This window comes from Lycorma delicatula, chromosome 6 (genome assembly GCF_047948215.1).
Source record: "Lycorma delicatula isolate Av1 chromosome 6, ASM4794821v1, whole genome shotgun sequence".
NCBI classification, from domain to species: Eukaryota; Metazoa; Arthropoda; class Insecta; order Hemiptera; family Fulgoridae; genus Lycorma; species Lycorma delicatula.
Genome location: NC_134460.1, coordinates 17,415,475 through 17,487,563, shown reverse-complemented (window position 1 = coordinate 17,487,563; position 72,089 = coordinate 17,415,475).

Genomic DNA, 72,089 nt, shown 5'->3' with positions numbered 1-72,089 from the left:
AGTGGTTTTATATGAAATCTGAAATGAAAAACTTAAAAAAACTTCATCCTTTTAATCTACAAAAGGCCTGATGACTTTAATAGAGATGTTCCTGAATGTTTAAATTTTTTCTGGAAACTGTTAAAAAGGTAGCTTCTATTTTGTTTAGCGATGAAGTCACATTTATTCAAAGTGGATTTCTTAACTTAAAAAAGAGTTCCATGTGGAATCACGAAAATCCACACCGCACCACCATCAAAGCTGGACACCAACAGATTCCACGAAAACGGTTGATACGGTATGATAGCCAACAAAATATTGGAACCATTTATTTTCTAAAAGAATGTCTCGGGTATTTCATACTTAAATTTCTTGTAAAATAATTGTTCAGATCTACTGGAAGATGTTCATTTGATTACAATAAAGCAGATAATTTTCCCGCACTTAAATACGGCTTTTTTAAACAACTGGATTGGACGTGGCGGACCTGGCCTCCAATTAAGCCTGACATAACACTTCTGGACTATTACTTTGGAGCCAGTTGAAATCATTAGTACATGAACAAAAGTGTAATACAAGAGGAGTTAGTTATTAGAATTCGTAGTGTGATAAAAGTGATACAAAACAATCCTGATAAATCAAATATGGAAAGCCACTACAAACATTCTTCGTAAGGTAACCATTATGGTGAAGGACATTTTCAGCTTTATATTTAATTGTTTTTAAGTCGGTTTTAATGTTTTTTGTTTATTTATTTGTTGTTTTTGTAAAATATTTAATTGTGTTGTTTTGCAATATAAAATTTTGTTTCGTTTAATACATAGTTAAATTCTTTCCCGTTTTAATATATTTAATTTTTTAATAAACTTCAGAATTCAGCCGTTTGTATTTAGTCTTTGTGTACTTTATTCGTGCGAATTTACTCATAATTGAATTCTCCAGAAGTTATCTTTAAGATTTTTATGTGTTTATTACCCGTTAAACAAAGTTATTTTTTTTTTACTTAAAAGAGTGTGTTTTTCGATACCCGTCTTTTGTCTTTTACCCTAGATTTCTCGAAAACTAGTAAAAATACAGTTCCGGGACATATTTTTTTCAACTTTTCAGATCAAATTTCTTATAAAACCGCTAAATTTACCTCTTAATTTAGATTTCAAGAATTATAGTCTGTCTTAATTTTACTGAAGGCTCAGAAATCAAAACGAAAGCTTTCGCTAACACAGTGTATCCGAACCTACGTTTATATGAACTTTCTTCTTTATTTTCACCAGTAGAACATGTTTTAAAAGTTTGTTGTATTCTTCACTATTCATCAGTATTATAAAATTCTTGCGTTATCTGTTTTAAACTTTTCTATTTAAAGTTGCTCTTCTGCAAAGTTAAGCACGTATAAAATAATTTTTTTTAAGCAACCATCATACTAGCTAAAAACGTGTTACAGATCGATAAGAAAAATTGTACATAGGTATCCATTAAACGTAACATTTTTTTTTTAATTTTTAACATCTTTCAAGTAATGGTATTGAATAATCTTTTAAATATGAATAAATATTACTGAAATAAAAAAAGAAATATCAGGAAGTAACTTAATTTACGTAAATAAATAACTAAAATTTAGCTAAAAATTTTAAGTACTTATTTTTTAGTTAATTGATACTTTTCAATTATCAAATATTTACCTTCCGCGTTACTTAAGGAATAAATTATCCACTTCAAGGAGAAAACTGGTCTAACTAAACGAGGTTTGTTCTTTAAGAATGTTGTTTAAACTTTTGTTTACTTTAATTTTTTATTCCTTTAATTTTTATCCTAAAATTGTTCGTCAGCAAATAATAACGGAAAAAACAACAGTTCTCCAGGAGGCCGGAGTTTTGTAGTTTAATTTAATTTCGTCTTGTTACTGATTTCGATTAAGTACATTCTTTGTTCATAAATTCTTTTTTACAGCGATTCTAACTTTATTTTGATTATCAGCTTTCATTAAATAAATAGTATTATGCTTGGGACGAACACCATTTACATTAACTAACTAACCGTTTACTAACAACATTAACGTTAGCTTTCATAATTACAAGTAATCGAATTACACCTTTTAATCTCATTAATAATTAATGTTTAGATTATTAAAAGAGCGCGTAAGTTTTTCTACAGTGAATTATTTTATTACGTTTTAAATGTTTATTTGTTAATACCACTCGACTTACATTCGTTTCGTTTAATTTTTATAAAATTTCTGTTAATGTTTTATATTTTGGATAAGCCATTGAATTTATAAAATAGTGTTTTGATGTAAAGGTATTCTGTTTATTTATATTATATAAAATGTCTTCGTTGTAGATATCTTTTTTATAATTTATAATTTGTTTTTTTGTTAAAAAAAATAATTATAAAACGAGCGAAAAGCTCTAACACGGGTTGTATAATTTATTTTGTTATTAAAATGTTCTGAAGAGTTATTATGAAATAATCTTTTAAGTCAAGTTAATTTCAGTGACGGATGAGGTTTAATTTTAAAAGAAAGAAATGTTATATTTGAATTAAATTCATTCAAAATTTAATTATAAAATAATATACTCTACAAATTTATTTTTTAAACTTTATTTATTTTTATTTTTGATAAAACTACTCTTTTTGTTTGTATATTTTAGAAAGCTTATAAACCCTTTTTAGCAATTTTTATATCCTGTATTCTTTTCTATATTTAAGAAAGGCTTTATGAAAATAATTGCTATGTACAGAGTTTTTACCACTTTATATTATGGATTTCGTCCGCCAGCCGGTGGGCTTTTCTACCGTATCTAGTAATAATAAAAACGATAATATTCTGTTACATTGTATTATCGGTTCAACTTTATCATCAATTCAGTTATCCAGGTAGGACTACTACGCATCTATATGTTTAGCTTTTTAAACTTTGACGAGTAATAATTAATTATAGATTAATGACAATCATGGTCGCCTTCGATCTAGAAATCCACCTATCAAAACAGCAAATTGCTGCCGCAGAGAAAGAATTCAACCTGACTGACGACTGACATCAAGAATGTACCGCAAAGCAAATAACCAAATTCCATGTATTACTCAAAAACCGCCGGGTTCTGACTTGCCACATAAGACATGGTCAACGTTTAATAGAATACGAACTCAGCATGGTAGGTGCGCCTATTTCCTGTATAAATGGTGTAAAATTCCGACGCCCCTTTGCGAGCGTGGTGAAACTCAAACAAATCACACAAGTTTGCCCTAGGACGGCTTATGAAGGGACTCCTGAAGATTTCTTGATGGTGATTTCATAATCGATAGCTTATATTAATTTGTTAGATGTTTGTTTGTAATTTTTGACTGTAATTGGTGTTGTGTCTTGGCACACAACACCATACGCTAAATAAATAGTTTAATGTAATACTGCAACATCTTGAATCCCGTTGGCTACGAGTAAAGTTGGTTACCCAACATTGATACTTAATCATGAAGTATCAGTTTTGTATCATATCGTTTGGATTCATTTAATATAAGGATTAACAATCGGTGGTCCTTGATTAAAATTTTTTTTAAGCTAAATTGTGATGTCATACTTTTTTAAATTATTACAGGAAGAAAGTTTCACGTAGAATTAAGAGTTCTATTAGTGAGTTTTTCATATTATTTCATAATGAGGTATTATTATTATTAAAAGACAGTGTATTAATTTAAATAAAAAAATTATAACGATAAAATTCAAACTGGTTAAAAGGAAATTATATAATTTTTATTATTCTTTAATTAGTGTTTAATTTTAAATCATCTATTAAAACAGCGTATGAACTATATGCTTATTATTTGTACAACAACGTTTAGTTGATTAGTTAATGGTTTATGTAATTATATATATCGTGTTAAATTTTGTTTTGAGTGATGATACTATAATGCTGTACCTTTAAGTATATAGTTGTAAGTTATACAATTATGCACTTTATATATATAAAACTTTTATCTCCCACTCCGAAACTCTTATTTTTTCTCTTTATTTTTTTTGAGGGGGGAGTAACGCCCAATTATTTTTCATTTATAATGGAATGAGAGATTATTATAATTATTTTAATTTCTCAAACACGGTAACGCTGATAAGTTAAATTAATAAATTAACATTTAATATAATTCACCTTACCAGCACTTTGATACGTTCTCTAGATCTTTCGGCTTACTTGGAAGCCGTCATCAGAAGTTAAAATTAATCCATTAAAGTCAGAGTTTAAAAATTAAAATTTTAAAACAGTCATGACTGTCCCGGTTCTACTAGTATACTCAGTATACGTATAATTTTATCTCCTGATGATAGCTTCCAAGTAAGTCGAAAGATCTAGAGAACATATCAACGTGCTGATAAGGTGGATTATATTAATTGTTAATTTATTTATAATTATTTTTTTCTTTGAGATCCATTATTGCCAAACCTAACCAGGGTTTGAAAACAGAATTTTTTAGATGAAGGACAAGAGAGGCCAACCATTTCAAATTGGATATGAATGATATAAATATTATAATTTTTTTTGTAAAAATATAATTTTATGTCTAGTAATTTTTTTTTTCCAGCGCAATTATTGTTTTTATTTTAACTTTTACTGTAAGTTCCATATGTTTTTGGGTGTAGTATCCCACAATATAATAAAAACATATTATTTTTAATTATTTAACCGATTGTAAATGAAATGCAAATGGAAAGAAAATTGTATGAACTTACCTGACTTGTATTAAGCGCTGTATATTTTTCCTCAATCACCAACCTTATTTTGTAATTTAAAATTTCTTTCTTTATTTTTATGTCGGATTTTATTTATTAAAATATTATTGATACATCATCTAACATGAATGACCTTTTCATTATCAGTTTTTTCCTATTATTCACTCGTTGCTCATTTTATATTCAACTTCAACATTACCTTAACTTACATTGTAACATCCTGACAGAATGACAGCTAGAAAATATTTAAGTTAATATGTGTAGGATGAGTTATTGAATTTTATTATTATTATTATTATTTTTATTATAAATGATTAAGTTTATTATTTTTATTATTAGTCAATTTATTTGGATTCACAAGGATACTAGGTTCTGTAGAACCTATCTTTACATGCTTCGCTTATCACTGATATTTCGTTTTATATGTCAACAGTTATAAATGAAATTTAAGATAACGCTTTATTTTTTTAAAATACATGTTAAAAAAATTTATCAAAAATAGAGTACATAACAAAATTTTGGAAAAATGATAGCCTTAGAAATTTCGGGGAGAAAGTTTAGCGTTATGCAGTAAAATTTCGAGAAAAACGTTTAGTAAATTCATTATTAAAAGGAATCCATTAAATAATTCTTAATTTATCTTATCGTTTCTAATTCTTGGAATGGTTGGAAGGAGGTTTACCACTACATTATTTTATTTATATAATAGTTTGCACTACCAACAATCTTTAATATTATTTCGAGCGCTTTCGGATTAGTAATCCATCCTCAGGTACATACCATTAAAGATTGTTGGTAGTGGAAATTATTATATAAATGAATCATATATCAGTACCAACGGGCCATTATTAATGAAATTATTTTAAATCATTATGATTGCAAAACTTGATTGCTGTAACACTCTAGTTGATTAGAATTTAGATAACTACCTTACAAACATAGAATCAAAGATGATCTATACGAGTAAATAAATTATATTATCTCGGAAACAACTTTTATTTTGAATTAAACTTTTAATAGAATCTACCGTGAAAAATTAGCTAGAATAAATAACGAATAAAAAATGTTAAATAATTTTTTTAAAAATTTTGTCGTGTTTATTTATGTCTTAAACTGACTAGTTGGTGTAGTAATTAAAATTAAGCTGTTTTATAACTAATCTCGTATATTTCTTGGTAATGGTCAGGTTTTTTTTCATTTTATCCATCTCATCTTTCTCTTTAAAATATCTTCAGAAATATGTCCGAGATCGTAGTAATAAACAAATTAATAATAAATAAAATACTTTTGTATGTCTTGAGAGAAACAAATTCTATGTTATTAAAAGTTCACCAAGATGTCGAAGTCATCGGTCATAACTTTTTAGAAAGAAAAAAAATTAACTATTAATTTTGGTGATTCTTGTTTGCATAACCTTTCTTGAAAATGTGATTGAAATACTAGTAAAATAGTTCTACTTAAATTCAAATGTATGAGGCTGAACCTTAGTGATTTATTTAATAAATTTTACCGTTTTCAAGGTGCTTTATTCCGTTATTCTGATGGTTTATAGTAAGTAATTAATACAGTTTCAAAAAAAAAAAAAATTGAGATCATATTTTTATCCTAACGTATGTAAGGAAAAATCACTCTATAAAGGATTCCTAAAACTTTTTTTTCTAGTAAACGTTATTTATAAATAATGTTATGTCAGTTAATGTTTATTACTAATAATACTAATTTCAGTGAAAAGAATAAAGATTAAAATAAAATGTCAAATTTGACCTATCTACATTTCAAATATTTCCACCTATTAGTAAGAATGTACGAGCGTTTAAACGCTTAAAAGTGAATACACACCTCTAATTTTAAATCCTGCAATAAAGTTTTCTACACTTAAGGTATTAGTTAAGTATTTTTATTTTCTGTTTCATCAATGAATCATAGATTTAATATTAAAGAAACGTTATTGCTATATCATGTTATTTAATTCGAGGGTAAGTCAAGTATTATCTGCAATGTAGTTATAACTTTTATTGCAATACAAATAGGAAACATGTACATAATTTTTCAACATAGTCCCCTTGCATTTCAACGCACTTGGTCCATGCACAACCTTCCTGATGCTCTCATAAAAAAGGTTTTCGGTTGAGCTGTGAGCCACCGCTTCTTTCACTGTTTCGTCCGAGGTAAATCGACGGCCCCTTAATGTCTCATTGAGTGGACCAAACAAGTGGTAGTCAAAAGGGGCAAGATCAGGATTATACGGAGAGTACTTCAAAGTTGAGTTTCTGGAGCGTTTCAGCAGTGTGGGTAGCAGTATGTGGACGGGCATTGTCGTGCAACAACACAACACATTTCGACAGCAGTCCTCGGCGTTTGCTTCGAATTGCAGGCTTCAGCTTGGCAATAAGCATCTCACTGTAACGCGCACTGTTTTTTGTCGTACCCCTTTCCTCATAATGTTCCAGTACTGGGCCTTGTGAGTCCCAAAAAACCGTAAGCATCAGTTTTCCTGCGGACGGTTGGGTCTTGAACTTTTTTTACAGAGCGAATTTGGATGTTTCCATTCCATACTCTGCCGTTTACACTCCGGCTCGTAATGATGGATCCATGTTTCGTCACCGGTGATGATTCTGTCTAAGAAGAAGTCCCGTTCGTTACCGTAGCGATCCAAATTTTTTTGGCAGATATCCAAGCGCATTTGTTTATGCAACTGTGTGAGTTGTTTTGGGACCCATCTTGCACAGACTTTATGAAACCCAAGTCTGTTCTGGATGATCTCGTAGGCAGAACTAAATTTGCAGACGATGTGCCACTTCTTCGATAGTTACTCGTCTGTCTAAGAAAACCATGTCAAGTGCACGCTCAATATTTTCCTCATTTGTGGCGGTAAACGGTCGTCCGGCTCCTTCGTCGTGCGTAACACTTGTGCGACCGTTTTTTGAATTTTTAAATCCATTCGTAGGCACTCCGTTGCGGCAACACACTGTTCCCGTACTGTACCGAATGTCTTCCATGAATTTCGGCCCCTGATACACCTGCCGACCATAAAAAACGGATCACTGAAGGTTGCTCTTCTTTGGTGCAAACAGAAAGCGGAGCAGCCATGGTTAACGGCAGGGTAGCGATAATGGAACTAACTTAGCAGAATCAAACCTGCACACACATAACTACAATTAAACCACGCATTTGTCATCTACGCAACACGGCAGTACTACCAACATAAACAAAGATATAACTAAATTGCGGATAATAATTGAGTTACCCTCGTACATGATAACATAGTATGAAGAACAATTTAAAAACCTAATTCTGTATAATATGATTATAATAAATCTATTATTGGCAGTTTCTAGATGAATTGAGAATCTCTGTAAAAGGCTTAACCTCAAGTACGGTCATTAAAGTAATCCGATTTCTCAATAAAATCGTAGAATATGTAAACAAAAGAACGTGACCGTATTTTGTACTCGTAAATATCATTCATTTATAAATTTATTCTATCTAATAAAAGATAAGATTCGAATCTAATAAGAGTTTGATTTGAATTGGCCTTACTTATCGGAAATAATGCGCCAGAAGATGAAAATTAAGAAACAGCCCTTGAACTTCAATAAGTTGGTGTATCGGTACTGATAAATTATTTACAATTCATTGTACCCAACCCTGTTTGAAAATTGTTAGCAATTAAATCGCCCTCCAGCGATTATTAAAACAACTTGCTGCATAGTAACATGTATGGGATTGGTGACCTTCTCCTGTAACATATTAAACTAAAAAATGATCGGACTGTGTGTATTAATCATTTATAATTATTATCATTATTTCTGTTTCATTAGCGTAGATTACATCATTTTCCACAAAATTATTGTTGTATATGAAGCTAATTTTTCTATATTCTTTCCTGTAATTATTGCCATTAATTACATTTTTGAATTAAAATTATTTTTAGTTAATATTCTTTCACGATTTATTTGCTATATTTTAATGATATTTTTTAAATTAATTATGTTTCATGATAAAGTGATACTCATTATTTATTCTAGTTAATTACTTTTACTTTATTATCATAATACTCGTATATTGATTTTTAATTATTCAGTGTCAAATCATTGATCAATTTTTCATGCGTTAATATCGTGCAGCATTATCATTATTTGTTTTTAATTATAAATGTTTTTAGGAAAATCTCATGAATTCTTTAGGCTTATCATTTATAAGTTAACTTACGATACCGTTGGTTGTGCCTTTATTGTTAATGACCGAACGTACATGTTTGGTCTACCCGGTCTTACGAGTGTCTTTATTGCTGAACTATACGCTATGCATAAGGCTTTGAATATCATTAACCCTAAGTACCGTCATATCCTTATTTTTAGCGACTCGTGTGCTGCTCTCCAAGCCTTAGAAAACTTTTATTCCAGACATCCTATCGTCACCAACATCTACAATGCAATCGCCGAGTTGAGCCGTCGCAACACACAAGTGAGTTTCTGCTGATCCTTAGTCGCATGGGGATTCCGGATAATGAACGTGCAGATTCCGCTGCTAAAGACGCATGTTGTCAACCGTCATTCACTACCCGTATTATTACATCCGAATTTATTAACCATATCAAACGCACTTCGTGCGAGGTGGCAAGACGACTGGATTGCCACAGTCGACAAAAAATTTCGCTGTATCAAAGATATTGTGTTGCCATGGGGTTCCTCCCGCAGGAAAATTCGCCGAGTGGAAGGACTTTGCCGATTGCGGGTAGGATATACGAGAGCTACTCACGGGTAGCTGATGTCAACAGAAAATGCACCGGTATGCGTACGATGCAAGTACCGCATGACTGTGCCACATTCGTGTAGATCGCATACGTTATGTGGTCTTGCGTCGTAAATTTAAATTACCCAGGAATTTTCATTACATCCTGGGGAATAATAAAGAAGTTTTGGACCGGGTATTTTTATTTCTTCGAATTATTAGTGTTTTACATACTTTTTAATAGCGTTCTTGAATTTTTTTTGTACCATAGTTGTATAGTTGTATAATTTTTATTTGTTTCGCTTCCGGTGACACGGCTGGTTCTAGAGGAGGATGTTTACGTGAACCCACTGCCACATTCAGTTGTTAAAATTGCATGACTTTCTGTAGTAAGGCTAGCCGCTGGGGTACAGCCCCACTCAAGGGCTACCAGCCCTGGAGGTCCAGCCTGGTACTCCGGTGGACCTGATATCCTGGCAGCTATGGATGCGTAATCTCTGCACTGATTCCAGGTTCTTACACGCCGAAGCTTTCAGGGCTCCCATGTACCGGTATACATGGGCAGCTTAGTTACATGCTTGCCATAGCGATGGGACATGTGGACGGCGGAAGGGTCTCCGTTACACTTGCAATCACTTCGATTCTAACCATCACATCGCCAGCTCTAAAGGTGATATGAATCAATTTGCAAAATTGTTTTTAAATGTTCATATCTGCAGGTGGCCGAAAAGTTCAGTCCTTATAATGACCTGTAGATGGAATTAGGTCAAAGAAAAATTAACTTTTTTGAAGATAAAACTTGGAACCTCGTTGTTCAGCTATATTCATAGTACTTATGTACAGCTGTTGCTGCTCTGGTCGTGGAACGTAGTTTGCATGTTCCAGACGTGGGGATTATCTACCTTAGTTTCTTATAACGTTTTCATTAAATAAATGTATAAATGATTTTCATCAACAGTAGTTTTTTTTATTTAATTGAAAAAGATATAATTATTTTTTTATTATTTAAAATTTGTCTTTAGTTTATATTAATTTTTTTTGATGTTACAGATTTCCTTGAATGTAGGCTACTCTGATGATGTTTTTTAAGAATTCAAAAAACGTCTAGTTTTAGATGTTAGTAAAAAATGTTTTAAAATATTTTAAAATTTATTTCAGTAACCATTAAGTAGTTCTACACACACACACACATATATATATATATATATATATATATATACACATACACATTATTATTAATTTTTTTTATATAAAATATGGTACTTATATTTACAAATAACGTCACTCGTTTACTTTGGAAATAAATATTTTGTTCTCACACAAGTAGATGATTATTTTTTTACCTTCCAAGTTTGGTTAAGTAAGATGATAGCAGTTTCTGAAACTCCTTGGAAGTTATTTGTCTTTTCTTTATTGTAGAAATGATACAAAATAATTGTAAAAAAAAAAAAAAAAAATAGTTGCATTGAATTTTATTTAAAATTTAATAATAATGAATGAAATAAATAAAATAATTTTCACGTAATAAAATGTTTACTTAATTTAACATTTTAATATTCTTTTCTGTTGTTTAATATTCCAAACTACAGATAAACTCGCATGAAATAAAGATAAAAGTCTAAAGAAAAAAACAGTGCAGTCTGACCTTACCTTCTTACTGTGGATTCCTTCCAGTGGATTCTTACCTTCTTACCGGGCTCGATTGGTTACTAAATGAAGAACTGTGATTGGTTGAAATATTGTGCGTTTGTTGTTTTCCAATCGGTTAAAAGTTTTTATACTTTTAATCGGGTAAGGTGTTTGTTCTTTTATTCATCACCGAGTGAATCTTAATATTGCGTATAGTATACATAACTTTTATAAATACAGGTGATATTATGTTCTACAATTAATAGCTTTAGTTTCTTCTGTATAGTGAATAACTGTATAATAAATATTATAACAAACAGAGTAACCAACTCTGATTAATCCCTAATATGAATTTCATTTACCATAAATTTAAGAAACACTATGATATGTCTATGTATTGTACCGTACTTTAACAGAAAATAATTAAATACCGTTTCAGTAAAATCAAAATAAATTTCATTTTCAAAATAAAATAAAACAAACGTGTGTTAGCACAGTGTCATGAAACATGTATTGTGTAAAATGGAGATGTATAAAATGGGTCGGCATAAATCAAGAGCATGTGGGAATATATATTATTCAAATAACGTCAAAACCTAAAATAATAGTTCCACTGAGTACTTTATGAATAAATATGCAATATGATAATGCACAATAGTATTCCCGATAAATATGTATCTATTAATATTACGTAATAAAAAATGTATTTTCTAAGGAACATTTTTTATCATTTAGTTTATTACCGATGTGTTCAAACAGTTACCGATTTACGAATCGGTAACAACCTTTTAGTACAAACATCTTCAAAAAGCGAACCTATTTAAATCTAACTTTATTTCTTTAAAAATTATTAACCAGTTTTCTACATCAATTATAAAGTGATTAGTAAGGAAGCTAATATTTGGGTTATTCATAAAAATGTTTTTGTCTTTATTTACCTGTTGTATACAATGAAATCTATTCAACTAGTGAACAGTAAGCAACCCTTTTCACCATGGCCCAATGAGATGAGGATGATTGTACGGCAGTAAATGACGTGTACTCTTCTATAGACTCTGACTGACTATTCCTGAGATATTTTAGAACTTATAAGTGGAAAAAAGTTTTTTTAATAATTTTTTCTTTATATAAAACTACCGATCTGTAAAAGTTAATATAATCTTTTCTTTTAATTCACGGTTTTTTTTGAAATAAAAAAATTATTCCACCCATTTTTATGGTTATATTCATCCAAAAATATACTGATTTTGATGATTTTTTTTAAATTTTATACAGAAAGTTTTTTTCTTGTGGTTCGCAGTGTAAGATTATTCAAATAACATAAGCAGAAAAAGTTTTAAATAAACATTGTCATAATGACGATTTATGACAATGAATATATGATATATTCTGTTTGGCATGATCATTACATAGTGGTGGCTTACTATAGCAATATGGTATTTAGCTACAATCTTTTTTGTTATTCAGAGTGTTTTCATGCGGAATTCCAAGAAATTTATTCGTAGAATGTAAGGAATGCAAAAATATAATTTTTCATTCCAGACAGCCTTATCATTCAGCATTATTTACTTAACGTAATATTCTTGCATTTATTTATTTTTCCTTCAAAATGCGTGTTTCACGCCCTTTCAATTTATACAGAGTAGTTTTATTTTCGTATTGATGAATTTTTTGTGAACTTTTTTTAATAATGTAAATAAAATAAATATGAAACATTCAAAATAAAAATATACACATTTTTAATCGACTTTAATAAGCAGACTAAAATTTAATTAATATTAATATTCAACTGTTTAAAATTGAATTTTTTAAGTAGTACCGATTGAGGGAATTTGATATTGATCTTAGAAAATCGCCATAAATACAATTGAATTAAACAAAACATTTAGTAGATTTTATTAACATTATTTGGTTTTTCATACAGTACAATTTTATTATTTTTTCTTTTTATTTAAGGTAGATTTCATAAAAAAAAGAGCTACCTATTGTAATGGGTACCATGATTCGACTTCCGGAAAATTTCAACATATCTTCGCGTATATCTTCCCAAAACCACCGTCAGCTATATATATAGAACTCGGAGTTCTAAGTTTCAAATCCTAGCAAAGGCAAGGATAACATTTTTACGGATTTGAATACTAGATAGTGGATACCAGTGTTCTTTGGTGATTGGGATTAATTTAACCACACATCTCAGGATGGTCGACCAGAGACTGCACAAGGACTACATTAATATTCATACGTATTCATACATATCATCCTCATTCTGAAGCAATACCTTACGGTAGCCCCGGAGGCTAAAAAGAAAAAGATAATAACCTTGAAGTAAAAGGTTACAAATATATATATATTTGTAACATATATTATGTAACATATTTGTAATATATATATATATATATTTGTTGTTGTATATATTCTAATCTGGACATATTGCAAAATAGAATTATAAACGAGTGTTGTGGTCTAATGTGATAAAACTATTATTACATTTGCTATTTAAAAATTAAATTATCTATTTAAATATTAAAGAGGTAAAACATATAATTTAATAGAACGTAATAATATTAAAAATGCCTATCTTATATAAAAAAAATTATAAAAAAGTAAGAATAATACACGTGTAATGACACGGTTATAATAAATTATAATATGTAAAACAAGTTAACTTTAATATTATATTACAATACGAATAGGATAGAGTAGCTTACACTTTATATTAAAATGACTTGAAAATAATGACGTGGTATTTAATAATTAAAGTCCTGATGTTTCCTCTAATACAAATGAAATCGTGATTTTAAATTGACTTTTTTCAGAATCAATTAAAGATCTTTAATAATTAAAAATAAATTATTGTTTTATTATTTTTACGTAAAATATGTATTTTTCAAACCGAATGAATTATCCAATTTTAAGGGGTTATAAATGGGTAAAACCCTCAAATTACAAAATAGTTTATTTCATTTTATTTTTGGACAATCTAATGTTTTAGGTAAATTTCATAAGAAAGCTACCTATTGTAATGGGTACCATGATTTGACTTCCGTAAAATTTCGACACATCTTCGCGATTAGATCTCAAAAATCCAAAACTAAAATTCCAGATCCCAATACCACCGTCAGCTCAAAAGTTTATATATACATTTATACATTCATACATATTCATATTCGTGGGCACGATAACTCTCACTCTCTCTCTCTCTACTAGTAATTTTATTGCTAGTGCAATAAAATTTATAAAATAATAATTTATAAAACGTTGTTAATTATATTCTTAAAAAAAACCGACTTTTCGTTTCCGACGCCTTCACTATTTCATAGTCAGAAACGTGCCGATTTTCAGAGTACAACGCGTTACTAGATATTTACGATTAACCAGCAGACTCTACACACAATCATCAAATTTAAACTTTCTCATCACTGTGACTCGCCTCAGAAGCGCGTGTGAGAAAATGTAAGATTGAAGTTATGATTTTTGTTATTGATTTTAAATTGAACGTAACTGAACAACTCAACTTGTCTTTGTAAAACCTTCATATTCACAACTCCTTCAGATACTACAAAATAACTAAATTTCAGAGAAATTTATCAAGTGGTTAAGCACATTTTCGAGCCGCAAATTTTATACACAGTAGTCTAGAAATTATTATACCTGTATAAATAAGGAAATTACATTTTAAGTATACGGTATTTTCATTCTTCCCGTTACCTCATAACGTAAAAAAAATTGTTTTCCTTCTACCTACTTTTATCTTTTATTCGAAAAGTCGGTAGAAAATAATTTGCTCCCTTTTTTACCGGAATGGAGTATTTTTAAATTTTAATAATAATAATAATAATAATAACTTTACTTGAAAATATTATTATTGTAACCGTGTAATATAAATTAAACTAGCAGACCCGGCAATGCTATGTATATATGTATATATATATATATATATATATATATATATATATATAGAGAGAGAGAGAGAGAGAGAGAGAGAGAGAGAGAGAGAGAGAGAGAGCTAGAGTGGGAGAGAGAGAGTTTTAATGAACACAATTGAAAATCTGATAAAAAAATTAAAAACTGAACTTCACAAATTTTACCTTTCACTTATTCTCCTTCCCCTTTTCCCTTCTCCCTTCTCCCTCTGCCCTCTCCGAGTTTCCTTTTTACCCTTTCCCGTTTCCCCTTTTTTCTTTCCATCTTTTCCCATTTTCCCCGTTTTCCATTTTTCCCTTTTGCCCGCGCGTAAATCGGTCCATTAGTTTTTTGGTCTTTATCGGACACACATACGAACATGCCTTTTATATATACATATATAGAATAAAAGAGTCTCTTTGTATATTTGTTTGTTTCGTAAATATCTCGACACCGGCCTCATCTAGCGGGTATAGTTTTTGCAAAAATATTTCTTTTCACGTAACCGATATTCATATTCTGAATATGAACCAAATCGGTTCATAAATACAATTTTTCGAAATATCTCGACGCCAGCGCCACCTAGCGGGTCAAAACTAATTCAGAAACCTTCCCTGGCATGCGTCCAACCATTCCCTAAAGTTTCATCGCTGTCGGTTGAACGGTTTAGGAAGGCATAAGAGTCATACAGGCAGACAAACATTCATTTATATATATAATGTAGTTATAATAGTAAATCTAGCACTCCTGTAGTTAAATTATCCATTTATAATAACTATTTGATGGTTTTATTTAACCTTGAAATTTTTATTTAAATTACAATAAAAACGCAAACATTTTGTTTATATTTAAACGTTTTACTGTTTTTCAAATATATTTTACTATCATTTTTTTGAAAGGTAAATCTAGCCTGCGGTTTTTCTTCGTTATTTATTTTTTTTTATTTTATTAAAAGAGAGGTCTTTTAAAATTGATTTTGTCAGCATAAAAAATTTGAAAGTCATCTTTTTTTAATTAAGATATGAAAGCGCAGAAAATCAGTTAACCTAATTTTTCCTTTAATAATACTATAACAAATTACGTTGTTTTATCATTTAAAAATTTTTACAACCGAAAAATATATAAATTATAGTTTTATTGAAGAACTCTTTTAGCAAGAGGTGGTGATTTGTTAACAAATCTACTGGTTGTTGTACGTATACAGTTTATAACTTTCGGTTTATTTAGACGAAGTTTTGTTTAAAGGAATGGAATGTGTCCTTCTTGGAAATTTTTATTTACAGAATCTGTTAATGTTTTATTTCGGTTAGAATATTTTTTAACCATTTTTACACATTATTGAACAGGTTTTACAAGTACAAAAAGTATAAAACAAAACTAGTCGGAATAGTTTTTTCTTCAATTGTAAAACATTCCTTCTCTTCGTTTGACTCTGAATATATTTAACACATTCTATTACAGATGAAAAATTAGATTCTCTAATTATTAGTAATTTTAAAAGTTTTCTTCGTGAGAGTTTTTGATATTTGATTCGTGATTTCATTTGCAGCCAGCGCGTTAATTTTATTTTAGACCCGTTATATTATTGCCGATAAGTTTAAAAGGTAATAATTTTCGTTTAATACAAAATAATAAATTGTTGGTAGTCTTATCATACTCTCCTATCATTTTTCTGATAAATTGTCCAGATTCATATCTTCGGAATTTCTCAAAAAAATTTAAGAAAAATTAAAGAAAAGTTCTTTTTTTTAATTTAACTTGCTGAGTTTTAAGCTCGAATTTAACGCGCAAAAATTCTAAAAAATGTCTTTCATACCTACATCATTAATAATTCTTTTTCATTATATTTACCAAATTTGGACGTTTTTGAACTTACTATTTTTCTCATATAGCTATTTCTGTCAAGAATGGCTTTTTTTACGTAAAAAAAACTGATGTCTTTGTCTTGTTAAACTAAGTAAAAAAAAAAACCCAAAAGCATGGAAGTGAAGCATGAAGATAGGAATTGGATTTAGGCTTTTCAGATGTGGTTACGAAGAAGAATGAAGAAAGTAAGATGGACGGATAAAGTGAGGATAAAATAATGAACAGGATGACAGAAAAAAGAATACTTACGCCGTGGTTCTTACAGGCAGGAAAAGTCAGGAATGTAAACTTAGAAACAGTTAGGAAAAATTGAAAAAAATTTCAGAGAATTACATTTCAGAGGTGGTTTTTCCATGATCAAATCTATTCTTGTGGAGAATTTGTACGAAGAGACAATAATTTATCAACGAAAAATTTTTTATACAGTTGTAGATGCTGGGACCAAGAACAATGTTTTTATTGCAAAAAAAAAATGCTCACTGCAGTCAGAAGCTCTAGAAGACGATCTAAAAGAATGTGTTGTAGAAGTTGAGAGTTACAATCTTGACAGAAGAAGAACAGATAGCCTCCAAAATTAAACATTCAGAAAAGGGAAAACCATTAAGAGGAACCTGAAGATATTGAAGAAACGCTGCTCTGTGTTTTATATGTACATAATACTACATATGTAATGAAATCTCAGAATATTTTTTTTAATTTTTTGGTGTACATTAGAATAATAAAGACAAAACGTTTTTTAAGTAAATGTTAATAATGTTTGTTTTCTGTACAAAATAACCTTCTTATCTGTATTAATTTTAGTCACAGTGATTTTAGTTTTCCTTGAAGTTGTGATCTTACATATATTCTTTGTTAAATTGAACTTGTGTTTCTTAGCATTTTTATGTAAACCAAGTTTTTAAATATTGTTTTTCGCTTACTTTGAAAAATAATTTAGACTAGTTTTTGTGAAAAGTTTTAAGAAATTTTAGGTGCGAACCTATTATTTCTTAAAATCGCTTTAGTTAGTTTTTATATCTTTTTTATATTACTTTTAGTTATGATGTTCATATTTATGCGAGAAATTTATGAAATATTGTTATTTTTTTTTTACTTTTGTAATTTAATTTACTGAAACAATTTATCACAAAAAGTAGTCTAATTTTAAATGTATATTGAAAAATAAATAATTAAAAAATAAACTTTGAAAATGAATGTAATAATAAAAAAAAGAGACTTGAGTTGGGTAGCTATAGGAATGGTGGAGGTTTCAAAAAATAAAATATGTATATATTTCGCAGAGCAAATGGAAATAGCATAACATTATGAGAGTTAGGAAATTTTGGATTAAATTGGTCAGGAAAAAAGAATGTTAAATTTGCTGGGAACCCTGTAATGTGGAAAGTATACAAAAGAAAACCGGTTAGTGAACATACGGTGTGAAAAATCGTGATAACTGCGTAGAAAGGGTCGGAGGAAGAAGAAGGATGAAGTTAGTAGAGGAGGTGAAGATTGGAAACTGCAAAGCGACGAACGAGAAGTAAAGGCTTGGGACAGAAATGGGTGGAGACAGTGGGGACGTAAGAGACCTGCCGCCAGGCAGAACACCAGATCACGATAATGATGAAGTAAAATAAAAGATTAAAATTTCACTTCAATAAGTGAAATAACTATTACGTCGTGGATGATGAAATAATATTTTGGTATGTAAAAATAGAATAATCAATCTACGTCACGAACAACGTTTCGTGACGTAGATTGTAGTTAGTTATTAAGGAGATTGTTACAGTACCGTTTCTCTCCATAAAGTTATTTTTTAATATTATATCTTATCATTGTCATCATAATAGTGGTTTCTTTAGTTATTGTATGTGTTTTATTACTCAGCTTCATAAATGCGAACACATCAATTCTTATTTTTAATTTTTAAAAATAACTATCACGGATAAAATTACTTGGAAAATAAATGGAAAACCGTACGCAAAGCTCAAAATGGAAAGTAATAGTAATAGGTAAGTTATTAGGCCATTAAAGACCTGTTTTAGAACTTTTTCCCGCATTTCAATTTTAAAATCGTGCTATTCTAAAAAGAGGTATAAAGGGTACTTTAGATTTTAAAGTTGTTTCTGATTGTATAAGTTAACAGAAGACTGATTGTTGAATAAAAATACACCTGAATTTTTATCGTTATTATAAAAATATTTTTTAAAATTTAAAACCATCGACAAAGTTATAGCGCGACTACTGTATTACACATTTTCTTCTAATTTTAATTTATTGAAATACTGAATTTCATTCGGTCGAAAAAAGTTTTGTTTTATACAGATTATGTTTTTCAAATCAGTGTTTTACTAGTAACTATGTTTATTAAGAACTCAATGTCTTACTAGTACTAAAACCTATTTTGGGTGAAAGTTGGAAAAAGAGTACTCCTGTTACGGCAATTTAATTAAAAACCTTTTTTTCACATTTTTCCATAAAATTCCATACACTTCAGTCAATAGATAATCCATTTCATTAAAAAGAGTTAAAAAAAATTCTATGTGGACACTACTTCACTTCCGTTTACGCCTATTAAATATCACACACATATTTTTGCTGTAATTCATTTAAACTTATTTCATTTGAAAGTGAGATACAATCCTCCAGTTATTTATTAAAGTGGACAGTTATATAATTGCATTATGGTGGACACCACATTGCATCACATTTTTTTGTGGTGTCCGTATCAGCATTTTGTATTAGTTTAAATATTAATTTTGTTCACGTCGCTCAAATAGTTTTGTGGTGTAAGTGAGAACGTGTCGGATCTGTAACCATAGACACATCGGTTCGAATCCGACTTCATATATTTTTGTAACTTTTTTAAAATTTAAATGTATTGAGTTATTAATAATTATTAACCTTAGTAAGAATTTTTGAATTAAATTGAAAAGTACATAAAATTTTATTTCATTAATAACTTCTGATATTTTTTCATATGATTTCTTTTTTTATTGTTATTATTGAATCATTATTTTATTTATTTTTTTTTGCAATCAGTGGTAAATAATTATTAATAAATCAATATATTTAAATTAAAAAATAAAAAGTATACGTATTTGAAGTCGGATTCAAACCGATGTGTCTCCCCCTTGTAAGATCCAAATATTTAAGTAATTAAAATGTTATTTGGCTATAACTCTGGAATCGATGATAATAGGTACCACTTATGATATATCGTTGAAAAGGTCTCAATGAGGGCTTACTACTTCAATTAAGAAAAAGTCCAAAATCCAAATTTTTGGATTTTGGGCTTTTTGGACACCTTTAGTCCAGTCGATTGTAATCAAATGGAGAGGTGCTCAAATAGATGTTACAACAATCCTAAATCCAAAATTTCAACTTTCTACGGCTAATCGTTTTTGCGTTATGAGTTAAGATACATACGTACGTGCAGACGTCACGCCGAAACTACACAAAATGGATTCAGGGATGGTCAAAATGGATGTTTCCGTTGATATCTGACAACCGAAATTTTTCGCGATCATAATACTTCCTTTAATTTGTACAAGAAATAAAAAATGGTACACAGTGCTGAAAACATTTTTACTTTTACTTTACGTATTAATTCATAAATATACTATATATTAAAATTTTATTTATGGGGAAAAAATGCAACACATTTTGAATTTATTAATATAATAATTATAAGAAAATAATAAATTAGTTTCTTAATTTTCTAATGGTTTAAATCCTGATCAGTCCAGTTAAAATTGGTGCCATAATAAATGTTTCTTTTTCGTTACTAAAGTAGCTTAAATCAGTATCAATCATAATAATTGGTGGACAAATAAATTCTCACTTTCCTGTTTCTCTTTATGATTTAAAAATAACTCGCTATTATTCCCTGCTTCATCCATCCATGTCAACACCTCCTCAGTGGTTATCTAAATATTTTCGTGAAAAAGGTTATATTGTTACTAAAGCTACTCTTGTTTTACTCAATAGGAGAGTTGAAGTTTATAATTTCCGGTAAAATAAGTGTTCATTTTACGGATTAGAAATTTTTATTAAAATAAAAAAAATGCTTCGTCAATAAATAAAAATAAATATTTTGCCAAGACGGGGGAAAAGTTATTTTCCTTCGGTTGTAGAAAAGTTGTATTTAATTTTATTCCTTTTAATCTGCGTGCCTAGGAATCTATATAAAGATTGCTTTTTGTGAATAAATATAGAAATCGGAAACCTATGGTTTTCGTAAAATTCATCTCAATTATTCCACAGTTTTTATTGTCGTCCCCCCATCAATGTATTGTGTACTCTTATGTTTTGCGTAATAGAATATCTATCTGCTTTGAGTTTTCCCCCCCAAGATAAAATACCCTTTGCTTTGTAGAGAGAAACGTTTGATGATGTTTCATCGTCCATATGCTTGTGGATGATTAAAGAAAGGCTTTTTAAATACCCTATTCTTTCTAAAAATAAATTAAAGATATTTAATATTCCCGTTGAACAGAAAGATGAAACTTGTTATAAAAATTATTAAAAAGTAGGAACGATTCACTTTCAAATTAATGAAATCTTTTCCTCCAAAAGACTTATTAAAAGCGTACGGATAGTTACTTTTAGGAAGTATACTAAACGAGTTAATTAGGAGAATTATTTTTAAATAATTTATCTTAAGGTCGGTTGCACAACAGTATAAACAGAGAGTACCTCTCTGTTTAAAATTGATGCGATATATGTTCAGTGATGTTACCGGACCGCAAGAAATCGCATTTCGCAGTTTCCTTGTGACAATACGACAGTCAAAGGATTAAGAATATGCTTTAGACATGAGCTATATCGTCCTACCGCAACGCCACAATCACACTTTTGAGTCCGATTTCTTGCGTTCTCCAGGAGTACAAACAAACCTGACGTATGCAGTGTCAGCATTCCTCGGTTGGGTTCAGGCTACCTTGGTAACCTACCAACATGAGCCAAATATCATCGTAGTTCAGCATATATTTATAATATCTGCCAGAAGGACGCGTTAATTAAATCCTATCCATTTTAAGAGGGTTTAGACGTCGAAAGCGTTAGTTCGGATATGTCGTGAGCTCATTAGTTGTGACTGATTATAATAAGTACAGTTGACTGATTGTAGTTGATTTACCGCGATTGACCCACAGGTTGGTCTGCTGATGAACGATTCTTCCTAAATCAGCTGATTTGGAAGTCGAGGATTCCAGCGTTCAAGTTCTAATAAAGGCAGTTACTTTTATACGGATTTCAATACTAGATCGTGGATACCGATGTTCTTTGGTGGTTTGGTTGCAATTAATCACACATCTCAGAAATGGTCGAACTGATTTTGTACAAGAGTACACTTCATTTACACTCTCATTCATATCATCCTCATTCATCCCCTGAAGTAATACCTGAATGGTAATTCCCGGAGCCTAAACAGAAAAAAGAAAGGAAAACTTGATTTACCGCGTGAAATGTAAATCCGTCGATGAACTACAAATCATAGAGACCTACCGCGCCCTGACCATCCGATACGTAGATATAGAAACAAATTAGAGGTCTTCATCAAATCACGTAAAAATTATAGTTATCGTTTGACATTATATTTTTACAATAACTGCCATAACGTTATAGCTATCGACAGCTTTAACTAAAGTATAAAATAACTAAATTTTACGGAAGAAGGTACTGTTATAATTAGTTGCTTCTTAAGAAAAAGTTGTATTAATTTGGAATTGAATCATTTATAATTTAATATGCCAATACGTGTTTTATATAAAAAAAAACCCGTAATGCTTAGACACATTTTTTGGTCTGGTAAAAAGGAACTAGATAGTTTTATTTATTTTAAAAAGGATACTATGTATTTGATGTTCGCTTGTTTAACAATTCTTTCGCTTAAGCAAACAAATAAGTTTAAATACTTTTTTCGAAATAAAAATAAACATGTTTATTAATATTTTAGAATGATCTGTGCAATTTAGCCTACCAAGGTTTCTATTAGCATTAATATTAAAAGAATGGTGCAAATAATTTTCGCTTGTTTGTTAGTATGAATTTATTTACAATTTGGTTAATATACATTACTATGATTGTGTAATAATCGTTTAATTTTGTGGTATTTTTGTATATCATAAATTTTATGAATGTTTTCCCAACCTGGTTTTTGTTATTCCTTTCTGCCAAAAATTTTGGACAAAACTGAAATTACGATCAATATGCAGTAGTAGGTAGCAAAATCATTAAAGAAAGAATGTTTCTTCTTTTTTCCGGAGGTCTGGTTTTCCAGAAATATTCATAAACGCAAACAACTTCTCTAATTTTTAGTACTTCTGGTTATCATGTTCTTTCTTCGCTTGTGTATATACGAAAAATAATACTGGTGTTCATTAAATATTTGAAACAATAGCAGAAATCTCCTTTGATCATCTCAGTAATTTGTTTATTATTTTTTTTCACGTTTTAGTAATAAAGTCAATTACTTAATTTTACAAATTTATCTGCTGTTTTCATTTGCATCTCTTTAGAAAGTAATAATAATAATAATCAACGAAAAAATATGTTATCTCTAAACACTTATGAAAAATGTTCGTATCTTGTTTAGTTTTATGTACTTTTTCTTTTTCTGGAAAATATTTAGTTATTACATTAACATTAACTTAGAAAATTTTTCACGGATCTTCTAATTAAGTTACAAAATATCTGATAGACTTTTTTTTTAATGCTTTTCTTTACAGTCGCATCAACAATTACAGTGACTGAAATAGCATTACATGATCATAAATAACAAAAATAAACAGACAAGAAATAACAAACAAAATAAATTACATAAATCAGACAAACCACTAAAAATAAATCAGAAAAACCGCTAAATTGCATTCTTCATTCCAGTGTAGAAGAGGAACCGCAACAGACGTTTTATACCTTCTTTCCAGTTTAATACAGATTTCATATCTGAACCCATGTCTAACTTTTGTCGGATTGTTCCAAAGATTGGGCAGTCAAAGAGCAGGACTTTTTTTATTTGATTTGAGTAATGAGTTTGTTATAGACTTTTCGAAGAAAAGTACGGTATTATTTTCGGTCGTACAGTGGGAGTGGGGTGTCAAAAAGAATTTTCTTTACGATTTCAGTTATTAGGAGTACAAAAATACCATTCACTTAAATTGGGGTTTCTTTGTATGTATATATATATATATATATATATATATATATATATATATATATATATATATATATATATATATATATATGTATAAAATTTTGTGGCTCGAAAATCTCCAAAACTACTAGATCAATTTCATTGAAATTTATATTTGCCGAAGTTGTGCATGTGGAAATTTGATGAAGATTGGTTGAGTTCTTCTTAATTTACGCTCAGTTTTAGGTCGAAAAGATTTGAGAGGGGTAAGTTAAAAGCGTAGTTCGTTATGATGCTTCAAGTTTGAACGTCGCCGTTTGTTTTTATAAATATTTTAAGAATTACCATAAATAGTTTACTAAAACAAAATTTTAAACATATTTTGTTTTATTTTCCTATTGACTACGTTGCAAACTAGTGAACAATATAACCAACCTCCTCACACTGCTCAATGAATTGAGAATGATATGTAAATGAGGTGCAGTCTTGTACAGACTCAAGCCGACCATTCCTGAGACGTGTGGTTAATTAAACTTCAACCAGAAAAATTTAAGTTAAAAACAATATTAAATTATTATAACTGTAAGTAAATGGAAAACTCTTTTAAAAATTTATTTTATTTTCTTATATAAATTAAATAAAATGTTTAAAATGATTTATTCAAATATTCATTTAGCCACTAAGCTGGTCAACTTTGGTTAACTGGTCATCGCAGATCAGTTGTTTTAACAGTTGAAGTCGAAGGTTCTGAGGCTCAAATTCTAGTAAAAGTCAGTTGCTTTTTTACAGATTTGAATATTAAACAGTGGATACCGATATATATTTTTTTTCTTGAACGAATTTACTTATTTTTCATTATTTTTTACTTTAATTTTTTTTTCGTTATTTCTATTGTTTCATTTAACTCTTTTTTTCTTACTTGTTTAATTTTGGTTTTTTTTATCCACCGAAAAAATAACATTTTTTTGTCCTTCCTGATCTCCACAATGTATTCACATTTTCAGTGTATTTTTGCAGTTTTTGTTTTTAATTTCTTTTTAGTCATCTTCTATACCGCTTTTGTTAGGTATTTTTCCCCTTTTGTATCCTTCTACCGTTTTCTTTTAGTAATTAATGTAGAATTATTTGAAAATGAGTGATAAATCTAGTGAAATATTTCCATCGAGTTCCGAAATACTGTCGAAATTTTATGAAACTTAAGGCATTATTGATAATTCAAGTAATAATACGAGTAATAAAACATTTTTATTTCATTAATTAGGGTTTTGTAATAAAACGAATTTTATTTAAGACGTATTGTTGTCTTTTTATGACACGAAAATTCCTTTTTCTTTATCGTAAATTAAATTTGTAACTATTAAACTTTATAAATGTGTGTGTGTGTGTGTGTGTGTGTGTGTGTGTGTGTGTGTGTGTGTGTGTGTGTGTGTGTGTGTGTGTGTGTGTATATATACACACACACACACACACATTATATATATATATATATATGAGCATCAAGCGTGCGCATATGTACAGATTACAATCAGTGGGGTTTATACTTTTATTATCTTACGGATTTGAATCAGAAAAGTAATAAAATAAATTGCTTTGTTCTACCTTAAGTAGAATGAATTTATTTTTATATGACATAAAATTTTAATTTGTATTTCTACTATTTTTATTAATAAACTAACAAAACAATGATTCCTTTTAATTTAATGCTTACGGTTATTTATGAGTAAGAAATTTAATTTTCCGATACGAAGATTTTAAAGGAAAAAGCATATAAGTTATTTGTGTATTATGAGTACATAAAATTTAGATTTAAAAATCGTGTAGCGTATTTCTTAATTTCTATTAGAGGTATTTCTATGTGATGCATTGTTTGTTGACAAAATGGGTTAATTAAATTAATTTGTTGTTTCCACCACCTATCGTTCTATGGAGGTTAATGGGTAAAGGATTTGATGTACTAGAGGTATTAGACAGAGTTGCATTGTCTGAGAGTAATAATAATGAGCTCTATGCAGTCAGTCCTTTTGATAAATGCGTCACTTGTAGAGCTCATTGTCTTCTGCATTTCAGTGGATTTGACATGATGCTGATATGCAACAGTGATGAAGAAAGCAACGCAAAATCACTTCTCTGCACTTTCCGTAATAAACCTGGCAGAGGTTGCTTTTTATCTTGAGAACGGTTACTCCAGTTTCAGGAATGATTTGTAACTCTTGTCGGTTCGTCTAAAAGACTTTTGGCTGTGGGAATTAACATGCAGCCTACTATTAAATATAGTAAAGTTTTGTTTTATTTTCAGCCGTTTCATTATTTTTTCCCTCTTTTTCGTGAACATACCAGTTATATATTTTACATTATAGACTACTGCTTTTAGTTTAAATAATTTATTCTTAAAATAATCAAGAAAAATCTTAACGCTAAATAGAATAGTCTAAGTTTATTTAAAATTTTATGTTTTAAAATTTATTATTATTCATAATTAATTATTAAATTCAAACGGAAATACAGACATACCGGATTTTTAAATATAAACCCCAAAACATTGCAACTATCCGATTAAATAATACATTGTATTTTCAGATTTTAATAAGGAATATATCAAATATATTGCTTGTTAAGTAAAATTTAAGTATCTATTTTCTTCAGATACTTCTCACGAACATCTTTATGTAAATCCGAAAAAAGGTCAATTTTTATTATTTTTTTTTTTTTTTTTTATAAAACAATTCTAATTCCAGAGGATTTAATAAAACTAATTTCAATTTGATTAAATTTAAACAAAGGTTTTTCAAGTTTTAAACCATTTTTTATCGTAATATTTTATTAAATGGATATGAAAAATTTCAAATAACTATTTTTTTGTAATTTTCCGTTATTAATATTTTTCATGTAGGTGAGAGATGTTCCTATCTATAATTCGTAAAAAGATGAGATAAAAATATTCAGTGTTATAAATGAAATTTTGAATAAAATTTTGAAAAACAGATTTTTAATTACAATTTTTTTTTATTTCAATTTACCATTTATTTCATTTTGGACTTGATGAGGTACGGGAAATAGCTTTGTCAGATTACATTGGAGTGTGAAAGTAGGCTGGTATTACGTATAGTTGTTTGAAATGGATCTAATAATATTGCTTTTTCATAAAAATTTCGTCGTTTAATTTAATCTTAACTTCTATTTTAATAGTCTTTTTATTTCTCATGTATGACTTGTAACAATTTTTTTAATACCCAATTGCTTAATTTGTTCTTTTTGGTTTTAATCTTTTTTTTTTTTTTTTTGTTCTTAACGTTAATTTTCGAATTGTTTGTACTTTGTTACGCTTAATTATATTTTTATTCGTTATACTATTTATTGTACTATACTTTGTTTAAACTTTAAACAACCTTAAACCTGTCTTGGACGGTATTGCTGGATGTCTCCCTTTCACGTCATTATTACACTGTATAATTTACTTATAGTTTCATCGTTCAGGAAAGTAATTGTAAATAAAGCAATACACAAAAAAAAATTATTAGTAAATGAGTATCTCGTGACGTTTTGCCACAGACAGAGCCATCCTCAATCCATTCGTTTATCCTTTCTTTTATTCACAAATACATTTAAATGTTTATTTATATTTCATTTTGGTTATTTTCTTTTAAACTTATTTTATCATCTTCCTTTTTAATTTAAGCCACGATTTAGTAACACCTCTTCAATACTATACTATAATACTAGTCAGTCAGTCATTACCTGACCTCTGATAAATAAGCAATCGTTTTTAAATTCCGTGACTACTTTTAAAGTCACGTACGATGCGATGTGCATAACGGTTTAGTGTGGTAATTCGTATTTAATTTTGTTTTAATTTCTCTTCTATGCGTCTGTTCTACTTTTTACTGGTAAACGTTTCCTATATCGGATTATGATGTACGTTTCCTTTTTTTTTTTTTTTTTTTATTGAGCTAATGATTAAAGAATCGATTATAATGTATATATAACTACTGAAATTATAAAAATGCATGATAAAAATAATTTATATGTATATTTTTTTATAAACCTGAATGAATTCAAGGATGCTTTTTATTCAACATGGACAATATGATTCTATTTATGTCAGTAGTGTTTCAATTTTTCAAACGTAGTAGTGCAGATGGTTAAGCGCTTGTCTTCCAATGCGGTAGAATTTGAATTCAAATTCCGGCCGGAGTAGTTTTTAGCGGTAAACGGCGCATCTGCATTGTCTCCGTCTACTATTCTTTTGGAATAATGTACTTATTAACAAGACATCCTGACCAAGTGATCTGACAATTTAAATACATACAAGATTATTCACTTCATAGCAAGGTAAGCAGCCGCTTACGGCCTCTCACCCCCAGTCAAGAAAGCTACACTAAAATCTCAAGACTTTCACAATATTATACGAATAAAAAAAGGTTCTTTTCAATTATTAAAAATTAAAAAAATGTATATACAGAGTGTTTCTAAAATGGTAGGCTGGCTATACTTTTTCGGATTCTACTTGTAAAACTAAACAAAAAATATCCTTAGAAAAAACGGCAATTTCTCTTTCGTTCTCTCACTGTCCGCCATTTTGTTATTTTTATATAAAAATGTATATCTCAAGTTCGGATAGACGAATCACATTAATATTTGTTAAACGTGTTGATAATAAAATTTTTATTATTAGAAAAAAATCAGTATTTAAATACCTTCGCAAATTACAAAATGGTAACCATCTTTATTTTTCATGGACAAGAAAACAGACACATAATTACATCAATTTTCTACCATAATTCAACTATTTGTTAACCGATTTAAAAAAAAAAAAAAAAATGTCATTTTGTTCAAATTAAAAGACTTAATGTTTTAGCAAATAACATAAATTTTGATAAAACGAATATTTATGAAGATATAACGGATTGAAAAATAAAGATGGCCGCCATTTTGTAATTTGCGAAGGTATTTAAATACTGATTTTTTTCTAATAATAAAAATTTTATTATCAACACGTTTAACAAATATTAATGTGATTCCTCTATCCGAACTTGAAATATACATTTTTATATAAAAATAATAAAATGGCGGACAGTGGGAGAACGAAGGAGAAATTGCCGTTTTTTCTAAGGATATTTTTTGCTTAGTTTTACAAGTAGAATCCGAAAAGTGTAACCAATCAACCATTTTAGAAACAGCCCGTATAATAATTAAAATGTTTTTGTAGCATGTTTGCATATATGGTAATCATTTTCATGTTTGAAATTTGTATTATTATTGGTATTTATTTTGTTTAACTATTATATTTAATTGTTAAACAATTTGTTAAAATCGATATTATTTTTTCTTCGTGCTTTTGATCAACGGTCAATACAAAATAAATAAAAATCACTGAAAAATAAAGTTAACGTAAGTGGTATGAGTCCATAGAATTTTCTTTAATAAATTCTTTTAGTCGTGTATAATTTCATTAGAATTGACCAATTTTCTGTTTGAGTACGTATAAAAGTGTTGCTTGTTCTACGGATTGACGTGGATGTTGTCTGGGCGACATAGAACGGTGAAGGAGCGAGCGAGTGAAAGGGTCGTTAACCTACAGAGAATCAAGTTCATGCAAGCTTAACTTCACATACTAAGTAGGTAGGTTTCTTGTAACAGCAATAGAAGCGTTACACACTGCACTACTACTCCGTTCTGGAATAGGCTGCAACATTGACCTTTTTATTTCTTACATATTTGTACGTTTTTATACTTCTGTAAACCAGTTAAATGTTATGAACAGTATCGTGTAAATTGCGCATTCTATTAAATTTTATTTAAAAAAGACCTTTATTAACAAAATTTTACAGTTTAATTAACGTTTTGAAAGTACATGTAATTAAATTAAAAAAAAAGGAGATGAAGTCTGATTTGAATCGATGTGCCTTCCCCTTATAAGATCCAAATATTTCATTAATTAAATTTGTATTTGGCTTTAACTCTGGGACCAATCAAAATAATACCACTTATGATATATCGCTGAAAAGCTCTCGATGAAGGATTATTACTGCAGTTAAGAAAAAGTCCAAAATCCAAATGTTTTGGATTTTCAGCTTTTTTGGACACTTTTGGTCCAGTCAATTGCAATCAAAAGGGGAGGTGCACGACTAGATTTTTCAACAGTCCTGAATCCAAAATTTCCTACGGCTAATCGGTTTTGAGTTATGCGAGATACATACGTACGTACAGACTTCGCACTAAAACTAGTCAAAATGCATTCAGGGATGGTCAAAATGGATATTTCTGTTGAAATCTGAAAACCGAAATTTTTCATGATCACAAAGGAAGTAAAAATGTACAAATATGTGCTAAGTGTTTTCGTATTTATATCTTATGCGCTTGCTTTAGTATTATTTCATAATAGTTGTAATTGCTTTACATTAATGTAATTTATGACCTTTTTATTTTTTATAATTAATTGTGTAGTTTGTACTGCAGCTCTGATCAAGGTTTAACTACATCTCCTGATCTGTCCAGGCGATGTATATTTTCATCCAGTATGAGATTAAATAAGGAAAGGTTAACTGTGGTAAGGTACACTTAACCTTTCCTTATTTAATTTATACCAGGCAGGTAAAACACATACTGATCTGAACGGAATAAATATTTATTTATTTAAAACTGCTTTTACCTGAATAACGTCTAATGAGAAAGTATCTCTTATGAAGAATTAATTTTTTCGTAGAAATTACATGAAGGTGAACATGCCATTATATCAATATGCTCCAAAGGCTTTCTACTTAAAAAACAAATTAAAAATTAGGTAATATTTCTTTTCTTTATTAATGCTTTATTAACCAGATAAACTGATAATAAATAGTAATTTCCAAGTAACATTCATTCATTTTTATTTTTTAGTCTGAATAAAAAATCCTGGCTAAAAATACTTCTGTTACTATGTTTTCTAAATACTGTCTATTTGTCAACTAATAACCTTTATTATTTCTTTGTTTTTATTTTTATTTTTTTTTTATTTTGCTTACTTTTTATATATACTTTTCCCATAGTTTCTACTAATGATGTTGTTTAATAATTAAAGTGGCCTGTAGGTTTAGATTTAAGTAAACTTTTTTTTTTAATGGTTTTTGGAGTGTAATCTTATTTTCCAATTATTTTGTAAAGTATATTGGCACGTGAATAAATTCAAAAAGATCAATCTTTAGGACAAATTTGACAGTATCAAATTTTTACGATTTCTTTTATTAAGTACTACGATTCCAAAAGCAGATCCTTTCGTTATAAGTAGCTCAGTAATATAATTTTAGTTAATTATTAGTAAATAATTATTTTGATTAATCCCGGTCAGGCATGACATTTATACATACGCTGCAAATCGTTCATCTCAACCTCTGAAGAAATACCTAACGGTAGACCCGGAGATTAAAAAAAAAAGAAGAAAAGTACACGTATTGGCTCGGTTTACAAGTATTTGTGTCTTTTTAATTAAGAATTATAGTTTTTTTTTTTTAAATTATTTATAGCATCTGTTTAATATCTTCCTATGAATCTTATACTATTTTAAATTTAAGTTTTATTTTTTCTTCTTGACATTAGCGGTTACTAAAAAAAAATCTTAATTAACGTTTGCCTAACCATATAAAAAATCTATTGATTTATTTTTTACCTCCCTTTTAGGAAACCTTTTCTTAAAACTACATAAACACTTAAATGCTGAAATTTTCAAAAACTTCTACCGTTATTTCACCTGAATGTAATATAATACATATCAATACAATACAATATTATTAATATGTTATACGTTAACATTAATATTGATATGTTAGTGGGTTACATTGATATCACCAAAAACTCTTAAACTGTCAATATAATAAAATCGATTTCTTCAACTGGCGAAAACAATTAAATCATCAGTTTACTAAAGAAAAAGCATTTAGCAAGCGTAACTCAAGTATTGTATGTTCAGAGAAACAGAATTAAAGAATATACTCTATTTGATGTAATAAAATAACACTTTTAGTAGAACAACGTCGACTTGAAAAAAGATTTCCAAAAGTTAAAAAATATTTTTTTTTTTTTTTTTTAATTGTATTTCCTGAATTCGGCTCTAAATTTGAAAAAAATAAAACGTATTAACATTTTTACGTTTGACCATGAATTCACGTACTCGAAATTTAAAAATGGATTGAAAGCTTATTTTTTTAATTTTGTGTATATGTGTGTTTTCTACTTTATTTTTAAATACTTTATTGTATTTTTATATTATGAGTTCTTAGTTACTTTTTTTTTTTTTTTTATAAATTATGGAAAAAATATATCTGTACGTAAAAAAAATGCTAGGAAAAAAATGGCTGTGAAAGGAGAAAAATGGCTGTTTCATATAATTAAGCAATTGATAGTATATTTAGGAACGAACATATTTTAATAAAGTTAATGTCTTTTTAATGGTGTGTATGGGGAGTTTTCCAATTTTTTTTTAAATTTGTTTGGAATGTGTTGTCTATAGTCAACATAGGTTATTTCACTGACTACAAATGAATTTGAATATTTTATCTTACGTTTTCCAAATATTTTTTTTTAATGTTCTTTCTAAAATACTATGAATATCAGAATGGCATCGGGGTATGTAAAATTACGTTATAACAATCCATTACTAAAAAAATTATGAAACCAAATTTAAATAATTCAGATAGTCTTTTTTAATTAATTTTTCTGTAATTAATTTTCTGTATTTTATTATATTGAAAAAAAAAATAAACTACTAATATGAGAATACTAATGGAATTACTTAAAAAATGAAAAGAATCATCGACATTGATACATTTGATATAGTAAGGCATTTAGTGGAACAAGGCTTTAACATGATTAAAAAAGCGTTTTTACTTCGTTGTACGAAGTAAAGGAAGTATTGTGATCGTGAAAAATTTCGGTTTTCAGATTTCAACGGAAATATCCATGTTCACCATACCTGAATCCATTTTGATTAGATTCGCCGTGACGTTCGTACGTACGTATGGTATCTCGTATAACTTAAAACCGATTTGTCATAGGATGTTGGAAATTTTGAATTTAGGACTGTTATAACATCTAGTTGTTCACCTCCCCTTTTCATTGCAATCGACTGGACCAATATAGTCCAAAAAATCCCAAAATCCAAAACATTTGGATTTTGGACTTTTTCTTAACTATTGTAATAAGCCCTCATTGAGAACTTTTCAACAATATGTCATAAGCGGTACTTATTTTCATTGGTTCCAGAGTTACAGCCAAATAAAATGTTAATTAATGAAATATTATATCTTACAAGGGGAAGGTACATCGCTTCGAATCCGACTTCATATACATACATTTATTTTTACCTTTTTTTTTTTTAATTTAAATATATTGATTTGTCAATAATTATTAATTTGTGATTGTTAAAAAAATTACAATAAATAATTATTCAATAACAATAAAAAAAAAAATAATAGGCACGAGGGTTACCACCGGCTTATGAAATGAAAAATATGATATAAATAATTTCATTTTATAATAGTGAATTTTATAAAAAATTTTTTTTTTTGGTAAATTTAAAATTATTTATGCAAAATCAAGAATTGTGTGTTATTTTCTGCGTCATTAAAAAATATAATTTTAGTCATAAAAATAATGCTTATATAAATATAACCTCAAATCTTGATACACAATTTTCATAAAAAAAATAAAAATAAATAAATCTTCGCTGCATTACAAATAAAATTTTATGAATATGAGCAATATTCACAGTTCAAAAATTTGGACCTGTGCAAATCTTCGTGGTGTGTTACATCGGCACGCGCAACTTCTGTAACTTCTTCTAACACGCCAAAAGAATTATAACTTCAAAAATATCAGAAGTTATTATTGTAATAAAATTTTATGTACTTTTTATTTAAACTAAATATGTTTATGTAATTTAATAGGCGTACAAGGAAGTGATGTGGTGTCCACATCAGATTTTTTATTAAGTGCCTACTTCTCTTTGCTATAAAAATTAATTAACCTTGTTTTTCTCTGTAACTTTATATTTTAGTTTTGTATAAAGCAGTTATACATTTTTTATCATATTTCAGAATTTTATCAGCTCATTCATTTTTTAAAAAAATCTTTACTAATTTAATATTTTAGTTGCCTATTAAAAAAAAAAAAAATGTTTTGCTGATATAAAGTGCTACTTTTAATGTCTTTTTACGTCAGTAATTGTGCGATACTAAAAGTTTCCTGTTCTATGGATCAGCTTTTTTAATTTTTTGTATTATACAGAAAATGCATTATTTTTGTCAATTTTAAATATATGTGACATTATAATATCAAGAGGTGTAATGCATTGTGAGCGTGAAATGTTAATCAACGTAACGATTTTCATGAATGAATAATCAAATCCTTTATTTTTGGTACGTTCTACCGAGAGAAAAATACCAAAAATAAATTATGAATTTTATTTATTTTACATAAAAAATATTTTATTTACTAATAAGTAAATTAATTAATTAACTATATGAATATTAACTGCACTTTAATGTTTTTCCGTTAATTTATTATTAATCATTTTTTGTTTATTTTAACGTTCTTCCTCATTAAAAAAAGACGTATATAATATATTAAATTATTAGCGACTAATACATTAAAATATAATTTTTTTAATTTTATTAGTTTCACTGATTATGATATTTTATTTTATAGAGTATAAATTTTAATTTACATCCTACAGTTTAAATATAATAACTGATTAAGCGACGCGTAATAAAATTAAACATAAATTAGAGTCTTTTATAAATTAAGTTTTCTCTCTTAATGTAAAAAACTTTTATGGTATTTTGTGCGATATAAGTGGAATTTTTCATTAAAAGTTATTACTGCTGATATCGGCTAATATAAAGCTGTTATATTTTATGGGAAAATTTGATCGTATATTAAGTTGGTAATAACTTAACCTCCTGGAAATATAACAGTCTCTGTATTCAAATCTTGTGATATTTATTATTAAAAAAGAAAATCATTAAATTATAATATTTAATAGACCTAATGATGAAATATTAATTTATAATACTATATACATATGTATTTATTTTATTCTACCATAAAATTCGCACTTATATATGAAGAGATATTAAAAACTTACTTAATTTTTAGTGGAAATGTAAACTGTTAAACTCTTTTATGATTAAACAGTTTATTGCAAGTGTTATATGACTATTAATTCTACCAACTTTTTTTTTCATGCGAGTGGTAATTTCTCAATTAATCCTGAAATCAGTATTATAAAAGGTTTTTAACGAATAAAATCCATCTTTTTAGAATATATTTATATTCTTTGGAAGGAAAACAAATTATTGTTTCTTTATGATAATGGGATACATATGAAAAATATGTTTTCTCTACTTTGGTTGAATTATCTCAATAATTTATGTTTATAATCGTTTAGCGGTTGCGGTATGATCCGGTTTGATGGTCCCTTGTACTAATAGAAATAATAATTTTACTCTTAAAAATATAATTCCATCTGTAAAAGAATATTTCTTGTTCAGTAAAAAAATATATAACTAAAAAACTCGTTTCAGATTTCAACATAACATATATAAGATTGTAGATTTGCTTATTTCAGTTTTGTAAGAAACAGTAAAGCCAAATTTTATATGTATAGATTTTTATGGGTTAAGTATTAATTCATTTTGTGAAATATTTTATTTGTGTACTATTTTAAATTTTGCGTTAATTTTTAAACCTATTAGATTTCTTAGCAAGGGATCCCGAAGGAAATCAAAAATTTTTTAAACAAAAATGAATTATTTTACTCATCTCCGAAATCAAATATTTAAAAAACTATAGAAATGTCATAATAATTTAATAAAACTTTATGAATTGAAGGATATATTGCCCTAATTTTTTTGAAGTCAGCTAAAAGGGTTTGTTGTGTTTGGTTAATAACTGAAAGGTCGTTAGAAAATCTACGATATGTCAATCGGCAGATAAGGGTATTTGTGACCCAATATTCGTGACACAATTAAATTTTAAGGGGGTATTCAACCGAAAAAAAATTTATGGAAAATTAATTTTTTATATTAAAAAAGATTAAATTTGAATTAGTACCTCATATTAAAGAATATTAATTAGTAAGTCGTTTTAAATGACTATTAACTATAGTTATCGTGGTTTTACTCATAACCTAAATCATGTTCAATTCAATTTCATTTCTTTGTTAATCGTATTTTCTGTATAAACCTTTATTATAAATAATTAGCTGTTAAAAACGCCGACTACTAAACAGAGGACTAAAAAAGAAAGCAGACATAAAAGGCAATTAAACAGAAATTGAACTCCTAAAAAAAAAAAAAAAAAGAAAAAAAAAACGCCTAGAAAAAATTTATAATGTCAAACAGAACTTGCAGAATGTGAACCATTAGCTGGAGCTTCTCAGGAAAGTGGTGGAAGTGTAATTTCGGTAACATATCCTACATATCGTTCGTGAAAAGGATCAGTGTTCCACGTAGTCACAAGAGTTTCCAAATAGGAAAGCACAACGAGATGCAAGAAGAAAGCGTCGAATGATAATTTCCAAGAGTACAGCATTTGAAGTAAGAAGAAAAACTAAAACTAGAAGATTTAAGAAAAGAGAAGAGAAAAAAAGGAGAAATATACAGAGCTGGATTATTTAAAAATCGCTTTTCTGGCTTAGTGAAAATATATTTGTAATTATGTTGCTATTGTTTTCTTAAAAAATTGATTTTTAGGTTTTTGAAATACTGATAACTGTAACTAGAATTCTAAATAAGATATCTTAATGTTTTTTTGCAAATTGCAAACTTTCTGAATCTGTAGATCCAGACATTTTCTGGATTTGTAGAGAGGGTATTTTAAATACTTAGTATAAAAAATGGTAGAGTGAAATATCAAGTAAATAAGATAAGTATGAATAATTTTAAATTGTAATTTTATTACGAGACTCTGAAAATAAGCAAATAAACACACTTTCTACAAATCATAGTGCAAAATTTTCTGTTTCATATGACATAAAAATTATGATTCTAGGATAAATAGTTTTTGAGAAATAACAGTCCCCATGAATCGCTATTTTTTAACACCTACCCTATTTTTAGAGGTTGTAATAAATGTATATGAATAATAATTTTCTGTATAATCTAAATTTATTTATTAATTATTGTTAGTTGTAAAGCAACAGAATATCTGCAAACCAAAAGAAATTGTTTTGGGTTGACACACCCTTAAACATGAGGAAAAACACTTTTAACATTTGGTTTGCCATATACGTAAAAAAAATTATATTTCTCGACAGAAGTTTAATTTTTACTTCCTTTTACAAAGTAAACGAAGTATTGTGATCGCGAAAAATTTCAGTTTTCTGTATTCAACGGAAATATCCACCTTGACCATCCCTGAATCCAATTTGATTAGATTCGCCGTGACGTTTGTACGTGCGTATGAACTCGCATAACTGAAAAACGATTAGCTGTAGGATGTTGAAATTTTCGATTTAGGACTGTTGTAACATCTAGTTGTGCACATCCCTTTTTGATGGCAATCAACTGGACCAGTGGCGTCCAAAAAGCCCAAAATCAAAGCAATTTGATTTTTGGACTTTTTCTTAACTACAGTTATAAGCCCTCATTGAGAGTTTTTCAAAGATATATCTATAGTGGTATTTATTGGTTTCAGAGTTATAACCAAATAAAATATTAATTAATGAAGTATTTGGATCTTACAAGGGAAAGGCGCTTTGGTTCGAATCCGACTTATCTCCTTTTTTGGAACTTATTTTTTATCGAAATATATTAATTTATTAATAATTATTAACCTCTGGATGTAAAAAAATTACAATAAATCATTATTCAATAATAACAATAAAAAAAAAGAAAAAAGAAAAAATTAAGAAGTTATTAGTGAAATAAAATTTTATGTACTTTTCATTTTAAAATAATGTTTATATGTAATTTAATAGGCGTACAATGAAGTCATGTAGTGTCCACATCGGATTTTTCGTTTACGTCTTTATAAATATAAATATTCTTCACCGTATTAAATTTTTTGTTAATTATTAGGTTCTTCAAATTTAATTAATTGAAGTAGGTTTTCTGAGTGCAAAGTGCTCCGAAACATCACCTCAAAAGTTTATATATATACATACATACGATATTTCACTTTTTTGTGGGCGCGATAACTGCCGTAATTTTGCGCCAATCACTTTAAAATTGTTCCTTAAAAATAACTCGACCCAAAATCTCGGTCGAGTTCGTTAACGGCCAAAATCGGATCATGGGGTGGAATGGAGGGGCTTTTTTGAAAACACAAAATATTCCTATAACTTTCTTATTAAGAAAAATGTCGAATTCGTTTAAAGTTCCTATTTGGATAAGGGCCTAAAAGTTATCTAAGAACATTTATTTTCTATCGCCAACCGTTGGCCCAGGTGGTTGAAAAAATGGGATTTTGAAGACAAAAATGAATTATACCTCTCTTAATAAGCCCAGTATCCAATCGGTTTAAAGTGGTCTTTACTCCTCTAAAAATTACCTAAAACTTTTGTCTGAAACAATTTTTGATATGTTCATTACGGCAAGGGTTGACCAAAATGTGGCTGGATTTGTAAGAAGATGGGGCTTGTCGTATTCTAAATATATGAAACTTTTTTTCAGATGCAACCGTTGTCGTATTGAGTAAAATTGAAGTTTTCCTCAACTTTAAGGTGGAAATCTTTTTTATCCCCTACCTAGCACCAGTGAAATCTACCTCCGCCTTCCGGCGTGCCAAAAGGGATTTTTTTTATTTTATATACAACCACATATTTAAAAAAAACAATTATAACTATATAAATTGATTGTACAACTGAGTACTATTGTACGAAAGATTTTTGGTACGATTTTTACAGAGGTATTTTTTTTTTAATGTTCACTCATCGAAATCATTATCTGAAATTTTAGGGTTTTAAAAATAATAATAACATTTTTTATTTATTTATATGTTTTCAGAATCTTTTTATTAAGCTCGGAAGTTACATATTTAAAAAAAACATGTGGAAAAACTTCCAGTTTTTCTCGCAGTTTCCTGTGAATGAAAATTAGATATTTTATCTTGCTTAAAGAATTTTTTAATAAAATAATTAAAATTAAATAGATTCTAATTTGGTATATATTATGACTTTTTTCTAACTTATTATTATAAAGTAATGTAAATTCAAGTGCCTTTTTTCAACCAGATTTTAATTGTAATTCTTAATGGAATTTAAAGGCAGTTCCGGTTGGTGCTAGAAACAAGATCATTTATTTACAGAGCCGACCTTAAAGCAGTTTGCGATCAAGACAAAAGGATTGTATTGTTAGTCTACCCCAACAACGTTCGAAAAATAGTTCTATTTAATTTATTATAATGTTAAATTATAATTCACCGTTGGGTATAAAATGACGTTTTTCTTTAAATTTATTTTTGATCTTTATATTTTTTCAATATTTAAATGAATCCTTTCTCTGTATTCAATATTTCTCTGCGTTTAATTTTTTTTGTATTCAAATTTACTTTTGGTTCTAGTAAGTTGGAACCGTTCGTAAATTAAACACTGCGGAAAAGAAAAAAAAAAGTGGATAACTTCTTAATATTTTGATAACCTAATAGGACTTAAATACATCCATAAAAATCCCGATTTATACTGAAAAGAAATAAATGAATTAAGAAAAAAATTAATTACTCGTTATAGATTTCAGGAAAAGATTAAAATTTCACGTAGAATTGGTTTAATATAAAAAAAAGTTTTCCTTATTTATCGTTACTTTTATTAGCCTGTATTATATTTTAAGCAGTATAAAATGAGCTGCGTAATCCTTTTCGAGCTGTTTTCATCCTGCAAAAACTAATTATCCTGATTTAAAACCATCTTATAATGTTTTATTCATACAGTATAAATATATTTCGAAATTTAAAAATGTTTTGTAAATTACAATTTTTTTTTTTAATGACGCTTTCTTTTCATCATAGAACCATTCCAAACAGGGCGCCCAAGTCGGTCGTATCGCTAGCCTAAGGTAGGCTCAATTTATGTACGTATTGTTAGCTAGAAAAAACTGGCTGTAAAGCACGTTTCGTATAATTATACAGTTGGCAGTGTGTTTAGAAACCAACATATTTTAGTAAATTCATTATTTCCCGTAATATATTTGATTCGAATGTGTCTATAGCAATCATACGTAAAATCACTGATTACAGCTGAATTTGAATACTTTATTACATTGATTGATAGAAGGCCCCGTGTAAGTTCCGTGCAGTATTTACGGTATATCTACATTTTTTGTTTGTTATAGTATAGAGCCGTTAGTTCAAAGTTTATATTCATCTTTTGTATTTGTTATAATTCAAGATTAACGTCTGTGTAGATTAACTATATATATATATATATATATATATATATATATATATATATGACATATGTAAAAAGGAATTTATGATATCATTAGAAATTTTTTTTTTCTTTTTTTCCTTTCAGCTTACTTTAAACAAGCATATCTTTCTACATATTTCCTTGATACTGCTTCAATGAAATTAACACCTTGACCTCATTATAAATTGCATTTACTTTAAAACTGCATTATTCTATTCACAGTTGTAGGCTTTATTATACTGTATCCTAGATTTGTCCTTGCAATTTTTCTTCCTTTTCACATACACACACACATATATATATATATATATATATATATATATATATATACTTTTTAACATTATTGCATGTGTTTCGTAATTGCGCTAGCAAATTACTTTTATTCAATCTCTCTTAATCGTTTAGTTTATATCGTAAGATAAATATCAGTTGCTTAATGGAAAAACATTATTACTTCTAAAATAAATTATAGCTTAAAATGAAATTCATCTTTCTTAATAAAAAATTAGCCTAAAGGATTACTGTCTTTTTTTCTTTTATATAAGATTGTTGTGGAGAAATGAATTTTCTTTATTGGATTATTTTTAGTATTATTACTATCACTATTTGATGTATAAAAATAAAATCGCATTTTTCTATACAGAAAGAAGCTAGTTATACTAATAGCCAGTTAGATAATATTATAACATGTTACTTTCTAAAAATAATCCGGGTTCAGATTCAGTTTCCGGTAAGTTAAAGGAATTATTTCGTGTTATAACTTTATTCATCGTATCATTAAAATACGTGCAAGATTCATTTCGATAGTTGTAATCATAAGAAAACAGTATATTTTTTCTAATAATTTCGTAAAATATTGAATTTATTGCTAAATAATTTATTTAAAAAGAGAAAAAAAAATGGAACCGATATCAAGACCATGTGATGCACATATGTAGAATTATAAGGTTTCCTACTGTCCCTACCGATGTTGTTATAATATATATAATAATATGCATCGTATGGTAGCCACAATTTTAAAGAAAAGTAATGAATGATTTGGTTTTCTGTTATTTTCAAATTTTTTGTTAGTATATATTTTTACTGGTAGAATCCTTTAAAATTATTTTTTTTCTTGTAAAAATCAGATCCTAATCATAATTTAACCCGTAAACTTCAGTTTAGAAATCAGTGATATTATTCTCTGCAAGTACTAGCCGGTGATACTGAGTCCTAAAAGTATAAGCTTGAATTACAAAATTAAATGAATTAAATAATTTGAAACTTAGTTTTCCTCGGTAGAAAAGCTGCTAGATATCTTAAATATACATAGTTGTTTATGTACATAGTAACCGTAAAAAATTATTTTTTTTTACTTTCTGTTAATAATAAATAACTATAATAATAACAACAATTCGTTACGGAATTGTTTCAATTCACTAAAAATATTAATAAAAAACAGATGTAATAGGAATTTTTGAGTATAGAAATTAAAATAATAAGTAATCAATATCAATGGTGGAGTTTTGTTACCTCTGCTTTTCAACCTGAAGGGTGAAGTAATGTTTCTAATATTGCTTAGGGAAGAAATTTTCACATGTTAAAGTTTCCTATTTATAAACCTTGAGATTCCTACGTTAATCATAAAAAAATTGTTTTACTTTGTTTTTATTTATTAAATATGATTATAAATCGGTAAAGTATAAGAGGTCGTCTTTACTATTAAAACCCTTAGTGTAGTCCAAAATACGTAATATTTTTCTGAATTTGTATTATCTGTAAATCAAGACGATGAAATATTTTTAAAAAATACCGCGTAGAAAGTACAAAATGTTGTATATGTGATCTAGGATGAGGAAAAACTTACTGCTCGTTATTCTATAACTGAAGAATACTATATTTCAGTGTCGAATTAAAAATTTTATTGTCATCTAAATCCGGGGAGCATCAAATTTGTGCTATCTTTTAAAAAAAAAAAGAAAAAAAAAATCGAATTGCAGTTATTACAATTTATCCACTCACTCTCTCTCTCTCTCTCTCTGAATGAACAACTTTCAGACTAACGGGTTGTCTGATGAGAAACTATATTTGGTTCTTTTGGTTCGTTATTATTATTAAGTCACAAACCACTGGGTTCTGTGGCTAGTTAATGTTCGTTTAAATAAATCTTATTTACTTATTGTTCAATTCTCTTACTGAACAATTGAAAATTTTCTGTGAAGTTATAAAAAAAAAAATTAAGGGTCATAAAATAACCAAAATTCTAGTTTTCGTATGATCTACTTATCTTAATAATGTATAAGGTAATAAATTATGCTATTAGAAAATGCCTTCGGGTTCAGTTTTTCTCCGCGAAGGTTATTTAATGATTAAAAAAACAAGGTTTCTCTTATTTTGATAGGGTTTTTCTTTAGTGAAAGTTCGTCAGTTGATCCCTAGTTTGATTTTTCAAAGGAATACAAATGAAAGACTTTTTTATAAATAGAAACTGTATTGTTATGTACCCGATTAGATTTCGTTTATGTGGATGTCGTTATCTTAGCCGAGTGTTGGTTTATTACGGCGTAATGATATGTAGCCTGGAAATAATCTGATTTTTGGAATATCTTGACGTGGAAATTGATTAGAAAATTTGTTTAAAGATATCTTAATTTAAAAATTTATATTTGAAAAAAAATTAACTTCATATTCTATATGCATGTCTCATGTATAAACAAATTATTAAAAAATGATTCCTATTCCTACATTACAAAAAGCTTTCCCTTTGTTTCTTTTCTTTTTTTTATTAACAGGCAGGTTTTTTTTTTGGCTTTTTGTTTTTCATCAGCAGCATTTTTTCCCCGTACCATTGTTTTAAATAAAAACTAAAATATGCTAAATAAATTTAACCTTAAAAAATTTTAATTCGACTTGAATAAACGTATTAAAAAGTAAAAACTAATACTTTTTGCAAAATTAAAAAGAAATAATAACAACCTACGAATCTTTTGTGTGGTTCGGACTAGAATTAATGAATTGAAAAGTTAATCACCAGCGTTTCTATTTATATTTTTTTTTATTCTGAAAGAGCGGGCACAACAACAGCTGTAGTGAATGGTATGTTATCCTGGTGGAAATTGCTATGAAAAGATGCTATGACTGATCGAGATTTTTTTTTAAATTGGTTTTAATATTTTAATGGTTATTTTACTATTATTTTTTCACTTATTTATTATTTTTAAAAGGCTTATCTCATACACAAATGTTACATTTTTAAAAATATTAAATATTGTTTTAAGTTTTAACGTAATGAATTTCTTTGTTTGTTTTGATGCTGTTGCTTATTAATTCTAGACTTAATGATGCTAACTTTTTAAAACGCTTTTTTTCAAATGAACAAACAAACAAACCATTTCACTTTTCTTTTGAAAGGAATTTTCTGTTAGAAGAAATATTAAACTTAAATAAAACCAAGATCATTAAAGAAAAGTTCTTGAAAGGGTTGGAAGCACTTGCCATTTTTTTCTTCTTTACTTTTTTCATTCGGTACTTACCGTTAATTCACACGTATTTTTTTAACTTTTTATGTCGCCGGTTTAAAATATTATTATTGTATTTATATCTGAAATGTATATTTTTTATAACAATTTTTGTTTTAAATGTCGGTAATTATTTTTGAAGAGTTAAAAATACGAGATAAAAGAACGTAAAAATTGTAGTAAATAAAAAGAATTCTTCGATTTTACAGTTTCGGTTCAGTTCACAAAAATCGTATTCGATTCTTCTCTTCTCGTCTTTCCTTTAACCCAAGGGAGATTTTATTCGTTTTCGAACAAAAAGAAATGCTAAGCAACTGAAACGGTTTTCCTTTAAGGAAGCGTAGGGAGGTACAGATCTAACGTTACTTCTTTGTGGGGGACTCACTAGGATGTCGTTTTTTTTCTTCAATGTCTCTACTCTTCTAAGCGTTAAGTTTCCAAATCAATGAATATTTTTTTATTTTATTTGTTTGTGAATATTTTTTTACTTTATTGAAAATGAATGAATGAAAGAGAAAAGTTATTGAAATAGAATTTAATTTCCTGATTTTAATTTTTATACCGTATTTGATTTTCTACTTTTTATTCTTAAAAAAAATAATTAAATATTATTTGTTAACAATGATATATATATATATTTAAAAGTATTCCTTAATAAGTAATTAACATAACCTCATTTCTTTTTTATTTAATATTAATATCCCCAATACAGGAAGTTTTTGGGAAGGATAAGATATGTGAAGTTTGAATCTCATACAAACTTATTGAAAAATAGAATTGTTTTCAATAGCTTCTTTTTTTAAATATTTTATTCGTCTTTGTTTTAGTTTCTTAAATTTGGTCATATGAATGATTAAAAAAAAAAAAAACTATTGTCTTATTTATTTATTATTTATTTGAATGGGTTTTATGATAAGATTATATTAATATTCATACACTTCATTGTTATTTATTTCAACATTTTTTTTAATTCTGAAAGAAATTGAGGTGGGATATATTATGACTTATAATAAATATAAGGTTAAATTTATTATTCGTGACATAAAATTTAATGTAGGATTAGATCTTTTATTTATACGCCTGTGTTTATTTGTTTTTAATGCTTTTAATGTGTGATATCTCGAACACAATAGTAATTTTTTATGCATTCTATTCTTTTTCACGGTTATTTGGTTAAAATTCTTTCTTCTGCTTTTTAGGTAGATTTCATAAGAAAGCTACCTATTGTAATGGGTACCATGATTCGACTTCCGGAAAATTTCGACTTATCTTCGCATTTCACATCCCCCAGACCCCAAAACTACCGACAGCTCAAAAGTTTATATATATATAAATATATATATATATATATATCGCTATATTTACATATACATACATACATATATATGTATATATAATATACATTTACATACATATATATATATATATATTTTTTTTTTACGTTCTTGTGGACACGATAACTGCGGTAAATTTGCGCCAATCACTTTCAAATTGCTCCTTAAAAATAATTCATCCAAATATCTCGGTCGAGTTCATTAACGAACGAAATCGGACCATGGGGGTGGAAATGGTTGAGCTTTTTTGAAAAAACAAAATATCGCTATAACTTTCTTTTAAGTAAAATATCGAATTCATTTGAAGTTCCTATTATTCTTTCGATAAATCCTAAAACTTAGGTATGTAAAATATCATCAACCATTGGCCCAGGAGATCGAAAAAATTGGGTTTCGAAGACAAAAAATCATATCTCCCTTATTAGGCACACTATCGAATCGGTTTACCTCAAAACATTACTTAAAACTTTTTTCTGTAACAAGTTTTGAATATGACCCACCTTTATGGTAAGGATGACTAAATTTTGCTGGAATTGTAAGAATTCCAGCGGCTTGTGGTATGCTAAAGATGTGAAACTATTTTTCACGTGCAGCTATTACCGTATTGAGTAAATTTGAAGTTTTTCTTAATTTTAAGGTGGAAATCTTTTTTATCCCCTACTTAGCACCGGTGAAATCTACCTCCGCCTTCCGGCGTGCCGAAGGATTTTTTTATATAGGCAATTTTTTGGGGAATATGTTTGTTTACTTAACAGTGGTAGAAATGATTTAATGGTATTTTTTAAAGGTATTAATTGTATTAAATTTTATGTATCTTTTTATTAATTGAAAATTTAGAAGTTAAATTTTATATAAGGAGTTTTGAGATTTGTTATATTAATTTCTAATCAAAAACAGAAACCGATATTATAAATTATCCCTCATATTTCTTTGTAATATCTATTTGTTCACACGCACGCGCATATACTGATTACACGTAATTGGTTTTCTTAAATGTTTTTAATAAAATTTAGAGAAGCATTCTCCAAATTATTTGAAGATAAAAACGAAAACATTGAATTCTTGTTTGTCCGATTTTAAAAAATTTTTCATTAGCATGCATTAACGAAAGGAAATATTTGGTGTTTGATTTCCATTGTTACGCATACCTACGCTTTTTCGTAGTTTTCTGAGCTTAAAAGTAATTTAAAGAAATCTTGGGTTGTGTAGTTTTTGATAAACAATTTGGTGGTTTCTGATATCAGTTCCATTTATTAGTTTAATTTTATTAAATTTTTAATTTATTTATTTTTGTTCGTTGTTTTTGAATTTTTGCATTTTACAAAAATAATTAATTTTGGAAAAATTAAAAATTTTTAACAAACTTTCTTAAAAATTATTCCTACGGTAAATGTAAAATTTCGAATTTCTATTCTATAAATTAACTGTGTATCATAGTACTTCTTTTTTACAACTGGAATTTATCCGGGAGGTTTCGTCCCTCTCATTGAAAATCGTTTAACCCAAATATATATATATATATATATATATAGTTTACTATATACATACTATAGTTATATATGTATATAGTATACTACATATGTATATAGTTTAACATAGAAATAGGTGAGAAAACTGGAAAGTTTTTTTTGCCTTCTTTTGTTACTACCATTTAATTGTTGTCTTTTTTATTCCAGTCTAAAATTTTTAAATGTTTTTTTTTTGTTTGGGTATTGTTTGATTGTTTAGTTTTAAATGTTTAGTAAATTGCAAATAGGTTTATTTTGTTCTACAATAAAAATAAACTTAAAGGTTAAGTTAGTAAAGTTTCCCTCTCTGGTGGCTTGAGGCAGGCAAGAGGCAAGACCGGGTTCAGGGTTACTGTGGCGAGGCTTGGGAACGGCATAGCCGGCCGGGCCCGGTTACTCCGCCTCAGTGATTTGAGGCGGAGGATTGAGTTGAATAAAAGATCCGCCCCTTTGGATTGAGTATTGCTTTAATGCCGATCCGACCCGGTCGAGCACGAAAAAAAGGCGTTACATAATTTTCCAAATTAAAATAATTTATAATGTAAATAATGTTTGTAGATAATTTTCCAAAATTTTATAAACCCGTAGGTTCTATGAGTTTCATTTAAAGACGAATAGTTGAACCAATCAACTGAATTAGGACTTTGTTATAGTGCACGTGCTAGTTAATCCTGCGTGCGCCTACGTGCTAGTTGTATTTTGAATTGTTTTCTTTTTTTATATTATTTTAACGCTTGAAAGTTTCTTTCTAAAATTAGAATCTATATAAAAGGAAGTAGGTAGTGTAATTATGGCTCTAATTATTTCCTCTTTAAACAAAGATATCTAGTCATTTACTATGAACTGCTTATTGAGTTGATTACTGCTAATATAAACAAAAAAAAAAACTGTTTTCTAAAACTCAACTGACTAAACTCAGGCCGGAGTGTTTTTTAAAGTTCATTTTAACTTTAACTTAGATTTTATGTAATACAGAATAAACGTAAATAATTTTGTGAAAAAAAAAACTGTAGCAAAAATCGTGTCTGTATCGATACCAAATTTTTGCGCATAGATTTTCAGTTGTTTCGCCGATTTTATAGAGTAATAGTATACTGGTAGAAAATTTAATTACCTTCAGGGAGAGTCGGACAGAAGTTTATTTTTTCTCAAGTGTCCATTTTATGTTTATTTGTATTGGGAGTTATATCTTTACAGTAAAAATGTAAGCTGCTCCTTCCTTCCTCTCAGACATGTTCAAACATATTTTTTTACATTTTCAGTGAATATTTCAACCAGTATAAGTGAAATCGAATATAACTTTGAAATAATAACTTATGTATGAAATTTTTTTTATGAAAATTAAAAAAAATAAAAATTTAACTATCGTGAAAGTAAGTATATTGTTGGAAGTAAAGAACAAAAACAAAAATTAAATTACATTTTTAGTTACCTTAAAAATAAATGGGCAATTTAGTAAAAAAAAATAAAAAATAAAAAAAACTGATTTTGTATTTAAATTCCTGGTTGAGCATTTTAGCGTAGAATTGAAGAGTTCAATATTTAATTGAAACAACTTTTCTGTAATAATATTTCTTGAAATTGCAAATCGGAATCATCACTCCTTGGAGAAACATTGTTTTTTTGTGATTTACTTGCTGTAGTTTTATTTTCGTTGAAAAATTTTGGTAGCCAAAAATTAACGTAAATTGAATTTAAGTGACATTGCACAACAGCGTATTGTCAAATACCTGTGGAGGCTTGAGAATCATGTAAACCACTTTGTAATTAATCTACTCGATAACAGCAGAGACGTCTGACGGTTGAAACGAGCCCATGTACTCGACTTAGGGTCTGCGTAAAGGTCTGGAATCTAACACCGTCAAGTTTAGCGGTGTCGTATCTAATTTCTTGTTACTTCTCTTTCTTTTTTATTTGTTATTAATGTTGGTTTTGTGGACTATATGGTGCTGAAATTAATGGTTTGTAATTTATGACAGCTTGAAATTTCATATTTACTTTAAGTTTGCTTGCAACTGTTTATTGTGTATTATTTATTTTTCGGGTTCCTTAAGGATCTTCTTATCACGTGCTTTTGTCAGGTAACTTACTTATGGCTCCGCAGGAGAGCCGATTTTAATTATAATTGTTATTGAGCAAAAAAAAAAAAATAATAATTGAATTTAAAACAACTTTCGTTGGTGGATATTTTTTCGATTTTTTTATTTTGGTTGTTTATTTCCAGAAGATGGATTAAAATTAATACGTAGAGGAATATTAGATGTTCAGTGTTAAAACTATTTAAATATATTTATGATCTTAGAAATTATTTTAAAGTAGTTTAAATTAGCCTATTCATTTTCAAAGTAATTAAAATTTTATTAAATTTTTGTTCTCTTTCTTTATCTCTTAAATAATTTTTGTTAATTTCAGTATTTGTTTTAATTGTTTTTTTCTTAATTTTCGGAACTATAACTAAACAGTAGTAGGCAAGCTGAAAAAAAATACAAATTACTCCCAAAAATAGTATAGTTAATCTCAAAAATAATAATGTTCTATATTATATATCTACGTAATTATATAAAGTAAGAAATAATATGATTTTTTCATCAATAAATGAAGTATACTATTACATATCAGCATGTCATACCCATCCTAATTCAAATGATATTCAACTTTTCACTTTGTTTGTCGCACTGGATATGTAATGAATAAACATCATTACTGTCAGAGTAAATAGCTATTACTAGTATTTTTAAAATATATTACAGCCATAAGAATAACTACAACAAATGCAGGAATAATTTTGAATAGATGTTCTTTATAGTATGAATAATAACTTTTTTTATAGTATGAATTTTTTTTGTACAAAAATTATAATTTTTTTATTTAAAATGTTTTAAAATATATTTTATAGGCCAAATCGATTGATGATATTAATATTAATTAAAATGTAATTTATCACTTTAATTTAATGACGTCATTTTTGTTCATTTTTTAGAAAAATAATACAGATGGTGTGTTTAAAAAACAGAATTATTGTAGAATTTTGCCATGCTATGCAGTTATTGGATTCAACCAACTGTTCACATCCTGCATTTATCAGTCGCTGTACTAATTGCAGTTCTATGAACTACTTTATTTTTTTCTATTCAAAATAAGTGTAATAATAACAATAATGGTATTAACAACAGCTGCGATTTGGCGTGTTTCCTTTTTATCATTTATATTTTGAAATTATAATATTAAAATGTATTTTTTTTATCCCCAAAGTACTGTTATTTTAAATTTTACTTGTACGTAACAAAATTATTTTTTGTGTGTATTGGGGGTATGATATGAGTTTTTATATTTAAAGTTATAATTCGAAAAATATGAAATTTAATCAATTAAGGAAAAACACGTTTTTAAAAACCACTGAAAATTTAATTTCAGATATTGCCTATTGTGTAATGTGAATTTAATTTAACTTTATTTTTGAGATAAGTTTAAAATTTAATAAATATTATTAAAAATCTTCTTTTTTTTATTTGTTAATTTTAAATGTTTTTTTTATTTGACAGTTTTAAATTACCCTCTGATTTCCTTTGTATGTTTGATTCTTTAAAGAATAAGATTTATAATTTTGATTTTGCAGTTATGTTTATTCATTTTCTTTTTCTTTTTTTTCTATTCTATCAACGTGATTTGATTACAGTACTTTTCATTGGTATTTATAAATTTAATTACAAAATTAATAAGGTTCTGGTCGTAATCTAAAATTTTTCATGCAATTTTCTGCTACAGATTGTATATATTTCTCGACTTACGACTAGAATTATTTATTAGGCAGAACAGTAAATTTTTCAAATCATGCTAATTTCGTCAATATGATACACGATTTCGTGTATCTCTGCTGTGTTAGTGCATGTATTTTTTTCTGGGAGATCACAGAATAAATTAACATGATTTCTTAAAAATGTTATATTCGTGTTAGTGTGGAATAGAGTAATATCTATTATTACGAATGAGCTCTACTATATAACCGGAAATCTCTAAGTGCAGCTATGTGTTGTTAAATCCTCTTATGTTGGCTATGCCCTACATTTATGAATCGATTAATCCTAAATTTCATTGTTATACATTTTAGAAGCTTGGTTTCATTTCTGATTAGAATCTAATAAGAAACGACAGATAAAAGATAAGACCAATGTACCGATAACGTTAAAATGCAATTTGTTTGATTTATTGTCGATTTTAATCGCAAAAAAAAATTAATGCTTTAAGCAGCTCTACCTTGACATCTGGGCACCGTTAAAGATCAAGACACATTTAAGATCAAGTCACATTTTTCTCACGTTGACTCACATGAAGCCCACGGCAATAGGCTAGAGTTATTTTGTAACTTAAATGAGAAATTACATGTATTTTAACGGAAACTATTTACTTTTAATTTCAGTTCTATTTAAGTTTCTGTAATATTTATTTAAGCCATTTAAAAATTATTTTTTGGTTCGTAAACAAAGAAGAAAACAAACGATTGTTGTTTAAATACTTTCAAAAATATACTTAGTTCATTATAAATTTTGTCATAAAGAAAAGTAAATATATGGGCTGTAAATTACTTGTTTACTTTGGATGTAGTCATTTTATATTACATTAAACAAATAATAGTTTAGTTATTTTTTTGTTTGAGGAGATCTTTTTTACAAACTGTACAATAAGTCATGCTTATATTAATAACTTCTGGAATAATTTTATTTATTTTATTAAAAGAATCAATGTAAACATAAATTTGTAAATCTTCATTCTTAATTGTCGTAACAGTTTCTAGAAAATAATTTTAAAAACTTTGTGGAAGCTTTATTAGATTAATAGCTTTTTATTATTTTTCTCGTTCCGTAGGAGTATATATATATATATAACAATTCTTATATATTTGCTTTTTTTATATATATAACAATTCTTATATATATGATTCTTATATATATATATATATATATATATATATATATATATATATATATGTATATATAATAATTTACTGAAATGTAGTTAAAACACATTTATTTAAAGATTTTGAATCATTGATCGGTTTTTCAAAAAATGTTCGAGTTATGCGCTTTTTAATGAAAATACAACATTAGAAAATGCCATCCTTTCTACTGGGGTGGGGTGGTAGTCTCTCAGCCTTTCACTTTGAAAGTCCCGCGTTTGAATTACGGTCAGCCAAATTATTTTTTATTAGCTAAAAAATGTATATTGCATATTCATACGCACAAATTTTCAAATTACGTGGAAAATTGATCATAAAAAAAAATTAATAAATAAAATCAATTTAAAGGCTGACTGTTTTTTTTTTTTTTTTAAATATTGAAATAATTTTTGAATATTTTTGGTCTGATTACAGATAAGAGTAAATACGGAAAAAATATTGAGTTTTTTTGTTCCTGACGTTTAACCAGCGAATAACTTTGGTATTAAAATTGAAAAATATAAGGGTATAATTAAAAAAGTTGTTTGAAAAAGAAAGTCTGTAAACTTCCTGTATTATTAAAACCGTTACTATTATTTTTACGAGCGATTTGGGAGAGGGTTTGGCCACCATATGCAGCCAGGAGGGGTGAGGCGCCCTAGTATTAAGGTACTTACCTGGTACTTTTATAAAAAGGAATCGTTTACAAAATGAAAGCTATCCTAAATTATTTTCTAGTTATTTTACATAACTGATCCGTTCGTTCTTCATCGGTGTTCGGTTCTCATTTGTTCAATTTTAATTCCCCAATGTGTACTTATAGCAGCATTATTTTAAAAGCTTGAACGGTTTATCACATCATTTACTATGGAGATGTTTCACGTAATATCTTTTTATTAAACCGCTTCTATTCAAAAATTAATTAAGATTTACTGAATTGTGTAGTAAGAGATGATGCTGTTTTAAGATTCAAAGCCGCTTCTTCAACAGAATAGCTATACACATCGCCCTGTGTGCATTAGTAGATTAACGTAAATAAAACGTATCGAAGAACGGAATGCATACATGAATAATATTACACGTAGTCTTTGGTATGTACGTGTTGTACCGATGAAACATGGGTGAAATTTAAATTTTAAATTTCTATTTCAAATCGATAAATTCACAGTTATTATCGTTTTATATGTAATGCATAATCCGATCTTATTTAAGTGATTGCTACGAGTAATTGTTTTGACCTTTGTCGTATATCCTATCGTAGAAATTTAGAACACCTTAACTCAGTATGAGCTATATATTAAAAAAATAAAATTGAGATTTATCAAAATCAAATTTAACATTAGTGACTAGATTTCTTTCTACTTTGTTTGCCAATAACCATTTCCGTTGTGGAGAAAAATGGAAAATTGAAGAACTGTCTGCAAAATTTAAAAAAGAAACAAAATCCGTTGTTTAACATAAAAAAAATTTTTTCCTTTAAGATTTTATTTTGTTTTGTTTTTTTTTTTTTTTGAGGGGGGTGATTTTTTTCAGTGATTGAGATGTCGAGTTTTTACTCGACAAAAATACATTAATACGGCTAACGTAATTTTCGCTTATTATAAAAATTTGTTCTAAGGTTTCCTGGTATTAATGACATACATGTAACGAATTTTCATAAAATTTTTCATTTTAAAATAATGATTACTGTTTTCATTGATCAAGGTATTGGAGAGCTGCAGTTGAGATGAAGTTTCCATTGAAAAGCCATCGCTGCTGCAACTGAACAGTAAATCTTCCCTTCACACATGATGTGACCTACTCCTGATACCGTTCATTTAAAATTATCTCTCAGCGGTAAAATCTTCTGCAGTTTATTACTACGAGCAATTCTGTTTTTCTTCCATTTATTTTTAATTTTTACTTTATTAATTAAATTTTTCTGTAGGTACAAAACGAATGTATTTTTGGATCGAGGAGTTATATGACGATTTAAATTTCCTTGGTATTGTTAAGAGTTTCTGATTCCTTATCCTTTTCTTTCAGATCCCAGTTGTCATTTTGTTACATTTGTAAGTTTTTTTTTAACAAAATGTAACATCTTATAGAAAATCATACTTTTGTTCTTTTCTATAACTTTCAAAAAAAGAATCAGGAACTTCCCAAATATGAAAAAAAAATCGACCAAAAATTACTGTTCTTTTTACAAAATTAAAATAATGGAAGAATATATTTTATTTAAAAATAATTTCATGCTTTTATATAGCTTTCACTAGGTTATTTTGTTTTTCCATAGTTTTTTTTTTTCTTAAGGAGCTTTGTTCTTTTTAAAAGAAAAATTATTTTCCTTTATTTTTTGAGAAATCCATAGTAAAAAATTTTTAGTATTCCCATTCATTTTAAGCTGTGTTATCCTTTTATATTAAAATATCACTTAATCATGATAAATAACAATGTTAGTTTTGTATTATATCTTATAAATATTAAATTTGTTTTAGATTCATTTCTAGTATTCAATCAGTCTGATTATAATATGTTAAAACGTTTTCATGTGTATATATATATATATATATATATATATATATATATATATATAATAAATATCTCTTTGTCGTTGATTTTACTTTTGTACTACAAAGAGCCCAATCAGTAAAATGAAATTTAATGCTAGACGATTGTGTCCGACTCAGTTATACTAGATTGTTATGTAAATTACGGATCCATTTGTAGCTTTATCCTTAAAAGAAAGAAAGAAAGAACCGTGGCTTTATATTTTAAATGGTTTATATTTTTAATTCCGTTGTATTTTCTATTTATTTATTTGTTTTTTTTTTTGTTTTATGTGTACAGTATTTTAATGGGTAATTTTTTCATATTCATAAAAAAAGAAGTCGGTAAGGGTGATTTTTTACGTCCTTTAAAACTTCTTGTTAAATAAAATCCGAAGTTAATTATCACTTGGTAGTACTCTTTTTTTAAAAATAATTTTTATGTTTTAATGTAATTTTAGATCTTATGGTTATGAAATATTTCATATAACTATTATAAATTAAATTTCATAAAAATGCGTTTTTTCTAATAAAATACTTTTGTTTCACTTTTAATTTCTAAACGCTTTAAAATTTGTTCTTTGGGAATTATTTCTTACTGATAACTGAGGAATTACCCCAGGAAAGAATTAAAAATTTTTTTAAAGTGTAATGTAAAGGAAGTTGATTTTTATATAACAATTTTAACTGATTCATCACTTGTGGTTTAAACAGTTGAGTTTATTGATTTGATGCGTAAATGTAGATAATTCATGATAAAATTTGTAAATCGAATTGTGATGAAATATTATTGTTTTTTTTTTTTAATTTTTAATTAACATTTTATAAAAAGTAATTTCCGTATAAGTAAAAACGAAAACCCGATCTGTTTTGTTGCGGTAATATTGTTAACTTATTCTGAAAAGTAGTAAAATGTAAATTATTGTATATTGTGGTTATTATTTCCCAGTTTGCTTTCCTTTTCTTTGATAGTACGGTTAAATGATTTATTTACTTCTTATCTGCGGTCAAGCTATTTTTTTAGTCATTGCTTCGTAGCCAGTATTGTATTTACAATCGATATCTTTATTTGTTTTTTCCCGGAAGATGTATTCAATTAAGTTTATTCTGCGTTCGATTTCTTGTGAAGGGAAAATATTTCTGCTTTTTTTTAGGCGGAAAGTAGGTATTATTAGTGAATTATTATTTTTATTAGTCAGCATAAGAAACGAGTTTAAGATATTTTTATTTAATTTGCTTGTTTAATGAACATATTGTTTCGTTATTATATATATAAATTTGATTTGTTTAGATTTTATGAAGGTGAACATCTACGTATTTCATCTTTTTTTTCATAATAAAGACATTCCGAAGGTTTTAAAATTTAATTTATTGTAGTAAATAAAAATTAATTTATTCTTTTTAATATATTTTGGTAAAATATTATAAAACAGTGTAAAAGACTGCAGTATATATTTTTTTATGTATATACGTTAATTTATCAAGTTTATTAACACGATCACATATATACTCGTACTGCTTGTCCTAGAATATGGTGGTCCGGAATGAATCACACATCTCAGGAATGGTTGGCCTGAGTCTGTATAAGACTGCACTTCATTTACATTCATACATATCATCCTCATTCATCCTCTGAAGCAACCTTACGATAGTTCCGGGGGCTAAACAGAAAAAGAGAGAAGAGATGGTGGTAAAATTTTAGCGACAATTTTATGGCTGCTTTCACTTACAATTATTATTAAATATCTTCAATTCAATTAGGGAAGGAAGTGAAAACAAGCACTAAATTGTTAGGTTGCACAGTTTTTTGCGCTTCATGTTAATAATATCTGCCCTTTCTCAGTTGTTTACCGACGATTTAAACAAATAAGGTGTCATTTTGTTAACAATAAAAAGTTTAATATTTTAATAATTCGAAAAAATATAATATTTATAAAACTATTAATAATTAAAAATTTAAATTGCAGCGATTTTGGAATTTTCAAACGTAAAATTTTCATTTTTTTTTTAGGAATTGATGGATTTATATAAACCACTCTTTAACATATCTCAATCTATTCGTGAGATAACCATTTTTATTGAAAAAAAAATATGATGTGGATGGTTAGAGCGAAAGTGAAGCAAAATAGGGAACATATGACTTGCCAAGTGGAATATTTTTTGAATCATATAAACTTTTTCTGTAGTAATTAACAACGCAAAAGCTATGAGACAGTGGTAAATTCCTCTTTTAAACATATGTTACTATATAATATTAAGTGTGTTAGAAGATAACTAGGTATAGGCCTTTATAATGAAAGTTTTAGCCTTTCTGTTGTGAATTCACAAATATTTATTGCATTTTTATAATAAAAAAAATAATTTGAACCGATTAGCCAGTTTTTAGTTGAATTACGGCTGCATTTACTAAGAGGAAACGATATTAGAGGCCAAACGTTAACTGAATTTGAAGCACTGACTTCATAATAACGCCAAAACTTAATAATTATTAATTATATTCTTCTGCATGCTATTATTATTATAACCCTGTTAATTGTCTGCCGATCTGTTTATTTCATTTCACTATTAATTTTTTTTATATAAAAAAATTGAAGGGAAAAATCAGAAAAAATTCTTTTAACCTACGTTGGCACAGTTTTCTTTCACACGTACTTTTTATATTCTTGGATAATAATATAGACAGTTATAAAAAGATATTTGCTTGTCATTCACTTCTTAGCATCTCTGCAACATTTGAAAAATTGATTTCGGTTAACCGATCCATCTTTTGAACAGTATTTGAGTTAGGAACGATTATTTTTGAAAATGAAATATCAGTTTTTGTTTAGTTTTATTTGATCATTAAGAAATATTTGATAAAAAACTACTGCATGTTAAGGTGTAATTTTAATTATATATTATTTCGTGTAATATATTATAGTAATAATTATAAGTTTATTATTATAAAAAATTTCATTAGTTTAGTACGGACGTTATGTTTAATCCCGGTGAGGCATTGTATTTTCACATACGCTACAAATCATTCGTCTCATTCTCTGAAACAATACCTAACGGTGGTTCCGGAGGTTAAAAAAATCTCAAATTAACTTAAAAATTCAAGTTTAATTTTGAGTACATTGTTTTAGACGTGTTACTACGACAAATGTTAATACAACTTGCTAAACCCGATTTCTATCATTAGTCAGTTTTCATATAATTATTTAGTAATCCAAATACCCGTCTATGTAAGCGTTATAGTTGTATAAAAATAGGAGATTTTGATTTGGAAAATTATTAGAAAGAAAAAGGCTTTTAATCATATTGTTTATATTTGCGTATTGTAATGCTAGTAGTATTTACCTCTAAGCATACTTATCTGAAAATTATTCATTTTCTCGTAATTATGAATTATAAAACAGAACCATTTGTTATACATTTTCTCTTGGTTCACCAATAGACTGATAGAATTACGTATAATTCACTATATATAACGGGCTAATAAATGCAACAATGAATTTAATTAAATCTGTTAATAATTCAGTTAATTAATAATATACAATTAATTTATTAATTTCTATTATTATATTTTATACTTTAATAGTTAAATAATCTAATTCAGAAATTAATTAAACACTTCGTTGATTTTTGGTCTCGTAAAGCTTACTCTTTACAATATCACATCGAAATTGAACTAAAAACTTGTATAACGGTAATCCTATTTTAATCTAAGGCTTATTGTTATTCCTTTAATCAGTTTATCCATTAAAGTAATTTAGATCATTATTTTGTTAACTGCGTTGTAATTCTAACACGTTGTTGATAATTTACCGTTGTAGTTTATTTCGTTCAGTAAATACAGTAGGTTAGCGACTGATGTATTGAAACAACTGACTGGCCAAATAAAATGGTATTCCTCCATTTATCAGCTCTTGTTTATTTCTAAGAGGAAAACAGAGTGTTAAAATTTTTGAAAATATTTTCTATCGCTATATTTCTTTTCTAATATACATCCTCCTCGGTAAATAAAAATAGCAAAGCAAAAATATATATTTTTTTTATTATTTTTAATGTGTACGTTATTGTGAACAATAATCAACCCTCCCATGTATCAATGATATGAGGGTGATATGTATGACGCGTAAATGAGGTACAGCCTTGTACAAACTCATGCCGACCATTCCTGAGGTGTGTTGTTATTGAACATCATCCACCAAAGAATACCGGTAGCCACTCTCTAGCATTCAAAAAAATAAGCAACTTTTACTAGGATTTGAACGCCAGAACCTACGACTTCGAAAATCAGCTGTTAAACAAATGATTCACGATGACGAGTTTTACCACAAAATCAGGCTGGTGGACTTAGCAACGATACTGGAGAAATAATTTGCATAAAGATTGAAATATAATTACACCTACCATGACTAAATTAAAAAAGCATTTTGCCTTAAAGATTTTAGTGTTCATCAAATTGCTCGTTTAATTATATAAAAGAACTGGATTATAAATATCTGAGATGCTATAAAATATTTACAAAACTCTTTTCCGGACCATCCTAATAATGTCGAGACTTTTGAGGTCTCAGGATTATATAGGATTGTTATCTGGTGATAAGTCAGTAGGAGATAAAAATGTTCTCTGTGATGGCTACATTATAAACCTAATATCCGTTTTTTTTCTTTTCTTTTTTATCATCTCCTCCCCGAGCCGAATCAACGTGAAGCATAAACACAGCCCGGGGGAGTGTCCATTATTCTAATGAGCCTTCCGGCTATAAGTCCGGCATGACAGGCAGTCCCACCGGTAGGATCTTGATTTCCTTGCCCTGCCTCTTAACCCCCTGTACAAAACCACTAGGTCTGACAAAATCGTGCCCAGCGACCCCACTCAGGGAGTCGGGACTCGGCCTTGCATTTCCTACCTCAAACGGAGGCAATCCGGAAGTGCTTTATCCGATAAATTAGTCATCGTAATCGTTACCAAAATACAATTTCCACCCAAAAATTTATTTTTTTATGTTGTCACTGCTGCCGATATTCCTATACTACTATACTAACAATTCATTAAGAAATTGTCATTTGGAAGGCTCGTTACATTGATTAGTTGCGATTGAAAAACGGGAACCAATGAAATGTTCACGTTTATGCTGACCAATAACTTATACTATGTCAGTCAATCACAGCGGTTTGTCTGCTCTCTGCAGTCCATTAGCTATACCAATTAGACCTTTACATTAATACAGAACAACATCCAGAGAAGAAGAAAAAGAAGAGACTTAACGCTGAGGAGCGCGACATTACCACGTTGCATCCGACCACCTCGGTCAGAATTCTGACCCCCGGCTTTCTGATGATAAATCATTCCAAAATCGCTTAAACTTTGATGCCGAACAACACGATTAGATTTAAAAAAATTAATAACACGTTTATTTTAGAACCACTTTGAATTTTGAAATTCCAAGATTATCAATCTGTCGTTGTTTCAAACCAAACGGTTATTTTCAAAGCTAACTTATTAAGCTGATGGTCAATCTTCCTCACCCAGTACTACTGACAGCCGATTTACTAAACGGTCTCTTTCAGGCTTTTAAAATAAAACTTATTAATTAACCCCCTTTACTGCGAATCAACATTTAAATTGCTTCTTAATATTGTCCTTTAATATTATGCAAAATATTTTATTTCATGATGACATCAAATGTATTTCACTTTGGGCAACACGAACAGTATTTCCTCTTCTCAAAAACTATTCACGACTGATTCATAATTAGATTTTCTGAAAAATTTGGTTTCGATAAAAAACAAAATTTATTAAATAGAAAAATTATTTTATTAATAACCTTTACAGTAATTTATTCTTGATTCTTTAATTTTGTTACATCTACGTACAAGTATTTTTTTCCCGTGATTTTATACAAAAGCTACTGTTTTTATTGCTTATTTAAAAAAAAAAAAAGTTGTTGGGATTTTAGTTTAACAGCAGAATGAAATGTTGTGCAGTGAAACTGAAACCATGTTTAGTGAAGTGACAACAATTGTACTGGCTGTGGTTGTGAGATGCGAGTTACAAATGAACAACTAAAATGATGATAGCAGTGACGTTCGTTTCGTGATGATGACCGTGATGGCTGGCCGGGGTACTCAGTCAGTCAGTCAGCTAGACTAGCTGATTGTGCTCGTCATATTAAGTGAGTCTTCCTACTACTACACTATAATACTGTGATCTACTCTATTCTAGTTCACTGTGCTGTCCTAGAAGGATATAAGGCTTTAGCTTTAGATGAAGGAATTCATTCATTGTCATTCTCAATTCTTTTATGTACTTTTTTCTCTTTTTTGTATCCTTTTTTATTTTTCATCTCCTTTATCAGTTAATATTTTTATTTCTTTTTAAATAAGATTTTACGAATACTGTATTCTATTATACGCATTTAAATGGATGAGCACAAATTCTAAGAAACCTATTTTAATAAATGCGGAATCCGTCTATTAGCTTCGAAATTAGTAGGTTATAAAAAATGGAAATGCATTTATTGTTGCGATATAAATCGTTTTTGACGAATAAGTTATTTTGAGTATGATTTGATGTATTAAAAAAAAATCGAAAAAATATTTATATGTTTTCATTTTAAAATATTATTTTAGTTAACCGAATTGCACCTGACTACGAGTGGATGTTTTACGTGTTCATCGTCACCTTGTTTGTTATGTTAAATCAGCTCGTTGTGGACGAACGAATCATGAGTTCATTCACAGTAAACCTTGCTTGTTTTCATTAATCGTATCCTTTTATAAATATAATATACAAGCAAATTAGTTCATAAATATTTGTAACTAATTCTTTGTCTTTGTTCTGGATGCAATATTATAGTTAATTTCTTTGAAGATATATAATACTGATTGAAACTAAATTAATATTTAAAAGGTAAGTTAAACACCCAAAGAATACTCTGATATAATACACAAAGAATAATAGAAAATAAGCTAATAATGGCTCAAATTAAAAGAAGCGATAACCATTATAAATTGATGTTCGGGGGAGGGCCTTACCAAGAGTTGTTACGGAAGTTCAGTGAATTTTTAACACAGTTATTTTCCAGTTTCGGCGAAAACGTAACGGATTATGAGTAACTCGCAACCGTCAAGTTTTATTTCCTTGTAGGAAACAACGCGGCGGAAATATTTGAAATGATTCAGATAGCCTACAAAGAATCTACGATGAAAAAACACCTATTTTCCAGTGATTTTTAAACGAGGAAAACTGTCGATTGAAGATCGATTTCAAAATTTGTGACGTCATCAACGAAGATTGTCGAGGAATAATTAATTTTATCTCGAAGTTCTCAAAAATATTGCGTGTTTCTAAATTGAAAAAACTACTTTGGCAGACTGGTAACTAAAGTTTTCATTACAACTACCCCACCGCGTTCTTTGTGCAGCAGTTTTCGACAAAAGAAATGGAATGATTCCCTTGCTCTCCATTCTCTCTTTTTTGCCCGATCATATACCTTGTGATTTCTTTTTAGTAGAAGAGGTAAATAAAAAAAGAGCCGATGTCTTAGAAGATTTAACAATCGAAGAGTTCAAAACTTGCTTTGAGAAATGGAAAGAACGTTTGTACAAGTGTATTTGATGTAATGTAAAATACGTTCAGGGTGATTGATTAAATTTTCAAAATGTAAAGAACGATTCCCGTTATTTTTGGATACCAAAAATTACGATGGATACCAAATATAAACGAATAAAATCGCTTAATATATGAGATTAAATTTTTTTGTGGTTAGGTAATTCAGAAATACGATTTAAACCTTTACTGAAATGAATTAAGAGCTTATCCTGTTTAATTAATTAATTTTAAAACAATAATTGACGTACGAATTGTAATAATGTAAATATAGAGTACTCTAATTTAAAAAAAAAAGGTTATTTTATTTGTTACATTCGCGCAAGACAAAATTCACTTTTATGGATTTTTATTTATCTATATCTATCGATATTATACATTTTTATAACCAAACAATAAAAAAAACAACTGATTTAATTCAGATTGTGTTAACTGTTCTTATATTATGTCCTAAATTTACCGTTGATTCATTAGCATTCATATGAAGGTTTTTAAAAAATAAGGTAACATTGAAAACCTAATCTCCACCATTTAACAGGTATATCAATTAATAAATTACCTTTTCTTATTGTTATTAAGGTTTATAAAATCGTGTATATACATTTTTTAAGTATACACAAATTTAAACATTAACGTTGTTGTTACGTCCATGTCACCACATGAATTCATATAATTGTAATTAATCATTTCCTTCAAAGTTACATTAATTTTTTTAAAAATATTATGATTTAGTAAAATGTTAGTTGTTAATTTAAATTTAAGTCATTTTTGTTTCGGTTTGGACGTTTTAGTAGATGAAAAATGCGATGAAATACGTTCCTTATGCACTTCTCAGTTTTGATTCATTCACTAAATCTTTCGATCGATTTAATATTAAATGATTAAATTATTATCAACCCTGGGTGTACTACTATTTTTTTCCCCGTTCCTCAAATCGGACAGATCCGTGTTCTAGGTAATAATATTCTTTCTTTGATAATATGTAATAAAGTATTAGTGCAATCAGTTATATTATTAAGAAAAATAATCCCTTATTTTTGTTATAAATCGTGTTCTAGACACGAATAAATACTGTTCAGCGGAAAACCGCTGAACAAGCTTCAAGTTCCGATTTTACGCTTCAAGTTAAACATAAAGAAGTTTTAACGGATTTGTTCCTCATACAATCAGGAGTACCTCAAGGAAGCGTTCTCGGACCCATCTTGTATGTTCTGTTTACGGCCGACTTGTCAATTACGGCAGATATCACCTTTGCAACGTTTGCTGACGATACTGAAATACGTGCTTTCCACGGAAATCCAACTACTGCATTACATTATATTCAAGATTATATCGCTCTCCTCGAATCCTGGCTTACAAATTGGAAAATAAAAATAAACGGAACAATATCGAAGCACGTCACGTTCACCCTTCGAAAGGAACACTGTCCAACTGTTTCTATCTTCAATATTCCGATTTCACGATCTCAAGATTATAAATATTTAGATTTTCATCTTGACCGACGACTTACTTGGACAAAACATATCAAATCTAAGCGGATACAGTTGGATCTCAAGTTTAAAAACGTGTACTGGCTAATAAGATAGGTCTTGGCTTTCAGTAGAAAATAAATTATTTCTTTATAAATCCATTTTAAAGCCTTTTTAGACTTACGGGCTTGAATTGTAGGGTACAGCAAGCAAGTCCATTATTGACATAACTTTAATGCTACCGGGTAAAAACACTGTGAAAAATGCTAAACATATCCTGTTATATTAGCAATAGCCTTATATACAATAATATTAGGTTGCGAACTGTTCGGCAGGAAATCTCTCTAGTCAGCCTACGTTATCAAAATCGTTTGGATCGGCACTCAAATTATTTGGCAGTTTAATTTGGCAATTTTTCGGATAACGCAATGAATAATTTTTCAAGATTGATGAGAAACAATATTCTTGATTTCATTTATCGTCTCAATTAGGTGACTTTATACTCCGGCCTTACGGAGTGCCCTTCTATTTCATTTCTTTTATTTCGTTATTAAGTCACAAACCACTGGATCTGTGGCTACTTAATGTTGGTTAAAATAGATCTTATTTACTTACTGTTCAGTTTTCTTACTGAAGAGATTGTAAAGTTGCTGTAACGTTGGGAAAAAATTTGTTAAAACTCCTGCCGAAAACCCAGTGTTTTGGGTATACTTAGCGTTATATTTGCACATCAATAAGTATGATTTTTCAGTTTCAATATGTTTTTTCAGGTTCTAAATATTTTAACAATATTTCTTAAAATATTTTAAGTTATTGTAAATAACTTATTTGTTACTAATAAATATATGTAGGTTCTTCGAAGCTGAATTTTATTATTCCAAATTTTTCGGACCATAGGTAAACGAAGAATATAATTTTTTATAAAGATGCGGTAGTATAATAACTAACTACATGTTTTCTTTAATTCCACGTTCTTTCAGATTTTTATATTACACTATCAAAAGTCATATCTCCATTCAATTGATGCCCGTTCTTACAATATATGCAGTTCTGGTGCTGCATTAGGAACTGGAGTCCTCTTTCTTTATCATTAATTTCCTAAAATAAGTTTATTAATGGTCTGACTTATTGTTTTTTTAATTCAGTAATAATTTCAACTAAATTAAAATTTACTTCTACTGGTAAATGTTTAAATTGATTATCATATTAAATAAATAAGAATTACTAGTTATCTTAGATTAAGTAAGAATGAAATAATTGTACAACCGTTTTCTTAATATGAAATTACTTAAAATGCAAAAACGGTTTTTTTTATTTGGGAAACAAAGACTTGGAATCGTGTAAAATCATGACACCACCCCATATTAAAATAAACGGGTACTTACGTATTAGCTCGTCGACCATAATCATAATGATGCGGTAACTTTGAAAAAACTTTAAAGTTACGAGATTATTATCATATTTTTCATATTAAAACTATAAGCATTATTGTTTATAATTATAGATATAAATTAACCAAACTTAAACCTACGTTCGCTAACCTCGACTAATTAACAGTAATGTTAGTATTATTTAAATAATAAATAACTGCAATAATTACTTTATTTATTATTTAAATACTCAAAACATTACTGTGTTAATTAGTGAATGTTAGCAAGCGTAGGTTAAATTTGGTTAAATTGTATTTATAAAATAAATAAATATACGTAAACGGTTAAAAAATGGTAATATAATGATAATATCGAGTGATATTAACAGTAACCCCAAAGTTTGCAATTTATTGGTCGTCGGGCTAATACGTAAGTACGAATAAACGAACGTATTAGGATCATCTGAGAGTTGGCACAACAGTAAGGAATCTATTAATTTTCTATATATATTGGTTGCACAAGCGAATAAACTTTTCATGTCAATGAATTAAAAATTGACATTTGATGTATAGCTAACAATAATATAATTTAGTCAGTTCGTATTATTTTTATTTTTATTTTTATTTTTTTTTGAGCCTTACATGATATGTGCTAATCCATATGTAATATACTGCTGTTTATTACAGTAAAATTAAGTATTTGTTTGAATTTGAACACGGGTCCTGCAGAAATACACAACAGTTGTCAATATTTTACAGATGATTGATCATGAGGATGATGGATTAGAGGTGGATTTAATTTATTTGGGTTGTTTCATCCAACAAGCTAATTGTCAAAAAACAATAATTTCCGTTTTTTATTGTTGAATTGATCGTAACTGTTAATTTTCCATTTTCTTTGATTTCTTGTAATTTCTCGTTTGATAAAAGAAATTAAAACAAATTCATCATTAGAAACTTTTAATGAATAACGATTTTTTCAAATTTTATTATATAATAATCAGATCTCTGATGTTTTAAAAATGGTTAAATTAAGTCTCCCAGAACTTTTTTTTTTGTAAAAGATTTAGCGTTTAAAGTTTGTGGATAGTTTTTTAATACGGTTAAGAATTAGTGCAATATTTAAATAACAAAAACCCTCAATTATTATATAACTCAAGATTGGATTTATATGCATTTTTAATCGTAGGGGGTGAAGTTTAGATTGAAAGCTTAATCCACTACAATGCTGTAAATTTTATATGTTTTGTTACTAATTAAAAAATGACCGGGTGTATCTTTCGTAATAATATTTCATTGAAAAAAAATCTTATCTGTGATAATAAGTGATGCATAATCCAGAGAATAGATATTGGAATAATATAATGGAAAATACTGCGATTTAGAAAAACGGAGGTTATTAAATTGAAACTTGTCGAAAATCAGATGCACTAAAATCAATAAAGTAAACCGACATGGTTGAAATTATTACAATTCTTGTAACTAAAACAAAGTGAACTTCGTATCACTTTGCATCAGTTAAATTCTATTGGTTTTATCTTCAGCGACTTGTAAGTTGATCAGTTGTCTAGACGACTGTTTATGTGTTTGTTTTTATAATTAATATTTATAAAGGTAAAGTAATCATCATTTGTTTGAATGAGTTACGGAAGCAAACAGTGAACACTGAATTTCCGAACTGTTAATGTTAAACAAAGATTACTTACTTATCTTTTAAGAGAAATTATTATCTCATAATTTCTCTTAAACTGATTTAAATTTTCATAATATTATTATTACTGGTACTGTTTTTATTACAAGGATTGATTAAGAAAATTTGTTATAAAATTTTGTATCAAATTTATAAAAAAGTGATTTTCTGTTTTAATCAGTTTACTAAAATCAGAAACATCTACTTTTTTTATTAAAGGATTTTTCTCTTTTTGTTTTAATAATAATAATAATAATACATATTAAAAACAAACAAAACCGTTTAGAAAAATCTATCCTCAATAAAATGTTCATAAACATAAAGATATAAATAAAGTACATGCATATATACATATATATATATATATATATATAAACATATTCGCACCGAATAAAACCACATAGGTAGAAAAGCTCACCAAGGTCTAATGAAAAACAAACAAAAAGTAGTTTTATATATAAAGCCAAAAGTTTGTCAGTTTGTTTGATCTCTCATCACGCGAGAACCAATCGACTGATTGCTTTCTAATTATCGCGTTACATTCGTGTTGTCCCAGGGAAGGTTTTAAGCCATAGATTAGATTGAGTTAGATTGAGGCTCTAGTCTCCTTGGAGGTTAAGTTGTCAATTAAAAATATTAATTAAAAACAAATAAATTAATAATTAAAAACTAAATTAATTTCTGTCACCGTGGCAACAGAAATAAGTTGTGAAGTTTTCCTCATCGAAAGTCTATGTAGTTCAGTTACCATAATTACTATTATTCTATCTTTTGTAATTTAGTTTTCTTTTTCAGGTTTCTATAAAGCCTGAATACTATAATTATTATTTATCAGTATTATTCTCACAACCATGAGGGTAACGAACACTGCGGGGGTCCAGGTAATGGCGATCGAAGAGACCCTGACTGGCTAGAATATATATATATATCTTTAGCACATTTAATTAAAAACTCACATCTATTTAAAAACGTAGTTTTTTTTGTAGAGCCTGTTCCTTTTTTAATCTGACCTATATTTTGGTTAATTTTTCCTTTGTATTTAAGTTTCCCTTCTTTTTAACTTTCTATTGTAAATTTTGTGTTTATATGTTGTTTTTTTTTTTAAATATAATAAAATGAATTATTTAAAAATATAATCACAAAGTTCAATTTTTTTTTTAATACTTTACTTACGAATTTCTTGGTTTTGTATTTATGCACAATAATGTTTTAGGTTAAATAACTTTGACTTATTCATAATTTTAACATTATTTACAGTCGGATTATAGAAAATCTATTTTTAATTAAAATTGAGTTACAATGTACTTCGGAAATATTTTTTCCGATAATCTTGTAATGCTTCGGAGGGTTATAATAAATTAAATGGTTTTATATCCTTTGGGTTATAAAATGAATAAAAAATATTTTGTATTAAAATCAGAATTATAATTTAAAAATACCAAAATAATTTTATTTTATCCTGTTATTAATTGAAATATAAATTTGTGTTATTTGTTTAAAAAATGATGTTTAAGTAATTAATGAAATTGTTTGGAGTTATGTAAAAAAAAGCCGGCCTCTATGGTGCGAGTGGTAGCGTCTCGGCCTTTCATCCGGAGGTACCGGGCTCAAATCCCGGTCAGGCATGGCATTTTTCATACGCTAAAATATTGCATTTCCATATCCCACGCACAAGTTTCAAGCTTATGTAGCGATATTATCAGAAAAAAAATATATATATATTATAAAAAGTCCTCTTTTATAATCTAAAAATCCCCTTTAAAATTTCTATTATAGAAATAAGTTCGGCTTGTTTTATTACAATAGTAAAGAAATTGGGAAATTTTTGAAGACAATTTAATAGTGTTTCTAATCTTCCTCTGCAGCTGCATGAAGCTTAAAATTTTCTCCACCAAATTTGGTGATAGGATCTCGCCTAACTCAAAAACGATTAGCCGTAGAATGTTGAAATTTTGGATTTAGGACTGTCCTAACATCTAATTGTACACCTTTCCTTTTTATTGCAACCAACTTCACAAAAAATGTCCAAAAAAGCCCAAAATCCAAAAAAAATGGATTTTGGACCTTTTCTTAACTGCAGTAATAAGTTCTCATTGAGAGCATTTCAACGATATATCGTAACCGACACTTATTTTCATTGGTTCCAGAGATATAGTCCAATTAAGTTTTAATTAATGAAATATTTGGATCTTATAAGAGGAAGACACATCGGTTCGAATCAGACTTCATCTCCTCTTTTTTAAGCTTTTTTTAATTTAAATATACTGGTTTATTAATAATTATTAAAATCTGATTTTAAAAAAAGGTTTATGATAAATAATAATTCAATACAATAAAAAAAATTAAAAATATGTGAAGTTATTATTAGTGAAATAAAATTTTATGTACTTTTATTTTTTTAAATATGTATCTGTAATTTAATAAGTGTACAAATAAGTCTCATGGTGTCTACATCAGATTTTTTATTTTTACTTACTGAATTTTTCTTTTATTTGTTTTGTAATAATTTATTTCTTTGTTTCAGGTAATTTGAGCTTGAGATAATCTATCTGTTATTACGGTAAGATATTATTAATAATTCTGTAATATTATTTAAATGTATCACAAAAAAGTTCTTATTTATCCATCCTTAGAAAAATAGATACTTATAACAAAACTGTAATATCTACTACTGTGAAACCAAATTTTAATAACTCTGTACAATACTTTGGACCACAAAAAAAATACTAATAATATTTCCGTCGCTAATTTTAATTACTTATCGACTTATTGTGCAGATCATGATACTATACCTATAATTCCAGTATGGACTGTAATACAGATATACTCGCATGTGATTTGAGTCGTGGAATGTAGTTACGCACAACTGGTAACGTCTTACAGTAAGTGTTGGAAATTTCCACTATTTTCCTGAAGGCAGGTCCGAACCCTTCGCACCATACTATTTGACATCCTTCGTAGGACATCAGCGCTAATGGAATTCGTCTCTGCTATAATGGCTCGTTCCAGGTCTTGTGGAGTGCGTGGGTTTGTTCGATATACACGCCCTTTCAAAAAACCCCTGAAAGGTCTGGTGACGATAGTCAAGGGAACGAGAAGGCCACTGACCTTCTGAGATCCATGCGATCACCAAACATTGCTTCCAAAAATTTCACAGAGTTTTTGGATGTATATGGCACATTGCCCCGTCTTGTTGCAGGTAACAACAGCGCTTATCAGGTTGGAGAAGAGCTAAAAATTCCATAGTTATATCCTGGTATACCGGACTGTCAAAATTTTCGTAAAAAAAAAATCTGGCCTACTATTCGTGGTTGAGAAATTGCACATCAAACTTACATGAAAATACGTTTCATCACTAACAAACACATTATCGAGTATGCCTATCCCATTACTTTCCCCACGGTTGATAAACCACTAGCAGTATCTTATTCGTTTAACATTGTCTGGCGGGTACAGTTCTTGCACGCAATATATTTGGTATGCTTGTATTTCTTTGCGGCCTTTTGTGGACTCCCGTATGATATTCCTGTCTGCGATGATACTAGAAATAAAATTATTTTAAAAAATCCAGTGCAAATCGGTAAATTACTATTATTATCAGAGGCAGTCTTTCTGAAGATTTATCGTCTGTTTCCTTGTCCTTTTATTTTTCTTCTGGTGAAATTCCTTAGATGAATTCCGGTGGGATTGAATTAACCACGGTTCTGGATTTGTCCTTTACTTCATGCTGATATCTTCTAGTAGTATACAAGGCTCCTGCCTTGTATATTGACGCCCAGTGGCTTAGGGACTCTATATGTTGTTGAATATGTTCAAAGATTCATGTTTTTTCCAGGGATTGAAAAAATCGGTAAACAAGCGGTTGAGGTGCCTGTTGGGGAAAGATTGGTTTCGACCTTTTCTTTATTATAAAATCAAGTTACATAAACATTTAAATTGAGAGTTTAATTCAGTTTTTAATAGTTAAAGGCTTCAGCGTTAGATGTCTATCTAGCTGAAGATCAAGATATTTTAAGTTCCTTTCAATAGGATTAGGAAATGTTATTCGAAATTAATGGACAAGAACGGACATCGTATTGATTTGTAAGTTAATTGAGTAGGTTTGTTGTTAATACTCCTTTTTGAAACCTATTTTCAAATCTATAATTTCTTGAGCAGATGGGAAGTATTTTCAGATTATGAGATAAAATTGAAATAAATAAAAAAATGGGAAATATACGAAATAAAATTTCCATGTACGTGACATACGTAGAAATTACAAGGATTATTCAAAAATTAACGAGATAAACGGCAACAGCGGGATATTTATTAAATAAAATAAGCTGAAACTGTCTGGCTTTAAGTGTGTAATCCTGAAGGAAAATATATTTCAACCTCTTGAAACCTCTGTTTCAAATATGTTCCGTACTATGATATGATTTCTGAACGTGTAAATCCGACCGAAATCTACTCACGGATGTTATTACACTATGCTAAAAATTGTATTAACCGTGCACACCTTTATGACTAGATTAAACACTTTAAATCGGATAGAAAAAGTGTCACCAATTTTCATCTTAATGGAAGAACGGTGGAAGTTTTGACTGACGCTTTACAAAATAGCAGTAATGACCTTATTCGCAAGAATTGACGCATAGAATTTTGTTAAACTGCTTAAATTTGTATTGCGGGTATTAGAACTGTTCTTTCCAGTATCTATGATAATTTGAATTATCGTAACACATATTAAAAATGGATTCCGGGATGGTCGATTTAAAATCGCAAACCTATCGTAAATTCATATTTATACGGAACTTAACAACGGTTTTTGGCGAAAGATAATCCTTTTTTATATCGCATTGTAACTTGTGATGAAACTTGGATTCATCATTTTGAGCCAGAATTCAAACGTCATGCGATAACGCCTGCTCACATATCTCTCAAAGGACACGGGAAACTTCACAGAAGTCAAATCCGGAGATGTTGCCTCATACTTTCTACACTCCCGATCTTGCTTTTTGTCAGATCTTTTTTTGTTTTTGTTTGACACCAAGTTTGTAATATATCTAGAGTTAGTGTAAACTGGTTAAATTATACTCTACAAAGGATTACAGAAAGGATTGTATGAATTTATCGTAATTTTTGAGTTTTGATAATCCCTTATGTTTATGGATAAAAAAAACGTAAATTCATAAAGAATTATATATCAGGAATCTTGGATTATTCCTTTTAATTTCAATAATAATTTTTCACACCGGATCTGGTTGAATGTGAAGCAAACGTTTTCCATATTTTAACGAAGTTGTGATGCTTGAAATTCTTTTATATCAAAGCAAAAGCATGATCAAATTTTTTTTAAGATATTGAATTTAAAACGACATTTTTTAACAAGTTTATAATAAAGTTACATATAAAAGGACACTCTGAATTCTTTGATTGTTTAATTATGGTATTACACCTCAACAATTAATGATTTATTTTGTTACAAAAAAGTAGGTTTCCAATTTTTGCGATATTTCATTTAATTTCTAATATTCTTTTATGATTTTCAAATTGAAATGCTTTTTTAACCAGTTGTTCTGAGTTAAAGTAAAATGATAAAAGCCGATAAAATATTAAAGGAATGAAATTAAATTTCAGTAGTATGTCGGAATTTTTTTTTTCAACTTCAAAATCGGTGTTGAAATGTGGAATTTATTGGAAATACGGGGGATATGTTGCGGTGGAATGATTTTACCTTGCTATTGATTGTGCAAGTAATTTATTTATTTATTTCTAACTCTCAATACCTTTGTGTTGTTATCTTGATCTTTTTCTATTTTTACTTTATTTTATTGAATAAACTAAAGTATAAATAATT